The sequence below is a fragment of the Lolium perenne genome, chromosome 1 (assembly GCF_019359855.2).
Source record: "Lolium perenne isolate Kyuss_39 chromosome 1, Kyuss_2.0, whole genome shotgun sequence".
Taxonomy (NCBI): Eukaryota; Viridiplantae; Streptophyta; class Magnoliopsida; order Poales; family Poaceae; genus Lolium; species Lolium perenne.
This window is the reverse complement of record NC_067244.2, coordinates 193374953-193447041: the sequence shown is the minus strand read 5'-3', so window position 1 is coordinate 193447041 and position 72089 is coordinate 193374953. Positions and strand designations below refer to the sequence as shown.

The 72089-nt window shown below is 47.1% G+C and overlaps 2 protein-coding genes across 2 annotated transcripts in view; one reads left to right on the top strand and one right to left on the bottom strand.

Annotated features, from left to right (window-relative positions):
* The first annotated feature begins 40206 nt into the window (after positions 1 to 40206).
* LOC127317187 (histone H2B.1-like) lies at positions 40207 to 40928 on the top strand. Its single transcript, XM_051347712.2, has one exon. It carries the CDS (start codon positions 40292 to 40294, stop codon positions 40748 to 40750), a length of 459 nt encoding a protein of 152 aa, XP_051203672.1. The 5' UTR covers positions 40207 to 40291; the 3' UTR covers positions 40751 to 40928.
* Positions 40929 to 69111: 28183 nt separating this feature from the next.
* LOC127317169 (uncharacterized) overlaps positions 69112 to 72089 on the bottom strand; it is a 7044-nt gene continuing 4066 nt past the window's right edge. Inside the window, exons 2-7 of the mRNA XM_051347697.2 lie at positions 72083 to 72089; positions 71585 to 71986; positions 70712 to 71425; positions 69795 to 69989; positions 69611 to 69703; positions 69112 to 69480 (exon numbers count right to left, since the gene is read on the bottom strand). The exon at positions 72083 to 72089 is cut by the window's right edge and continues 95 nt beyond it. Of these exons, the coding sequence (XP_051203657.1) occupies positions 69683 to 69703; positions 69795 to 69989; positions 70712 to 71425; positions 71585 to 71986; positions 72083 to 72089 (1339 nt within the window). The 3' untranslated portion in view covers positions 69112 to 69480; positions 69611 to 69682. The remainder of the gene's footprint in view (positions 69481 to 69610; positions 69704 to 69794; positions 69990 to 70711; positions 71426 to 71584; positions 71987 to 72082) is intronic.

Here is a 72089-nt window from a genome sequence, read left to right as displayed (position 1 = left end):
GAATTTATAATAAAGAACTTAATAATTGTTATTTTGCTCTGGTCAAATGAAAACAATAAGTTGTTCAAATTATGACATTACTCCATGTATGATGGATAAGTTATTATAAATCTTAATGGTGAAACACACATACATAACACTGACGCTAAAATGCCATAAGGCAAATGATTTGAATTCCACTTATTTGTGGAACCGCTATTTAGGTCATGTTAGAAAGGAACGCATGAAGAAACTCCATGTAAATGGATTTTTGGAGTCATTTGATTTTTGAATCATTTGGTGCTTGCAAATCTTTTCTAAAGAGAATGATTAAAATACCGTTCATAGGCCAAGAGTTGAACGGGCAACTAACTTAGTGAAAAATACATGATGATGTATGTGGTTCACTGGGCATAGTTGTGTGCGGGAGATTCTTCTACTTCATGAAAACTTTCAACAATGAATTGAGTATATATATGTGGATATATTCAATAAGGAAGAAGTTTGAAACATTTGAATGGATTCAAATAAATTTCAGCATGAAGTGGAAATCATCGTAATAGAAAAATCAAATATCTATGATTGGATCATGGTGAAAATATTTGAATTACGAGTTTTAGCGAACATCTAAGAGAGTCATGAAATTGTTCTACAACTCACATTTCTTGGAGCATCATAATGATGATATAGTATCCGAGAAATGTATCCAAGCCTTGTTGGATTAATGATGAGATAAAATATTATGACGCCATTATATTTTTGTGGATTATGCTTTAGTGACTACCGCTTTTACACTGAATAGAGCATCATCATGATCCGTTGAAATGACACCATACAAGTTATGGTATGGGTATAAACCCTAATAGTCCTTTCTTTAAATTTTGGTCTAAAAGTTAACAACCAAAATCGGATGAATGTCTTTGTTGGTTATCCCAAAGAATTGATTGGGAATTCTTTCCACTATGAAGTAAACGACAAAAGTGTTTGTTAATGTTACTTGCTTATTTCCAAGAAATTGTTTTCTAGCGAAGTATTTGAGTGGGAGGACAATAGAACTTGATAAGGTTTATGAACCTGAGCATAATGATCAGAGTAGCGCAGCATCGAAAATTGGTTCCGGAAACAGCCATGACGAACATGGCTCCCATGACTACAAAGTGTTTTAGCCATGGAGATCGAAGTAAATATTGAACCTTGTAGGTATGGTTTACTTTGTGATCAAATAAATGATTTGTGAACAAAGGATTGATTTTGAACAATGATAAACCAACTACAAACAAAGAAGTTATGATGGGCCCTGACTCCGTTAAAATGGCTATATGCCATGAAATCCAAGATAGATAAATATTTTTTGAAAGTAAATGGATCTATAAAATTGATGGACTTGGATGGAATATCCTTAAAGAAGCTCGACTTGTTGAAAAATTGTTTACGACAAAGTTCAAAGAGTTGACTACGATAAGATTAGATCTTCCGTAGCAATGCTTATAGTCTATGTGGATTATTCTAGTAATCACTACATATTTCTTTTATGAGATATGCTAGTAGGATGGCAAAATACACTACTTAACAGAAGTGTGTATTAAAGGTGTATACAAGATATAACCAAGAGTTTTGCTGGTCCGTGGAATACTAGATAGGTATACGAACTTCAATTGAATGAAGTAAGTATCGCAGAGTTGGAATCTTCACCAGATGAAATAGTCAAAGAGTTTTTTATTTCATCAGAGACGATGAAGAGGCTTGCATTTGCAAGAAATTAAGTGGGAGCGCTGAGACATATTTATAATACTTATGTAGAAGACATATAGTTGGTTATAAATAATGTAATTACATACTTGATTAAAAGGTTTCATTGAAAAATTAACTTCAATGAAAGTGATATGGACTGAAACAAATTTTGTGTCAAGATCTATGAAGATAGATTGACACACATAATATGTTCAAGTCAAAGTACATAGAATGGATATTGAAATAGTTCAATATAAAAATATTAAGAAAATATTCTTGTCATGTTAAGTTTTAACAAGACTTGAGTGTATCTGACACTCAATGAGTAAAAACACATGAGTGATTATAGATCACGAATAATATGTACACAATCAGATGTCATGTGCTATAAAGTGTTATGAGCATATACCAGAATGATTCATATGATGATCATTGGACGACAGTAAGAATATTCTTGAGTACTTTAGAAGAACTAAGGATATATATATAGTTTTGTATGGGAAATGACAAACAAATCGCTGTAAGATGTTGCACCGATATTTGTTTTGTCACATATGAAAATAAAATTTCAATCTCAAATTAGACTAAGTGTTGTTTAAAAGGTAGCACGATGAGCTAGAATTTGTCTATGCTAGATTTAGAAGAGTTCTAAATATTATGACGGATTCTACAAAAGAAGGCAGAATATGTCATTGTTTTGACAATGACAAAGGATGTTAAAGTCAAGAGGTTCTTTGAGAACTTGGTGTAGTTCCGACAGAGTCAGAACTTCGAAGCTATATTGTGTGTGACAATATTAGTAACATATTTCAGACCGCGGAATTAAGGTTCCACCAGAAGACCAAACATATTTAATGACGACTCATTTGGAAATGAGTGATGCGTTGAGACGCAAATGAATTACAAAATACATACGCTTCTGAGCATGTCAGATCCGTTGACTAAAACCTCTCCCGTGAGCAAAACATGATAAAACACCAGAAGGCCAAGGTGTTATATCTTTACAAATGTAAACTAGATTATTGACTCTAGTGCAAGTGGGAGACTGAAGGAGATATGCCCAAGAGGCAATAATAAAAGTGGTTATTATATATCTTTATGTTTATGATAAATGTTTATATATCTTGCTATAATTGTATTAACCGAAACATTAGTACATGTGTGATATGTAGACAACAAAGAGTCCCTAGTATGCCTCTTAACTAGCTTGTTGATCAATGGATGATTAGTTTCATAATCATGAACATTGGATGTTATTAATAACAAGGTTATATCATTATATGAATGATGTAATGGACACACCCAATTAAGCATAGCATAAGATCACGTCATTGAGTTATTTGCTATAAGCTTTCGATACATAGTTACCTAGTCCTTATGACCATGAGATCATGTAAATCACTTATACCGGAAAGGTACTTTGATTACACCAAACGCCACTGCGTAAATGGGTGGTTATAAAGGTGGGATTAAGTATCCGGAAAGTATGAGTTGAGGCATATGGATCAACAGTGGGATTTGTCCATCCCGATGACGGATAGATATACTCTGGGCCCTCTCGGTGGAATGTCGTCTAATGTCTTGCAAGCATATGAATAAGTTCATAAGATACCACATACTACGGTACGAGTAAAGAGTACTTGTCAGGAGACGAGGTTGAACAAGGTATAGAGTGATACCGATGATCAAACCTCGGACAAGTAAAATATCGCGTGACAAAGGGAATTGGTATCGTATGTGAATGGTTCATTCGATCACTGAAGTCATCGTTGAATATGTGGGAGCCATTATGGATCTCCAGATCCCGCTATTGGTTATTGGTCGGAGTGAGTACTCAACTATGTCCGCATAGTTCGCGAACCGTAGGGTGACACACTTAAGGTTTGATGTTGAAATGGTAGAACTTGAATATGGAATGGAGTTCGAATATTTGTTCGGAGTCCTGGATGAGATTCCGGACATCACGAGGAGTTCCGGAATGGTCCGGAGAATAAGATTCATATATAGGAAGTCATAATCCAAGTTTGGAAATGATCCGGTGCATTTATGACATGTTCTAGAAGGTTCTAGAAAAGTCCGGAAGAAATCACCATGGAAAGTAGAGTCCCGGAGGGACTCCACCTTGCATGGCCAGCCAACCCTAAAGGGGAGGAGTCCAAGGTGGACTCCCCAAGGGTGGCCGGCCAACCCCCCTCATGGAAGGGGGGAATCCCACCCCAAGTGGGATTCCCACCTTGGGTAGGTTTCCCTACACATGGAAGGTTTTTGGTTCGGGTCTTATTCGAAGACTTGTAGTCCAACACTTGGGGCTTCCACCTATATAATGAGGGGCATAGGAGAGGGGGCTGACTACCACAAGCCCATAGCTTGGCCGCACCCATAGGTGGCCGGCCACCCCCTCTCCCAAACCCTAGCCGCCCCCTCTCTCCTCCTCTTCTCCCGCACGCTTAGCGAAGCTCCGCCGGAGATCTCCACCGCCACCGCCACCACGCCGTCGTGCTGCCGGATTCAAGGAGGAGCTACTACTTCCGCTGCCCGCTGGAACGGGGAGAAGGACGTCGTCTTCATCAACACCGAACGTGTGACCGAGTACGGAGGTGCTCCGAGATTCATCATTCCTCCGACTTCATTCAGCTCGGATCCGAAGAGAATCTTGAAGAGCTTCAAAACTTTTACTTGATTCCGGGTTCATTCACTCGAAAGTCCTTCATCTTCAGATTGGGTATGGCAATGGAGATTCCGCTTTTCCCGCGCACAACCTCCTTATTTCCCGCGCTAAATTTTCGCAGATGCAAATCTTTAGCCGGAATTTTCGGGAGTGCGTGGTTAAGTTACCTCCACGTCGTTTTACCGCACTTGACCTAAGGCACGTGTCATCCATCTAACGGTGCGACCGTTCCGTTTCCACTGTCGGATCCGAATCCCAAATCTCCGCGTGTGGCCTATAAATACCCCGCGGCTCGGTAATTCTTCATTCTTTCACCTCTCCTCACCACTTCATCTTCCTCCTCGCGCCGCGCCGCCCGACGGATCTCATCTCCGGCGAACCTCGCCACGGTGAACTCCGCGCGCAGCCAGTCCAAGCCTCTCCTCGCGCCAAGACCCCTTCGGTTGAACGGGAAAACCTTCCCGCCGCCGATTCGTGGTCACGCGAGGTGATTTCCTGCAAGTCCGGCGACCTCGACTTCACCGGAGCTCCGTCGAGCCACCGCGCCATTAACGGTACGTGCGCCGGCCTCGTAGAAGACAAACTTAGTGTAGATCCGGATACTCAAATAATTTGCATGGGCACAGCCGGAAGCATGCCACTTGATTCATCGCACTGTACTGGTAGCTCTCCGAGTAGCCCGGATCCCAATCCATTAGAACCAATATGTCCGGATCCCATAGCATACCTGCCACCATATGTTTTCGACATTAGGTTAGCTCAACCGTTTTCCGCATCTTCCAGCACCGCTCCAGGCCGGATCCCCTCCCTCAAAGAGCTTCCAGAAGAACTCGAGGGACAAGCTAGGATGGCAGCCAAAGTACAAGAGGTGGAAAACAAGAAGGCTTCCAAGGCCCGGAGCCGTGAGGGGGTGCGGGGCCAATGGTGGCCCTGCGAGACAACTGACGCGGAGCTCCGGGAGCTTCAGAACGAAGGCATGATCTCCGAGCATTGGAGTTTCACGCGCGACTCCGACATTCCCAATCCCGACGCGGACGAACGCGTCATGACAAAGGCGTGGGTCGAGCGCGGATTATCTCTCCCTTGCTCGGAGTTCTACCTCTCCGTCCTCAACACGTATGGGCTCCAGCCCCACAACATCTGCCCCAACTCCTACCTCCTGCTCTCGAACTTCGCAACTCTCTGCGAAGGGCATCTCGGAATCCGACCCGACATCAAGCTATGGCAATTCTTTTTCCGAGTGAAGAAGGAGACGAAGGACAAGGCCATGCTCAACTGCGGGAGCATGACTTTCATGCTCTGACCTGGCCGTATGTATCCTCCTCACGACTCCCACGAATCCGTCCGGTACTGGAACGCCGGATGGTTTTATGTGAAGAACGCGTCAGTTCCGAACGTCCACGATGGACTCCCACCCTTCAGCAACACGCCTCCGGAAGAATTGGCGAGCTGGAGTTTCATCCCCACGCTTGCCCAAACACCCATACTGGAGAAGGCCGCGCGAAGGATTTCCTGGTTAGTTCATGATGGACTGACCGGAGCCCAGCTCACTCTCAGCTGGTTTTCCCGGAGAATCCAGCCTTTGCGCTACAACGCACGCCTGATGTGCGCTTATACTAAGGCGGACGATCTCCTCCGAGTCACTCGCCACGATCTTCCGGCCGACTCCCTTAAGAGAAGGTTCAAGACGTTGGTGAAGATTCCTAGGGGCCAACAGGTCCCGGAACTGATCAAGGATATCAGCACACACGACAAATGTCCTCCGGTAAGCACTTAATCCTTCGCATTCCTTTGTCCTTTCACAATCTTCTAAGTTTTTAACTTGTTCTGCTCACCCTTTTCGCAGCTTGACTCTTTGGCGGAAGAAAACCTTCGCACCATACTCCGAGTTCCCGTCAGCGGTGAATCGGTGGAAGAGGATCCGGAGGACGCTGAAGAGGAAGAAGAACGAGTGCCCCGAAAGGCTGCTCCCCGACCTTCAAAGCGTCCCCGCGCCCAAGTCTCTGGCTCCAACGCCGGAGGCAGCGGCGAGGCTTCCGCCAAGAAACCCCGGGCAACCAAACCACCTCCGCTTGACTCCAGGAAAGCGGAGCGCCAGCGCCTGAAGATGCTTTCGACAGCAGGGAAACCTTCACGTCCCAACATTCCGGGCGCAGCGTAAGCTTCCGAGTAACATGCGCTGTTTATCTTTGGTAAGCTGTGTTATGTATATTTTCCTTTTACTTGCTCACAGGAATCCGAACCCTACCACCGCGCGGACCAACGTTCAGGAGCATATCACTAAGTATATGCAGAAGAAGTCTCCCGCCGTTGGTCCTTCGACGCCAGTTCCGCCGAGCGCTCCTCAAGCCCCCCTGCAACCTTCTCCTCCTCCTGCGGACCAGTCCCCGACTCCTGCCGCACCCACTCCACCGGAAGTAATTCCGGTTAGCAGCGACAGAGTGAGCGGAGATGGCTCCGGCGGCAAGGGTCCCATCAATGACGAAACTGAAGGACAAAAACAAGGGGAGGCAGAAGTCAATTCCTCCGGCAAAGTTGAAGCCTCCACAGGTGATATGGTCGTTTTCCCCAAAAACTTTGGAGATCCGGCTGATCTTACTTCCACCCCGAAAGCCTATGCCACGAAGTTTTTTAACAAACTAACGGAGGCGGAGAAGTGGGAGCTGGAGCAAGACTTGCTCAACGCTATGCTGAACAATGCCTGGGGCAAACCGGACGTTGAAACGTCGGAGATCCAGGACGCCAAGAAAAACATTGGCGAATTCTTCGACAAGCTTGTTTGCAAGCAAAAGGTAACTCCCCAGTAGCCCCCAAGTATTTAGGCGGAAACTTTATCAGTTAGCGTCTGAATACTTTTAGAGAACCTAATCTGAAAGGAAAAATTTTTAAATGTCGTGGTAGCCCCCAAGCATGATGGCGGAAAAAATTTCCAGCGACAAAACCATGACGGCGGAACTCACTCCATTTCTAACTGTGTTTGCAGGAACAAAAAGCCCTGCATTATGAGTTGCACAAAAACATTGCGCTGCAGCGTCGTGTGACAATCAGCCAGGCGGAGAAAATCCAGCACTTTCAGGCGGAGAATGCGGCTCTGAAGAAACAACTCTCAGAAGCTCAAGGTTGGTTTCCGATCATCTGACGATTGCTGGTTATGTCCTGCACTTTCCGATTTTGATGCTTTGTAAAACTATGAGCAGGTGCCTCTTCTTCTCTTGCTGCAGCTTCCTCCGAGTTGGAGACTCTACGTGCTGCACACAAGAATCTTGAAGCCAAACTCGCAGTAACAGAACAGAAACTCTCTGAGAAGAACTCGGAGCTTATTCGAAAAACTGGTGAGTTTGAGCTGAAAAGACAGACTGACAGCGACATCATCTAGAAGCAGCAAAAAGAGATTGGAGGTCTCCGCAAATATATGGAAACAGCAGAGAGCTGCTGGGACCTGCTCAACTCCGACGTCATGGGTATGTCCTCAAAACTTGTACGATAGCATGTGTGTAACTTGTTGTATTTAACAAGATTTGCATCTTTCAGATCCACTCGGATATGATGAGGAACGTCGGAGCCAGTTCCCGCGCGATGACCTGCTTCAGCTTGCCGGAGAAGACTGCAAGGATCTCATCTCCGCCTCTAGGAAAATCTGCCATAACCTCAACATTAAGAAGAGCTGAGTCTGCGATGTGCGCAAGCTCATCAAGAGGATGGATTTGCTTCCGGAGCTGGTTGTGGACCTGCAATCCTCTTCAGCACGGGGTGCGGCTGCCATGTCCTTGGCTATGTGCTTAGCGCACAATCCGAGCTTAAACCTGGACCTGGTAACTTCTGGCGTTCCTCCGGAATGCAATGTCAATGCGCTGCTTGACGCGGTTAGCGGCTATGATACACGCATTACTCGGAGGATCTGCCATGATGAATTTTATGAGAAGGTGGTTCTTCCTGCTGACGAACCTCTCGAAGCTGAGCAATTGGAGGATCGCAAAGCGGAAAACAGACCCACCCAATCCGGAAGCCAGTATACATGGACAAGCTCGAAGGACCAAGGTGGCGCTGCTTCTCCGACTGCAGCTGGAGCGGAAGAGGATGAAGATGTCTCTTCGCCTGCCAAGGACGCAGAGAAAAGAACTCCGGCTGACGCAGAGGAGACTGATGCCAACGTGGAAACTTCTCCGGTTAAGGAGAAGTAAAAACTTAGTCCTGCGGAAAAAACAATGCATCATTTTGGCCCCAGCGAGGGTTTGTAATATAACTTTAATTCTTAAGTATCTAGGGACGAAACAATTATGCGTGGGCGGAAAACTTATCCTGCTATCCGTTAGAATTATTTGCATGTTTCGTTTGTTTTAAAGCAAGTGCTGGTTTGTTAATTTCCGGCTTACTCATTTGACCTTCCACGAGCCGGAAAACCTTTGGCCGGAAACGCTCGCCTGCGGTGACGAAGCCCAATGGCGTCCGTCCATAACCGCGGAAACAAGCCCCCAGCCTAGGTGCCGGAAGTCGCTACCAGGAATCCACGAGTTCGCAACGAAAAAAATTTCCACCAGAAAACTTAAGCTTACGTCCTAAAGGACGATTTTGAAAATCACAACTTTCATACACGCCTAGGCGGAAACATCCAGCTCTGCGGTTTTAGTCGGAAAAACATACACGATCTAAAATGAACAAGTAAAGGAGGTAAAAGACTCAAAGAGTGAACCATAAGCTTTATTTCATTGATCATGTATAACTATTACAGAGTTTGTAACTCGGAAAAAATATGCTAAGTGTAGAAAGGACGTAGCTGTGCGATGTTCCAAGGGCGATCTGTCTCGTCGTAGATGTCATCCGGATCCTCACGCTTGCGTTTCCGGTGCCAATTAGCAGGTCTATCCTTCAGCTCACGGAAATCAACAAGGTAGTATGACCCGTTATGAAGCACTTTGCTAACGACGAAGGGTCCTTCCCAAGGAGATTGCAGCTTATGGTCTTTCACCTGTCGAAGGCGGAGGACCAGGTCTCCTACCATGAAGGAGCGATTCCGAACTCGACGACTGTGATAGCGTCGGAGCTTCTGCTGGTAAATGGCGGAGCGCTGGTCGGCTAAGTTCCGAGCTTCCTCGATCAGGTCCACAGATAGCTGTCTGGCCTCGTCAGCTGTTTCTTCATTGTAGGCGGAAACTCGCGGTGAATCGTGGATGATGTCAGAGGGAAGCACGGCTTCGGATCCGTATACCAGGAAAAATGGGGTGAACCCTGTTGATCTGTTAGGGGTAGTTCGTAAACTCCACAAAACAGCTTCCAACTCATCAGCCCAGGCACCAGCTGCTCGTCGCAGCGGTTCTTCAAGGCGCGGTTTAATTCCTGATAATATTAGGCCGTTAGCCCTTTCAACCTGACCATTGGATTGTGGGTGAGCCACAGAGGCAAGGTCCAGCCGAATCCCTACTGTCTCACAATAATCCTTCAATTCTCCCTGTGCGAAGTTTGTGCCATTGTCTGTGATTATGCTGTGTGGGATGCCGAATCGCATCACGAGGCTGTAGACAAATTTTAGTGCAGTAGCACCATCGGCTTTCCTCACTGGCTTTGCCTCGATCCACTTGCTGAATTTGTCAACAGCGACCAGAAGGTATTCAAAACCGCCAGGAGATGATCTTTTTAACTTACCAACCATATCAAGCCCCTGCATCGCAAACGGCCAGGTGATAGGTATGGTCTTCAGCTCTTGGGCTGGAGCGTTTGGTTGAGTAGCGTAGTATCGACAACCTCGGCAGGTCTTGACTATTTTGTCAAGATCTTCTTTAGTCATGGAGCCGGTAAAACCTAGCCGAAAAGCTTTTGCAACGAGTGACCTGGAAGCGGCATGATGCCCGCAGTCCCCTGCATGGATCTCTCTGAGGATTTCAATGCCATCTTGATTGGAGACGCATTTGAGAAATACCCCTGTTGCACTTCGTTTGTAGAGCTGTCCATCAACAATTGTGTAGGATCTTGCTCGTCTGACGATCTGTCACGCGAGGACCTCGTCCTCTGGCAACTTTTGATCGATGAGGTAGTCCAGGAAAGGCTGTGTCCAAGCCGGAATGATAGCCATCACTTCCCTAGCCGGAGATACTGCCACTTCTGGGTTTTCCGGGTTAGCGCCCTTAACTGAGGGTATCCGGAGATGCTCCAGGAAAATGCCAGGCGGAATTTGCTTCCTGCCGGATCCGAGCTTGGATAGCATGTCTGCCGCTGTGTTATCGTCTCTCCTGACGTACTTGACTTCGTATCCGAGGAAGCACTTGGCGATCTCGTCAACTTCGTCTCTGTAGGCCGCCATGACGGAGTTTCGGCGTTCTGTGTTCCGGCCACTTGTTGTGCCACCAGGTCGGAATCTCCACAGCATATAATGTGCTTGATCCCGATTTCCTTAGCGATGCGCAGACCATGTAGTAGAGCCTCGTATTCCGCCATGTTGTTTGTAGCCAAGTGGATCTCGCAGAACATACTGCAGCTTCTTCTCCCAGGGGACTTCAGGTGACTCCGGCTCCCCGAGCCTTGATGCTGCTTGGATCCATCGAAGTGCATGACCCATGTTTCTGGTTCCGGCTCCAGACTTGCATCCGGAGCTTCTGTCCAATCTGCGACGAAATCTGCCAAGACTTGGGATTTAACCGTAATCCTAGGCTTGTAAGCGATGTCGAAGGCGGATAATTCGATGCCCCATTTAGCCGTACGTCCTGTTGCGTCAGCGGTGGTGAGAATTGTTGACAGCGGAGCCTTGCTCACAATCAAGTTATCGGGTGCTCTTGGAAGTAATGTCTCAGCTTCCGGCTGCCTAGGAACACTCCATAAGCTAGCTTCGAAAGTGAGGGTATCTTTGCTTTGACTTCGTCGCACTCGCTAATGTAATAGATGTCTTTGGACGTCATATTCATGACCTTCTTCCTTTCGCTCCACCACGATGACGAGGCTGATGACTTTGTTAGTGGCTGCCGAGATAAAGGAGCATCGGCTCGACTCGCTGGGCTGCCAAGATAGGTGGGGAGGTGAGTATTTCCTTCAACCCCGAAGAGCTGCGTGGCTGCGTCGTCCTGCATTTAATTTGTCTGCTTTCTTCAGCAGCTTGTACAAAGGTAGCGCCTTCTCGCCAAGACGGCTAACAAACCCATCGATTGTTGCGACGCAACCAGCTAGTCGTTGCACATCTTTGAGACAAGTTGGCCATTTGATACACAGGATTGCCTTGATCTTTTCCGGTTAACCTCAATGCCTCGTGAGAGACTATGAAGCCAAGGAGTTTTCCTACCGCACGCCAAAGACGCACTTCAGCGGATTCAACATCATCTTGTACCTGCGGAGGTTGTCGAAGGTTTCTGTGAGGTCGCTGATCAGGTCGGATCCTTTCCGGGTCATGACCGCGATGTCGTCGACGTAAGCGTGCACGTTCCGGCTGATTTGGTCCTTCAGGCACCGCTGCATCGTACGTTGGTAGGTGGCACCTGCGTTTTTCAAACCAAAAGACATGGTAACATAGCAGTAAGTACCAAACGGGGTAATGAATGAAGTCGCCTTTTGGTCGGACTCCTTCATCCAGATCTGATGATACCCGGAATACGCATCAAGAAAACACAGAAGTTCCGCCCCCGCCGTCGAATCAATGACTTGGTCAATGCGCGGCAAGGGGAACGGATCCTTCGGGCAATGCTTGTTCAAGCCGGAGTAATCGATGCACATTCTTAGTATTTCAGTGTTCTTTTTGGGTACAAGGACGGGATTTGCGACCCAATCGGTGTGGATAACTTCTATTACAAAACCTGCCTCTAGTAACTTAGCTAGTTCCATCCCTATGGCGCGGCACTTCTTATCTCCAAAGCGTCACATAGCTTGCTTCACCGGTTTAGCCCCCAGATTTATGTTGAGGTAGTGCTCGGCGAGTTCCCTAGGTACTCCGGACATGTCAGAAGGTTGCCATGCGACGATATCCATGTTAGCGCGAAGGAACTCGACGAGCGCGTCTTCCTATTTGGGGTCCATGTTGGCTCCGACTGAAACCTGCTTGGAAGGGTCGCCTTTGATGAGGTCGTGCTTCTTGGTTTCTATCGCGGCCTTGAAGGAGGTCTTCTGTTCGGAGATCTGCTTCTTGGTGGTCTGCATCTCAGTCGGATCCACCGCGGCTCTGTAGCCTTGCAGCTCCTCTCCAGATATCACAGACTCTGCGAAGGCGGCTTCGCCTAACTCGCACTCATGAGCCTTTTTGTAGTCTCCGGATACGGTAATCATACCCTTAGGACCCGGAATCTTGAGCTTGTTGTAGATGTAGCACGCTCTTGCGTGGAACTTGTGGTAGGTGGGCCTGCCGAAGATGACGTGGTAGGAGCTCTTGAAGGGCACAACTTCAAACGTGATCTTCTCTTCGCGGAAATTGTGAACATCGCCAAAAGCCACGGGAAGTGTGATGCTGCCGAGGGAATTCGCCTTCTTACCCGGAACCACGCCATGAAACTCAGTGTTGCTGTGTTTGAGCTGTTCCTTGGTGAGGTTCATCCGCTCTAGAGTCTCCAGGTACATGATGTTTAAGCTGGCTCCACCATCCATGAGGCACTTGGAGAAGTCATACCCGTCTATGCGGGGACTTACAACCAAGGCGTAGCATTCTTTTGGCACAATGGCAGGGTGATCCTCCCTATCAAATGTGCACGGTATTTCCGACCACCTGACATACTGCGGCACAGCCGGAACTGTGGCGTTCAGGATCCGGGTAGCTGACTTGGCAGCGCGGACTGTTGGGGTTCCGAGGAAAGTGTGGTAAGCCCCCACGCTCTTTTTCTCGAATGGGTTGGATTTACCTGCGGATCCGACCTTGGGATCCGGCGAGTTATCGTCCTCATCCATCGCCTCGGAACTATCTTCCTCTTTGTCCTTGTTCTTGCCCTTGCCTCCTTTGCCGCGTGGGCGGTGCTTCCGGGCTCGCTTGTATCCTGCCTCTGGGTCGTTCTTTAGATCATTGACCCACTTGCAGTTGCGGTTGGTGTGAGTTGACTTCCCTGTAACCGGATCCAGGTAGGCCGTGCAGGCATGTCTCGTACTCCTCGTAGGTTTGCGGGCGCGGGATCCGCCAGCCGTGACCTCAGTGGCATGCTGCTGACCCCTGCCGGCTCCGCCTCCACGGCCGCGTCCTCTTCCGCCTCCTGAACCTCCGCGTTGAAACGCCATGGCGACCATCTCGGATCCGCCACTCTTCTGGTCATCAGGGTTCTTGCGCTTATGGCTGCTGCTGTTGCCGTTATCACGGTTCTTCTTTTGTTGGTGTAGGGGGATTGCTGTGGCTGCTAGATCACCGCCTGCGTCATCATCGGCGGCAGTATGATCACTGGCAATGGAGATCATCTCATCCAAAGTCAGCTTGTTTGAGTTAGCCAAACGAGTGAGCGTATGCCTCAGCAATCCTCCCCTCTGCAGTCCACCAATGAAAGCGTACATGGCGGTGGTGTGGTCGACGTTTTCGCACTCGTTCCTGCATGCCAACCATCGTGTGAGGTAGTTTCTTGAGGTTTCTCCCTTCTTCTGGATGCAGGCTTGCAGGTGTCGCTTGTCGTGGCAGGTCTTTGTAGGTGCCTCGAAGTGTTTCTCGAAAGCGGTCTTCAGTCGAACCAGCAAAAGATGGAGTTCTTCTCAAGGTCATCGAGCTGCATCCGTGCTGGACCTACAAGGTACACCCGGAGCATGCGGCAGGCGATGTTAGGGGTTCCTCCGGCAAAGGTTACTGCATTATAGTAATCCTCAATCCAGGTATCCGGCCTTTCAGTGCCATCATAATGCTTCAGGTTTCCGGGTAGCTTGAGGTTCATCCTTGGCTTTGGTTCCTCTCGAATCATCCTGCCAAAGCACTTCGGACCAAGGTAGTCGGTTCTGTATTCGTTAAGGCGGTCCCGTGCGTCGCGCGAGCCGTGGCGAGGAGATTGTGAGCGAGAGCGAGATCTCCGGCCGTTGCCTCCGCCTCCACCTCCGCCGCCACCGCTAGGTGGTGGTGAGGGAGACCTGCGAGGTGGTCGGTCCGATTTCTTGCTTCCGCCTTCCGATTCTCCTCGGCCTTCCCGGTGCTGGCTCCGGCTTCTGTGGCTGCCTTCGCCATGGCGCTGGCTGCCCTGGTCGTTCCGGCTCCGGCGAGGGTCCGGGTCGCAGCTCCGGCGAGGTTCTGGGTCGCGCTCCTCATTCCGACTCCTCCTGGGCTCGGGCTCACGAACGTTGTTCTGGTTCCGGCGAGGTTCCGGCGAGCGTTCCCTGTTTCTGTTTCTTGGCAGCACGTTGTCGCGGATAACAATCCCACCATGCCCTGGAGGCCTGGTGTTTCCGGCTGGACTACGGCGGCGAGGGGGTCGCGGGTAACCATTAGGCGGAGGAGAGGGGTTGCGATATTTGTCTCGTCCAGAGTACATTGCATCCTTTCCCTTTCTTGGATCTGACGAAGGCGTCTTTGACGGAACGGGGATCGGATTTGGGTGTTCCCTGGTTCTTCTTCTGCGCTCCGAGGATCCGGTGTGTGATTCATCATCAGGATGCCGATCGGCGCGAGCGTCCTTCTGCGCGGTAGATACACAGTTATCCGGATTGGATTCTAACCTGCGCGAAGTATCCGCCTTGCTTTGCTGCTGCATTGCTGAAGCGACAAGTTTGCGGAGGTAGTTGATATCAACCTCTTCGTCCTTATTCTTCAACAACTCCGCAGCTTTTAGCATGTTGTCCTTTGGGGTTTCCAGCGGCTGCTGCTCTGCGGGCGTGGCGAAGTTGATTCTGCGAGGCGGAATTGCTTCTCTAACAATTCGATCGGCCTCCGCCTGCGTATAGGTCATCTTTACTTCCCACTCTTGCGCCATGCTTTTGACATGCTCGAGTGTGGCAGCAATTTCGCGATCCTGTCTGTCGAATTGGTCCACCAAACCTGCAGCTTCTGCCCTTTCATCCCTTAATGCGGCTGCGGCATCGGCGAGCTTCTTGGCTGTGGCCAGCATTTCCTTTCTAGTGGCCTCTAGAGCCTCCGGATCTGCGGCGTCGCCCGGGGTTATAGGTTTGTTAAGAAATGCTCGTGCAACCATCTCTTCAGCTGACAGGAGTTCCTCCGAGGAAGAATCCCTGCGGGGTCGCTCCCGTGACAGTGGAGATCCTTGGCGGGATGGCTGAGGGTCAGATTGGTTGGTTGCCTCTTCTGATCCGGGTTGCCCCAGTGCTGCTACGGTTGCGAGAACCTGCTTAGGCTGGGCGGAGTCGACCTCAGGTTGATCACCGAAACCGTACTCCCCTAGCTTGCGAGCGAACTCTTCATTATCCATGGAGGAGGTATCTCCCGAAATTGGGCTCAGATTGCCCAAAATCGACTCTTCAACCGGAGTTTCGCTTTCTCCGACAGGCTCAGCCTGATCCGGATCCGCGTCATTTTCTGGTGCCTCTACCTGCTCAGGACCAGCTCCGTCTTCTTGAGGGGCGGTTCCGGCAGTATGGGCCAAGAAGTGTACGAAGTGGCACCTCTGCTTTTTCTAACACCTGGGAGACCCAGGCGGATCTGCATTGGTCTTCCACCGTTGTTTCCTGCTCAGGGGCGGATTGGGTGGGCTTTGAAAATTCCAGATCCGAGGCGGAATCTTCCTTGGGAAGCTCCTGCATCTCAGATCGGATCTTCGCGACAGCGTCCAGCTCTGCGGCGGTCGCGTCTGCGTTACTTACCAGTGGGTTTCCGTCGGAATCGACGGTTTCCCCGATGAAGATGTGTATGCCGCCAACTGGGACGATGGAGAGCTGGTCGGGGTTTGTCCTAGCCGGAATCCAACACTCATCCGGAGGGACGATCGGCAGATTTCCGGCGTAGAGGACGCGCCCCACAGCGATGGTGTCGTCGTAGCTTCCCACGGCGGAACCCTCCCGGTTCCGGCCTCCAGACGCCACAGGCCCCACGGTGGGTGCCAACTGTCGTAGCCTAATCGACGGTACCTCGGAGGAGGGATCCTCACGAGGGGGAAAAGAAGTAGGGGCCATAGGGCGGAGTGCACACGGGACGGTGGTACGCGATTTACCCAGCTTCGGAACACCTGCACGATGACAGGGCCTACTGCTGCTTGTCTGGAATTATCTGGGCGCTTTCGCGTTGTTACAATGAGTTGTGGTTGTGCCTCTAGGGCTCCCGGGATCCGGCTTATATAGGCGCACGGATCTAGGGTTTACATGGAGAGTCCTAGCCGGAATACAAGTTGCCTAACTACGGTACAATGTCTTGCCGTGTACGTCAAGGATCCGCCTTCCTTCTAGGCCGTGCTGGATCCGGATACTTCATGGGCCTCCACGGATCCGGCCTCCTTCGTAGGTCGGTTGAGATCCGGCTTCCTGTTCTGGGCTGGACTTCATCCTTCATGATCTACAGCAACTGGGCCGCCCGATGGGCCACATGCCTCACCACCAACTATGGGCCACCCGGGCTTGCCGGATCTAGGCCATGCCGTTGATATACCCATAAAGTATACCCACAACAATAGGTGGCCGGCCACCCCCTCTCCCAAACCCTAGCCGCCCCCTCTCTCCTCCTCTTCTCCCGCACGCTTAGCGAAGCTCCGCCGGAGATCTCCACCGCCACCGCCACCACGCCGTCGTGCTGCCGGATTCAAGGAGGAGCTACTACTTCTGCTGCCCGCTGGAACGGGGAGAAGGACGTCGTCTTCATCAACACCGAATGTGTGACCGAGTACGGAGGTGCTGCCCGATCGTGGCACCCTGATCAAGATCTTCTACGCGCTTTTGCAAGCGGCAAGTGATCGTCTACCGCAGCAATAAGAGCCTACTCTTATAGGCTTTGGAAATCTTCAAGGGTTAGTCTTGATCATCCCCTCGTTGCTCCCGTCTTCTAGATTGCATCTTGGCTTGGATTGCGTTCTCGCGGTAGGAAATTTTTTGTTTTCTATGCAACGAATCCCTACATTTGCGGCACTCTTTGAGGCATCTATAGCAAAGGAAAAGAGCAAGGTCTTCGTTGCTTCATGATCCTTGCTACTTGCGGCACTCTTAGAGGCATCTATAGCAAAGGAAAAGAGCAAAGTCTTCGTTGCTTCATGATCCTTGCTACTTGCGGCACTCTTAGAGGCATCTATAGCGAAGGAAAAGAGCAAGGTCCCCAAAATAATCTTCAGGGGACCGTGAGCACAGTCAAATCTTCAAGGGACTGTGAGCATAGTCAAATCTTCAAGGGACTGTGAGCCCCGAGGTTCGTTGTAATATACAAACAAGGTTCCTGACGATGCAGTTCGAATTACTGCAATTCTTCATATCTTCTCGGGTTCCAGCGAACCGGCGCTCCCGATGGGAGTAATAGTCTTCATATCTTCTCGGGTTCCAGCGAACCGGCGCTCCCGATAGGAGTAATAGTCTTCATGTCTTCTCTGATTCCAGCGAACCGGCGCTCCCGATGGGAGTAATAGTCTTCATATCTTCTCGAATTCCAATACACCGGTGCTCCCGATGGGAGTAATAATTCCAGCACACCGGCGCTCCCGATGGGAGTAATCGCAATAGCTCGAAGATATTCCAGGAGCCCCCGAGTAATTCCAGCGCTCCCGATGGGATCGCATCGGGTCAATATTAAATAAGATGATATCCATTGAATATTCCAGATGATGAATCCACCAACCCGAGAGTGCATCGGGAGAAGATATATCCAGAGCCGAAAAAGATAAGTCCATCGAGTAATCACAGATGATGGAGAAAATAAATCCACTGATTCGGGGAAAATAAATCCACCGAGTAATCGAGAGTACTGGAGGTAACGATGTAATGGCGCCTCCCCAATCATCGGGTGTGGCGAAAGAAAGAGGAACACTTAGTTCCGCGGGCGCAGTCGAAATAGTTGCACGGCCAAAGATAGTCTGTGCGGCGCGCGCAGCCGAAATAATTCCGCAGCCAGAGATAGTCCATGCGGCAGACGCAGCCGAAACAATTCCGCGGACAGAGACAGTCCATGCGGCAAGCACAGCCGAAATAATTCCACGGACAGAGATAGTCCACGCGGCTGCAGTCGAAATAATTCCGCGGACAGAGGTAGTCCACGCGGCGCCTAGATGAAGTGGCCGATGAAGAGGATGCGGTTGACATAGCCGATCCGCTGCGGGTGAGCATCCGAATATATCGGGTCCGTAATGTCGGGTCCGCAGCAGGCGAGCCCCCGAGTAAGAAGAGTGCGCGATGGCGGGGCGCGGTCAGTCGAGCAGAGCAGTCGACGGGCGAGCTCCCGAATATATCAAGTCCAGGACGCAGCAAGCGATCTCCCGAGCGTGGCGACTGTGCGCGGTGAAGCAGTCGAATCTTGTTCCGATCTGCAGTCATATTACAGCGCAAGAACTGCGCACAAATAATAGTACGAGCCAAAAATATTTGGCGAAATAAATTTTACGTAATTGGAAATATAGCACCTGATTTTTTTTGGTATCGGATGAAATCGGAGCGGCGATTTGCAACGCAAATATACTGTCGGGTCTCCAAAAACTTTGACTGTGCGCCATGAAGATGATCCTCTCCAAGCCCATTGAATTGTCAGGCCAGTCAATGTTTCAGCACCAGAGTTATACATCGTGTCCGGTTGCCAGGTTAGACCTAGCTGGCTGGAGTCTTGCGCTACCACAAACAACCGACTAGGGTGGCGCCCGGCGGCCATCGATCGTTCCTTTGCCTTTGCCCTTGGTGCGGTGAGATTGATTTCTTCTTCCTTTTTCTTTTCTCATCCAACGGCGCACGTAACCGATGGGAAGCTCTTAGGTGATTTCTTCTTCCTTTTTCTTTTCTCTTGCCCACGTGAAGTACTAGTACTTGACCTTTTTTCCTCTGCTTCCATAAACATTGACAGATCCGCTTGGTTCTCGTCTTGGCTGGCCGGATTAGAAGGTGAACAGCGTGGCACAAGAAATATTCCCGTCTCGATCTGTCTTCTTTGAAGTAAATGACTATTTCTTTCCGTGAACTTTTTAGGTACCCGTCGAGTGCAGCGATGCAGGATATGAGCATACAAGCTGTGCACATCGACGCTGACGAAGACAGCTCCAGTCGCAGATGACGAAGCTGAACATGATGAAGTAGATGAGTCGTTCGGATCTGATTTTGTCGTTGTTGATGACGAGGGATCCCGCCCGGATGACAAAATCCAGTCGCCGCGCTTCCCACAGACGGCGCCAATTGTCGAGGCGGTTCCTCGGCAATGCCCACCATGAGGGGCTTGGGTTTTAGAGAAAGGCGACGACGGAAGTTCCGGGAGCGAGGCGGTACACGACGTACCCAGGTTCACGTCCCCGCGGTGGAGGATCGCTACGTCCTGCTAGCAATCCAGTATATGAATATATGGGTACAGGGGGCCGCCATAGGCGGAGTTGTTGGATCTAGTCTATTTCTAATCCGCGGGTTGCGGTTTCTAGGCGTGTCGCCTCTATGATTTATGTTTCTGATTGTGTGTCCCTAAGGGGTGCCCCTGCCTGGTTTTATATATCAGCCAAGCTAGGGTTTATAAGAGTCTTAGTAGGATTCGTGTTGGAGTCTTCTTTCCTTGTAGTCCAAGTTGAGGTGCGTGCAGGTCCATCTTGTCGAGTCCTTGTGCTGGTCCAGCTTCATAGTTTGTATCGGGTATGGCAATGTCGAGTACCCGAAGGGTTATGCCCACGTCAAGGACCTAAAGGAAACTTTCGGCAACCTCGACAAGTTTTGTCTCAAGCTGAACCCGACGAAGTGTTCTTTCGGAGTCCCTGCAGGAGAACTTCTCGGGTTCCTAGTCTCAGCAAGAGGGATTGAGGCCAATCTAGAAAAAATTCAAGCTATCGTAACATGAGGAAGCCAACAAAGTTAAAAGAAGTACAGCAGTTAACAGGGCGAGTCGCAGCTCTAAGCAGATTCGTCGCCAGGCTGGGAGAAAAGGTGTTACCGTTCTACGCTTTAATCAAGCAAGGAGAGAAGTTCCAGTGGAACGAAGAGGCAAATAGAGCTTTCGAGGATCTCAAGCGCACAATTTCGACACCACCAATCTTGGTGGCGCCTAAAGAGAAGGAACCCCTCCTGTTATATATTGCAGCCACACCTCAGGTGGTCGGCACGACACTTGTTGTCGAAAGAGAAGAGGAAGGAAAAGTCCATGGAGTGCAGAGGCCGGTATATCTCATCAGTGAAGTTTTATCGCCTTCAAAACAGCGGTACCCGCAGTACCAGAAGCTAGCATATAGTGTTTACAACCGCAAGAAAATTGCGGCACTATTTTTCGGCACATCCGATAATAGTGGTCAACGAGGCGCCTTTATCCAACATACTAAACAATCCATAAGCTACGGGTCGTGTCTCCCTTTGGGGAATAGAACTTTCTCCTCGGGACATCACGTATGAAAAAAGAAAAGCAATAAAAACGCAAATTCTACCAGATTTCATTGCAGAGTGGATGGAGCTACAAAATACAGGACCCCCGGATTTATCGAGAACTTGGACTATGAATTTTGACGGGTCCAAGAGATTAGAGGGAGCTAGCGTGATATTAATATCACCTGAAGGCGACAAATTTAAATATGTCTTACGGATGACGTTTCCAAACGCGTCTAACAATGAGGCAGAATACGAAGCTCTTATACACGGGATGAAGATGGCGAAGGCTTGTGGTGCAACTCGACTAAAAATATTTGGCGACTCACAATTGGTGACTCAGCAAGTCATGAACCAATGTGATGCAGTCAATGATAGCATGGTAGCATACAAAGAAGTGTACAACCAGCTAGAGAAGCTATTTGATGGATGCGAAGTAAATCACATCAGCAGGCTGAGCAATGATGAAGTCGATGTTCTTGCAAACATCGGGTCGCAGTGCCTCGCAATTCCACCAGGCGTGTTTTGGGATGAGATAGCCGAGAGATCTACAAAGCCGAAGAAAGCACAGAAGAAGTAGAAGGATGAGAAAACCTCGAAGGCTCCTAAAGAAGCACTAGAAGAAGAAGAGGAACAGGAACTAGTGATGATGGTGCAGATTCCATGGATGCAAGCGTACATATCATACATTTACCCGATGACCCAGTTGAAGCAAGGCGAGTTATTAGACGATCTAAAGCCTTTACTGTGGTCAAAGGGGAGTTGTATAAGCGAAGTATAACGGGTGTATTACAAAGGTGCATCACACCCGAAGAAGGAAGGATAATTCTGAAGGACGTACACGAGGGAATATGTGGTCATCACGCAAGCAGTCGAGCTATCGCGGCCAAGGTCTTTAGAGCAGGATTTTATTGGTTGACAGCAATTGAGGATGCGAAGGAGATAGTACGAACTTGTAACGCGTGCCAGAGATTTGCCGCGAAGCCTCGTTCTCCGGCAGCAGAATTGATGCCAATACCGTTGTCTTGGCCCTTTGCTCAATGGGGCCTCGATATGGTGGGAAAGTTACACAAGGCCTCGCCAGGAGGATACGAGTATATGCTCGTCGCTGTCGACAAATTCACCAAGTGGATAGAAGCAAAGCCGATAAACTCACCAGACACAGCATCGGCAATAAAGTTCGTGAAAAGCATTGTCTTTCAGTTTGGAGTACCTCATAACATCGTCACGGACAATGGCAGTAATTTTACATCCAAGTGATTCAAGGCATACTGTGCAGAGGTAGGCATCAAATTGCACTTCGCGTCAGTTGGGCACCCGCAGACCAATGGTCAAGTCAGAAGCGCTTGTTAGGACCATTGGAAAAAGCTCGACATACTTGGCCAGAGGAGTTGCCGAGGGTGTTATGGAGTATTCGAACAACACCAAATACAGCGACACAGGAGACTCCGTTTTTTCTGGTCCATGGAGCCGAGGCAGTACTGCCGATAGAAATAGAGCATGATTCTCCAAGAGTCACGGAATACGATGAAGAGGCTTCCAGAAAAGCATTAGAAGACGATGTCGACGCACTTGACGAAGCTCGAGATGAAGTATTATCACGGGTCACTAAGTACCAACAAGACTTGAAAAACTACCACAGTCGACGTTTGCGGCCAAGATCCTTTCAGGTTGGAGACTTAGTTCTATGACTCAATCAAAACAACACTGAAAAACTTGAGTCACCATGGCTTGGCCCTTACATCGTCATAGAAGTAATCGAAGGAGGAGCGTACAGGATAAAGGACAAGAAGACGGGGGTTCCGAGAAAAACCCCTGGAACGTGGCGCAGCTAAGGCGTTTTTACGCCTAGAGTCGAAATATAGTCCTCCTTGTAAAAATACAATGTACTAAAACGCCCGCGAGTTTTTAGACGCGCTCTTTTCCTTTCAGGGCACCGAGTGGGGTTGAAAGGTTTTTAATGAGGCGAGCTCGCGGTGCTGCAATATAGTAAAAGATATTGGTGACATACATCTTTTTTCGTCGACAGGCTCGGGGGCTCATAACCCGTAGCAATAAATATATATACATCTTCTCGCAAAATAGTAAATTCATCGAGACGTAAAAATAGCTTGAGCTCCGGCCAAAGGCTCGGGGGCTTTACAATATAGATTATACTTTACAATATAGACAACTTCATCATCAAGATAAATTCCACACAGAAAATATATATGAATTCCCGCAATATAGTACAACTCAGTTGCTACCTAATATATCATCTATGGTGACACCTTAGTTGTTTGCAGCACCAGTCGTATGTTCAGCATAGCTACCTTTTACAAAGAACTCTGAGTCCATCCGAAGAAGTTCGTCCATCATTTCTTCGGCTACAGGAGTTACAGTGTCGTTGATTTTATCGATGTTCCTCTTTCGTTTCGACTGCTTGGCCAGACACTTGGTGACAATCTTCATCAGATCTAATTTTGGGTAGCAGATTTGTATCATAATCATGGCGAATCTTGCCCCAGCAGATAGTTGAGCCCGCACAAAATTATGGATACGAGGGGCATCCCGGAACTTCTCCATCAGAGCAGGAAGAGTGTCCGGTATTTTGTTCCAAGGAAACATGGTACTATAAACTAGAGACAAGGTTCTTGTACAGAAATCAAGGAACTCACGAACTTGGCAAGAGCGGTCCTGGAATCTGACAATTTGTCGGGTGCGTTCTGGAGTAGCCCAGAAAAGAGAACCATGGTCAAGTGAAAGATTAACAAGGAGATTTGTCCTTGTGTCCACCCGTTGGTCCTCGGCAACAGTGTCTAGAAAGGAACCTATTTGGTGACAGCACAAGAATTTCAAAGGAGGAAACAGGGAAAAAACAGAGGAAGTTTTGGTTTGCAAAGCATACCTGTCATATCCAAACTTGCTTCAGTCATCAACTCGAGCATAAAATTCTCTCGGGTGGTAGCTCATGCAGCTTCAAAGAACGGCTTCTTTGGCAGCTATGGCCTCTTGAGCCTGCTGCAGTGCAACTTTCTCCTTTTCGGATGATTTTTGAGACTGGTCCATTATTATAAGTGTTTGCTTCTTCATATACTGAAGCTGTTGACGAAGTTCCTCCAAGTCTTGTGCTGAACCCTTACTCGAAGAATCTTCAACAAACTCATTATCAACAGGCGTTTTCTTTGAGTAGGAGGAAGTAGGGAAAACATCGGAGGGACGAGGAGTTGAAGTGTAGTTATCAAATATCAACTGAAAATAAAAGTTTCGACATCAATCATCAAGCAAAATAGATTTCCATTGATTCTCAAAGTATTTACAAGGCATTACAAAAGGAGGATACCCTATCAAACTAGTGAGATAGGTGTCGCCAAAGCTACTATGGCGACAACATCAAAAGAAAAGAGAAAACAAAAGAAAGACATAGTGGTCTACTTGACCTCCGGCTTCGACGAGCTGGGAGCAGGAGTTGGCTTGCAGCCAAGGAAGACAAGGATTGGCTTTGAGTTTGGCTTGGCAGCCTTAATCAAAGATTGCCATTTCTTCATCTCCATCTCCTTTATATCGCCAACTTTAGCCCAGTCGACGTCTTGTTGGCTGTCAGCAACCAGAGCAATGGTGCCTTCGACGCCAATCTTCAGGCCTTCTTGGCGAAGTTTGAGCCCAAGATTTTCTTGAGAGTTGAAGCACTTCGCGAGAGCAGTGAAAATCTCGGGCTCTTCTTTCTTCGGGAAGAAGTAAGGAAAAAGACGTGATAGACCTGTTCGGGCTTTAGCAAGGCCCTCGCGTGCCTCCTCTCCATGAAATTCAAGGAGAGAAAGCGCGTCAAGAAGCCGATCACCTTCAGGACATTCCAAGTCAAAATCTTGATGCGTTTTCCCAAAAACAAGCAAAAGAAAGCTCGTCAAAAAGTGCGCAAGAATAAATTTGACAACCCGAATAAATAACAAGGAATTGAGTACTTACTAACAAAACGTCGACTCTGCGACTGCAAATGACTGAGGATTTCTTTTTCACGAGCATCTTGCTCAGCTATGTTGTCACTCAAAGAAGTTTCCGCGTCATGAAGTCTTTGTCGAAGATCTTCGACAGCGGCAACATCTGCTTCAGCTTTCTTACGAGCCTTTTCACTTTGCTCCAGTTTACGAGCAAGAGAATCATCACGTTTGTTGGCTTCTACAAGATTTTCTGGCAAAATAGTCGACATCAATAAATGTCATGACAAGAAATGATGGAGAGGTCATTTACCAGAAGAAGTGGCAAAATAGTACCTTCGGCCTTTTTAGCATGGTCACGGTACCCGACGAATTGGGTACCGAGACGGATAAACTACTTCATCAAAGGATGCAAAGAAAAAATAGAAAGAAACATCAATAAGGTAAAAAAGTTCGACAGCAAAAAGTAAAAGAGAAGCGAAAAACAAAGAAGAGTCGACAACATTGAAATATTCGGCACATAAGAGAAGAAGTGAACAACTTATATCATCCAAAGAAGGAGTCGTGGAGCTACCAAGTAGTAAGGTAGGCTCCTTGGCCGGCTCGACCCTAGCCCTCTTTGGCGAAGGGGCACGGGGGCTTGCAGGTGGAGTAGGATGCTCGATGTTTTGCTGAGGAGGCGAGGTTTCATCTCCATCAGGCTGAGCTTCAGAGACAACTAAAGTGCGGGACGTACTCGTTCGAGTAGTCGCGTCAATAGGTTGATCTTCATCCTCGTCACCACTACAATAAAAGGCGACAATATAAGAATCAACATAGACAAAAACATCGAGAGCAAACAACAAAGAGCAATAAGAACTTACGAGCTGACAAGGGCATCCTCGTAAGGGTTGAAAGTTGTCTTCCTTTCAGAAGGACCAACTTCTTCGGTGGGAGATGTGCCGGCTTTGGAGGCGCCGGAATTGGCGACTTCGTCCCTTTTCCTCTTGTTCCTTGGAGAAACAGCGGAAGGAAGGGAGCGTGTCGAGGAAGTAGCCTCAGACTCGGCTTCTTTTTCAGAGGAAGCCGCGGATTTTTGAGAACCCACGACTTCACTCTCAGGGCGAGAAGTACCCTGGTTGTCATCGGTGACAACAGTCCGTTCTTCGACTTCTCCACCTTCAAGAAGAGGAGGAAGAGAAGCTAGAACAGGCTGGTTCTGCAAAAAACAAGGAGTGTCGACAAAAAGTTATGCAAAAGACGCTAGCAAGATAGTAGTCGACAAATACTAAAAAAATCGAGAAGACGAGATAGTAGTCAAGAGAAAAATTACCTCGGGAAGGGCATTGGTGCCACTATATGGCTTAATGCGGCAAGAGGATGGAATAGTATCCTTCTTGCTGAACGACGAAATTCTTCGGATCAGTTTCTCCAAATCCTTCACAGGAAGTTCTTTGGAGAGCCTGTCGACGTCTTCTTCACCAACATACATCCAAAGGGGATTTTTGCGAGCTTGTAAAGGCTGCACTCTAATCCTAAGGAAGTAGGCTGTGATCTGGATACCCTATAATTCCTTGCCACGGGTGTTCTGGAGCTCATGGATGCGAGTCATCAGCGCCTCTGTCGCCGACTTCTCTTCTTCGGTGGCTTCAGCGTCCCAGGAATGGCGGCGAAGAATCTTGGCCCCTCCGTCGAAAGGAGCAATATTGTACTCCACCGAGTCGGAGCTTTCTTCGTGCACATAGAGCCATCTTTTGACCCACCCCTGGACGGAGTCGGGGAATTTGACGTCGAAGTACTCGACATCAGAGCAAACGCAAATGACAACGCCGCCGATGTTATAGGCGACGTTGTGGGAGCCATTGCGGCAGAGGCAGAAGATGCGCTTCCACAGAGCCCAATTAGGATGGACTCAGAGGAAGCATTCACAGAGGGTGATAAAAATCGACACATGGAGGATGGAGTTGGGCGTCAGCTGATGCAGCTGTAGCCCGTAGACAAAGAGGAGACCACGAAGGAACTCGTGGATAGGGGGAGAAAGACCGCGAATGAGGTGGTCAACGAAACTGACCCGATATTCGATTGGAGGCGATGGATAGCTTTCTTCCTTGGCGAAGCGCAGGGCGTTCTCCTTCTTCGTGAACCCGAGCTTCTTCAACAGGTTCATGTCTTGGTTGGAGATTTTGGATCTCTCCCACTCCAGATCTTCAGCGGCCATCTTGGACTCGGGCGTGCTGTGCCTGGTGAGCCGCGCACGCGGTGGCATCAATGAAAGTGGAGGAGAAAAGCGCGAGCGTGGTTGAGCTCAAGAACTGTGGGGCGCAATGGAGGATTTTGGCAGAGGAGAGCAGAGGAGCGGCGCGAACGAAAGTGTGGAAGGAGGAAGACGATGACCTTAAGTAAAGGTGCGGTGAATCGACGCACCGTTGGATGGAGAAATTGTGAGATAGATGGTGTACACGTGGACAAGGGGTAAAAACACAATTTCACTAAGAAGGGATGGAACAGGCGCTACAGTGCGTGCGCAGGAAAAGTGGAGGACGTGTGTCCCCCACTTGCACGACGTGTCAACTTGATAGGAAATTTGGGCCCGCAAGACAGAGAGAGCGCAGTTCTCGCGTTTTCCCGATACAGTGATCGTGGCTATCGTTAGCAATGATGTCACCTTGGCAAGAGAAAGTCTCGGCTATGAAGCTTCATAAGAATGGCGACAGCAGAAGATAATTGATTATTTCGAGAGCCTTTGGTCAAATACAAGTTTTTGATCAAATGCTCGGGGGCTACTTCGGAAAAATGAAAATTTTGAGTATGACAAAATAGAAATGGCGATAGCCTATGATCAAATACAAGCATTTGCTCATAGCCTCGGGGGCTACTCCCATCGGGAGCGCTGGTCGCGCACCCGATAGATATGAAAACCTCGAGAAAGAAGGAAAATATAGCAACATAAGGCGTTGAGCCTACAACCAAGCACAAGTCCTTGGATGTAGCCTCGGGGGCTACTCCCATCGGGAACGTTGTTCGCGTGCCCGATGAAATTATAACAAAGAGAGAGGGAAGAAGAAAAAAGTGAGCATATTTCGATTTATGTAAATAACTCTACATATACTCCCATCGGGAGGGCAATATAAGTCATCCGTTGACTCAATAAAATGTGCTATTCCATCAGCCGAAAAAGCACTCGACAATATATTCTCAGAGCGCCAAAGTTGCGAACAATCTCTGAATGCCGCAAAACTTTGCGAAGGTAAGACCCCAGATCCATTCTGAGTGGCGTGGCGTCGTCTCTGACGTCGGTTTGCTACTTTTTTCCGTATCAACAGATACGAAGAAAAATCCTAACGGACGCGTTAGGTACCCGATAAAATACGAATGGGACTCGACAAAATGGTAAGACCTTAAGCGGCACCTGTCGAAGTTTACACCAATATCCCGAGATCATGTCCAGGGACGTGATCTTGAAGTAGGTTTTTGCGGATTGCCACTAGAGCAGTTAACTAGTACCCGATCCGTCAGATGAACTAGACCCAACTACCATTATCCCTGTACAATATAAATTACGTATCCAAAGATATGTGATAAAATTCGGCAGAGCTATTGGATGAATATAAAGTTGGAGATTTTCCCTGATTCTGTGATTCAAGCAAAATCTCGGGGGCTACTGACATAGGCATCCCCAATGGGCCTGCCGAAGATGGTACCCGGGGTTTACTGAAGGCCCACGACTCGAAGAATAAGAAGAATCGGAAGCCCAAGTTATTATTAAGGAAAACTAGAGTTGTATTAGGAAATAATGCTTGTAATCTTGCGGGATAGGTTGGAAACCCTCCCGAACTCTGTAACTTGTATATTATGAATCCCTCGGCTCCGCCTCCTATATAAGGGGGAGTCGAGGGACAAAGAAAGCATCGATTCATTGTCTCACAAAACCCTAGTTTTCACATCGTCGAGCACTTTTCGGCTGAAACCTTCGAGATCTACTTGCCCTCTACTTCCGACTAAAACCCTAGTCTACAACTTGTAGGCATTGATAAGTTAATCCCTTGTCAGCCGGACACACCAAAGCCCTAGCTCGCCGCACCCCTCAAGTGGCCGGCCACCCCCTCTCCCAAACCCTAGCCGCCCCTGCTCCACCTCTTCTCCCGCATACGCTTAGCGAAGCTCCGCCGGAGATCTCCATCAACACCGCCACCACGCCGTCGTGCTGCCGGGATTCCAAGGAGGATCTACTACTTCTGCTGCCCGCTGGAACGGGGAGAAGGACGTCGTCTTCATCAACACCGAACGTGTGACCGAGTACGGAGGTGCTGCCCGATTGTGGCACCATCAAGATCTTCTACGCGCTTTTGAAAGCGGCAAGTGATCATCTTCTGCAACAACGAGATCTAATCTCGTAGGCTTTGGAAATCTTCAAGGGTTAGTCTCGTTCATCCCCTCGTTGCTACCGTCTTCCAGATTGCATCTTGGCTTGGATTTCGTTCTCGCGGTAGGAATTTTTTTGTTTTCTATGCTACGAATCCCTACAGTGATATCTGATATACATGTTATAGATGTTTATCTTACTGGTTCTCGTACTAGTACCTAGGTATTTGATACTGGTTCGGTTGCTCATATTTGTAACTCGAAACAGGAACTACGGAATAAACAAAGACTATTGAACGATGAAGTGACGATGCGCGTTGGAAATGGATCCAAGGTCGATGTGATCGCTGTCGGCACACTCCCTCTACATCTACCTTCGGGATTAGTTTTAAACCTCAATAATTGTTATTTTGTACCTGCGTTGAGCATGGACATTATATCTGGATCTTGTTTAATGCAAGACGGTTATTCATTCAAGTCTGAGAATAATGGTTGTTCTATTTTTATGAATAATATCTTTTATGGTCACGCACTGATGACGCGTAAAGCACACGCTCGTTGGGAACCCCAAGTGGAAGGTGTGATGCGTACAGCAGCAAGTTTCCCTCAGTAAGAAACCAAGGTTTATCGAACCAGTAGGAGTCAAGAAGCACGTCGAAGGTTGATGGCGGCGGGATGTAGTGCGGCGCAACACCAGGGATTCCGGCGCCAACGTGGAACCTGCACAACACAACCAAAGTACTTTGCCCCAACGAAACGGTGAGGTTGTCAATCTCACCGGCTTGCTGTAACAAAGGATTAACCGTATTGTGTGGAAGATGATTGTTTGCAGAAAACAGTAGAACAAGTATTGCAGTAGATTGTATTTCAATAAAGAGAATTGGACCGGGGTCCACAGTTCACTAGAGGTGTCTCTCCCATAAGACAAACAGCATGTTGGGTGAACAAATTACAGTTGGGCAATTGACAAATAAAGAGAGCATGACCATGCACATACATATCATGATGAGTATAGTGAGATTTAATTGGGCATTACGACAAAGTACATAGACCGCCATCCAACTGCATCTATGCCTAAAAAGTCCACCTTCAGGTTATCATCCGAACCCCTTCCAGTATTAAGTTGCAAAGCAACAGACAATTGCATTAAGTATGGTGCGTAATGTAATCAACAACTACATCCTTAGACATAGCATCAATGTTTTATCCCTAGTGGCAACAGCACAACACAACCTTAGAACTTTCATCCTTTGTCCCAGGTGTCAATGCAGGCATGAACCCACTATCGAGCATAAATACTCCCTCTTGGAGTTACAAGCATCTACTTGGCCAGAGCATCTACTAGTAATGGAAAGCATGCAAGATCATAAACAACACATAGATATAACTTTGATAATCAACATAACAAGTATTCTCTATTCATCGGATCCCAACAAACGCAACATATAGAATTACAGATAGATGATCTTGATCATGTTAGGCAGCTCACAAGATCCGACAATGATAGCACAATGGGGAGAAGACAACCATCTAGCTACTGCTATGGACCCATAGTCCAGGGGTAGACTACTCACTCATCACACCGGAGGCGACCATGGCGGCGTAGAGTCCTCCGGGAGATGATTCCCCTCTCCGGCAGGGTGCCAGAGGCGATCTCCTGGATCCCCCGAGATGGGATCGGCGTTGGCGGCGTCTCTGGAAGGTTTTCCGTATCGTGGCTCTCGGTGCGGGGGTTTCGTCACGGAGGCTTTAAGTAGGCGGAAGGGTAGGTCAAGAGGCGGCGCGAGGGCCTGGACCATAGGCCGGCGCGGCCGAGGGTGGGGCCGCGCCGCCCTAGGGTTTGGCTGCCTCGTGGCCCCTCTTCGTTTCGTCTTCGGACTTCCGGAAGCTTCGTGGAAAAATAGGCCCCTGGGCGTTGATTTCGTCCAATTCGAGAATATTTCCTTACTAGGATTTCTGAAACCAAAAACAGAAAACAGAATCGGCACTTCGGCATCTTGTTAATAGGTTAGTTCCAGAAAATGCACGAATATGACATAAAGTATGCATAAAACATGTAGATAACATCAATAATGTGGCATGGAACATAAGAAATTATCGATACGTCGGAGACGTATCAGCATCCCCAAGCTTAGTTCTGCTCGTCCCGAGCAGGTAAAACGATAACACAGATAATTTCTGGAGTGACATGCCATCATAATCTTGATCATACTATTTGTAAAGCATATGTAGTGAATGCAGCGATCAAAACAATGTATATGACATGAGTAAACAAGTGAATCATAAAGCAAAGACTTTTCATGAATAGCACTTCAAGACAAGCATCAATTAAGTCTTGCATAAGAGTTAACTCATAAAGCAATAATTCAAAGTAAAGGCATTGAAGCAACACAAAAGAAGATTAAGTTTCAGCGGTTGCTTTCAACTTGTAACATGTATATCTCATGGATATTGTCAACATAGAGTAATATAATAAGTGCAATAAGCAAGTATGTAGGAATCAATGCACAGTTCACACAAGTGTTTGCTTCTTGAGGTGGAGAGAAATAGGTGAACTGACTCAACATTGAAAGTAAAAGAAAGGTCCTCCATAGAGGAAAAGCATCGATTGCTATATTTGTGCTAGAGCTTTGATTTTGAAAACATGAAACAATTTTGTCAACGGTAGTAATAAAGCATATGTATCATGTAAATTATATCTTATAAGTTGCAAGCCTCATGCATATTATACTAATAGTGCCCGCACCTTGTCCTAATTAGCTTGGACTACCGGATCATCACAATGCACATGTTTTGACCAAGTGTCACAAAGGGGTACCTCTATGCCGCCTGTACAAAGGTCTAAGGAGAAAGCTCGCATTAGATTTCTCGCTATTGATTATTCTTCAACTTAGACATCCATACCGGGACAACATAGACAACAGATAATGGACTCCTCTTTTATGCATAAGCATGTAACAACAATTAATAATTTTCTCATTTGAGATTGAGGATCTATGTCCAAAGCTGAAACTTCCACCATGGATCATGGCTTTAGTTAGCGGCCCAATGTTCTTCTCTAACAATATGCATGCTTAACCATAAGGTGGTAGATCGCTCTTACTTCAGACAAGACGGACATGCATAGCAACTCACATGAAATTCAACAATGAATAATTGATGGCGTCCCCAGTAAACATGGTTATCGCACAAAAAGCAACTTAATAAGAGATAAAGTGCATAATTACATATTCAATACCACAATAGTTTTTAAGCTATTTGTCCCATGAGCTATATATTGCAAAGGTGAATGATGGAATTTTAAAGATAGCACTCAAGCAATTTACTTTGGAATGGCGGAAAATACCATGTAGTAGGTAGGTATGGTGGACACAAATGGCATAGTGGTTGGCTCAAGTATTTTGGATGCATGAGAAGTATTCCCTCTCGATACAAGGTTTAGGCTAGCAAGGCTTATTTGAAACAAACACAAGGATGAACCGGTGCAGCAAAACTCACATAAAAGACATATTGAAAACATTATAAGACTCTACACCGTCTTCCTTGTTGTTCAAACTCAATACTAGAAATTATCTAGACCTTAGAGAAACCAAATATGCAAACCAAATTTAGCATGCTCTATGTATTTCTTCATTAATGGGTGCAAAGCATATGATGCAAGAGCTTAATCATGAGCACAACAATTGCCAAGTATCACATTACCCAAGACATTAATAGTAATTACTACATGTATCATTTTCCAATTCCAACCATATAACAATTTAACGAAGGAGAAACTTCGCCATGAATACTATGAGTAGAAACCAAGGACATACTTGTCCATATGCTACAGCGGAGCGTGTATCTCTCCCATAAAGTGAATGCTAGGATCCATTTTATTCAAACAAAACAAAAACAAAAACAAACCGACGCTCCAAGAAAAAGTACATAAGATGTGATGGAATAAAAATATAGTTTCAGGGGAGGAACCTGATAATGTTGTCGATGAAGAAGGGGATGCCTTGGGCATCCCCAAGCTTAGACGCTTGAGTCTTCTTAATATATGCAAGGGTGAACCACCGGGGCATCCCCAAGCTTAGAGCTTTCACTCTCCTTGATCATGTTGCATCATACTCCTCTCTTGATCCTTGAAAACTTCCTCCACACCAAACTCGAAACAACTCATTAGAGGGTTAGTGCACAATAAAAATTAACATATTCAGAGGTGACACAATCATTCTTAACACTTCTGGACATTGCATAATGCTACTGGACATTAGTGGATCAAAGAAATTCATCCAACATAGCAAAAGAGGCAATGCGAAATAAAAGGCAGAATCTATCAAAACAGAACAGTTCGTATTGACGAATTTTAAAATGGCACCAGACTTGCTCAAATGAAAATTCTCAAATTGAATGAAAGTTGCGTACATATCTGAGGATCATGCACGTAAATTGGCTTAATTTTCTGAGCCACCTACAGGGAGGTGGACCCAGATTCGTGACAGCAAAGAAATCTGGAACTGCGCAGTAATCCAAATCTAGTACTTTCTTTTCTATCAACGGCTTAACTTGGCACAACAAAACACAAAACTAAGATAAGGAGAGGTTGCTACAGTAGTAAACAACTTCCAAGACACAAAATAAAAACAAAGTACTGTAGGTAAAAACATGGGTTGTCTCCCATAAGCGCTTTTCTTTAACGCCTTTCAGCTAGGCGCAGAAAGTGTGTATCAAGTATTATCAAGAGACGAAGTGTCAACCTTACCTTGGGCTTTACCCTTACCTTTCTTATTGTTTTTCTTTCCCTTTGGTTTAGGAAATATATGATTTCCCCCCGGTATAGAGGTGAATTTCAGAGTGCCTTCTCCCACATCAATGACTGCTCCCAATAGTTTCAGCAGGGATCTTCCGAGTGTGATTTTTCCTGTTTCAACAACAAGATAATCAATGGATATTGTTCTTCCAAGAATGGTTGTATGCACACCTGCGGCTATTCCCTTAGGAATTATAATAGAGTTATCAATGAGAGTTATTTCTTCTCCTCCTTCATCGACTCCCCAAAGTTTCAAAGATTTATAAATGCTTTCTGTGCATAAGGCAAAAATTCATACATAATATCACACAGTAGGCATGAAGAGTTCGATCACCGATAACAATTTTAACAGTAGGATCCCACAATGAAAGTTTAGAGTTCACTAAAACTTGTTCAAGACGATTACGAACGTGGCAATAGTTATCATCCAAGCGAGATGTACTTATCTCGAGATTGTTTAATCTACTATATATGCTAGTGAGGGCTGAATCAAAGTTATTAGCTGAATCATGTGATGCAACCAACTTCTTTATGGCATTAAAAGCTTGATCCCCATTGCAATGAAGGAAATCTCCTCCCACTAAAGTATCCAAAGCATATCTATAGCGAACCATAAGACCAAAATAAAAATTACTAAGGAGCAAACTTAGAGTCATTTGAGGTTCAGTTTTACGATAAGAAGTAAAAATTCTAGACCAAGCATCCTTAAAACTCTCCTCATCCCCTTGTTTAAAAGTGAAGACTAATTCTTCAGGCGAAGAAGTAACAGGTTCAGAGCTAGACATGGTAACAAAAGTAACTAATTTTTTTTGTATTTTTAATATAGAGTGCAAGACAATAAATAAAGCAAACTAGATAAAGTAAATGCAAGTAACTAATTTTTTTGTGTTTTTGATATAGCAAACAAGATAGCAAATAAAGTAAAACTAGCAACTAATTTTTTTGTATTTTGATTTAGTGCAGCAAACAAAGTAGTAAATAAAACTAAGCAAGACAAAAACAAAGTAAAGAGATTGAGAAGTGGAGACTCCCCTTGCAGCGTGTCTTGATCTCCCCGGCAACGGCGCCAGAAATTTAGCTTGATGACGCGTAAAGCACACGCTCGTTGGGAACCCCAAGTGGAAGGTGTGATGCGTACAGCAGCAAGTTTCCCTCAGTAAGAAACCAAGGTTTATCGAACCAGTAGGAGTCAAGAAGCACGTCGAAGGTTGATGGCGGCGGGATGTAGTGCGGCGCAACACCAGGGATTCCGGCGCCAACGTGGAACCTGCACAACACAACCAAAGTACTTTGCCCCAACGAAACAGTGAGGTTGTCAATCTCACCGGCTTGTCTGTAACAAAGGATTAACCGTATTGTGTGGAAGATGATTGTTTGCGAAAACAGTAGAACAAGTATTGCAGTAGATTGTATTTCAAGAAAGAGAATTGGACCGGGGTCCACAGTTCACTAGAGGTGTCTCTCCCATAAGACAAACAGCATGTTGGGTGAACAAATTACAGTTGGGCAATTGACAAATAAAGAGAGCATGACCATGCACATACATATCATGATGAGTATAGTGAGATTTAATTGGGCATTACGACAAAGTACATAGACCGCCATCCAACCGCATCTATGCCTAAAAAGTCCACCTTCGTGTTATCATCCGAACCCCTTCCAGTATTAAGTTGCAAAGCAACGAGACAATTGCATTAAGTATGGTGCGTAATGTAATCAACAACTACATCCTTAGACATAGCATCAATGTTTTATCCCTAGTGGCAACAGCACAACACAACCTTAGAACTTTCTGTCACTTTGTCCCTGTGTCAATGCAGGCATGAACCCACTATCGAGCATAAATACTCCCTCTTGGAGTTACAAACATCTACTTGGCCAGAGCATCTACTAGTAACGGAAAGCATGCAAGATCATAAACAACACATAGATATAACTTTGATAATCAACATAACAAGTATTCTCTATTCATCGGATCCCAACAAACGCAACATATAGAATTACAGATAGATGATCTTGATCATGTTAGGCAGCTCACAAGATCCGACAATGATAGCACAATGGGGAGAAGACAACCATCTAGCTACTGCTATGGACCCATAGTCCAGGGGTAGACTACTCACTCATCACACCGGAGGCGACCATGGCGGCGTAGAGTCCTCCGGGAGATGATTCCCCTCTCCGGCAGGGTGCCGGAGGCGATCTCCTGGATCCCCCGAGATGGGATCGGCGTTGGCGGCGTCTCTGGAAGGTTTTCCGTATCGTGGCTCTCGGTACTGGGGGTTTCGTCACGGAGGCTTTAAGTAGGCGGAAGGGTAGGTCAAGAGGCGGCGCGAGGGGCCCAGACCATAGGCCGGCGCGGCCAGGGGTGGGGCCGCGCCGCCCTAGGGTTTGGCTGCCTCGTGGCCCCTCTTCGTTTCGTCTTCGGACTTCTGGAAGCTTCGTGGAAAAATAGGCCCCTGGGCGTTGATTTCGTCCAATTCCGAGAATATTTCCTTACTAGGATTTCTGAAACCAAAAACAGCAGAAAACAGCAACTGGCACTTCGGCATCTTGTTAATAGGTTAGTTCCAGAAAATGCACGAATATGACATAAAGTGTGCATAAAACATGTAGATAACATCAATAATGTGGCATGGAACATAAGAAATTATCGATACGTCGGAGACGTATCACGCACCTGAGAAGAATGGTTTATTTCTATTAAATCTCGATAGTAGTGATACACATGTTCATAACATTGATGCTAAGCGAATTAAATTGAATGATAATTCTACTTATATGTGGCACTGTCGTCTTGGTCATATTGGTGTGAAACGCATGAAGAAACTCCATACCGATGGATTACTTGAATCACTTGATTTTGAGTCACTTGATAGATGCGAAGCATGTCAAATGGGAAAAATGACTAAGACTCCATTCTCTGGTATTATGGAGCGAGCTACAGACTTATTGGAAATCATACATACCGATGTGTGCGGACCAATGAGTGTAGCCTCGCGCGGTGGTTATCGTTATGTTCTAACCTTCACAGATGATCTGAGTAGATATGGGTATATCTATTTCATGAAACATAAATCCGAAACTTTCGAGAAGTTTAAGGAATTCCAAAGTGAAGTAGAAAATCAACGTAACAAGAAGATTAAATTTCTACGATCTGATCGTGGAGGTGAATATCTGAGTTATGAGTTTAGCATGCATTTAAAGAAATGCGGAATAATTTCACAATTGACACCGCCGGGAATACCACAACGAAACGGTGTGTCCGAACGTCGTAATCGAACTCTCTTAGATATGGTTCGTTCTATGATGTCTCTTACTGATTTGCCGTTATCATTTTGGAGTTATGCATTAGAGACAGCTGCATTCACTTTAAATAGGGCACCATCTAAATCCGTTGAAACGACACCGTATGAATTATGGTTTAATAAGAAACCTAAGTCAAGTCGTTCCTTAAAGTTTGGGGTTGCGAAGCCTATGTAAAAAAGTTACAACCGGACAAGCTAGAACCCAAAGCGGAGAAATGCGTCTTCATAGGATACCCTAAGGAAACTATAGGGTATACTTTCTATCACAGATTCGAAGGCAAAATCTTTGTTGCTAAGAACGGAACCTTTCTTCAGAAAGAATTTCTCACTAAAGAAGTGACTGGAAGAAAAGTAGAACTCGATGAGATTACTGAATCTCCTCTCGTTGATCAGAGTAGCGCAGTACCGGAAGTTGTTCTTGTGTCGCCTGCACCGGTAACAGAGGAAGCAAATGATAATGATCATGAAACTTCGAGCGAGATAGCTGATACGTCTCAAACGTATCTATAATTTCTTATGTTCCATGCTAGTTTTATGACAATACTCACATGTTTTATACACACTTCACATCATTTATACGCATTTTTCGGCACTAACCTATTGACAAGATGCCGAAGCGCCAGTTCCTGTTATGTGCTGTTTTTGGTTTCAGAAATCCTACACAGGAAATATTCTCGGAATTGGACGAAACAAACGCCCAGGGTCTTATTTTTCCACGGAGCTTCCAGAAGACCGAAGAGGATATGAAGTGGGGCCACGAGGCGCCCTAACCATAGGGCGGCGCGGCCAAGGAGGGGCCCGCGCCGGCCTATGGTGTGGGGCCCCCGTGCCTCCTCCGACTCTGCCCTTCCGCCTACTTATACTCTCCGTCGCGAAAACCCTATTACCGAGAGCCACGGTACGGAAAAAGTTCCAGAGACGCCGCCGCCGCCAATCCCATCTCGGGGGATTCAGGAGATCGCCTCCGGCACCCTGCCGGAGAGGGGAATCATCGCCCGGAGGACTCTACATCACCATGATCGCCTCCGAACTGATGTGTGAGTAGTTCATCCTTGGACTATGGGTCCATAGCAGTAGCTAGATGGTTGTCTTCTCCTCATTGTGCTATCATGTTAGATCTTGTGAGCTGCCTATCATGATCAAGATCGTCTATTTGTAATGCTACATGTTGTGTTTGTTGGATCCGATGAATATGGAATACTATGTCAAGCTGATTATCAATCTATCATATATGTGTTGTTTATGATCTTGCATTCTCTGTTGCTAGTAGAGGCTCTGGCCAAGTTGATACTTGTGACTCCAAGAGGGAGTATTTATGCTCGATAGTGGGTTCATGCCTCCATTGAATCTGGGACAATGACAGAAAGTTCTAAGGTTGTGGATGTGATGTTGCCACTAGGGATAAAACATCGATGCTTTGTCTAAGGATATTTGTGTTGATTACATTACACACCATACTTAATGCAATTGTCTGTTGTTTGCAACTTAATACTGAAAGGGGTGCGGATGCTAACCCGAAGGTGGACTTTTTAGGCATAGATGCATGCTGGATAGCGGTCTATGTACTTTGTCGTAATGTCATAAGTAAATCTCATATTAGTCATCATGATATGTATGTGCATTGTTATGCCCTCTTTATTTGTCAATTGCCCAACTGTAATTTGTTCACCCAACATGCTATTTCTTATTGGAGAGACACCAGTAGTGAATTGTGGACCCCGGTCCATTCTTTTACATCTGAATACAATCTACTGCAATCATTGTTCTCTACTGTTCTTCGCAAACAAACATCATTTTCCACACCATACGTTTAATCCTTTGTTTACAGCAAGCCGGTGAGATTGACAACCTCACTGTTAAGTTAGGGCAAAGTATTTTGATTGTGTTGTGCAGGTTCCATGTGGCGCCGGAATCCCTGGTGTTGCGCCGCACTACACTCCTCCACCAACAACCTTCACGTGGCCTTCATCTCCTACTGGTTCGATAACCTTGGTTTCTTACTAAGGGAAAACTTGCTGTTGTACGCATCACACCTTCCTCTTGGGGTTCCCAACGGAGGAGCTCGAGGCCGGAGGAGGTGGAGTGGGAGGTGAAGGTGGAGGTGGAGGCGCGGTAGCCTGTCCGCGTTCGGCGCTGCTCATGGTGGATTTGCTGGAGGCTGAGAGGAAGCGGCGCTACGGCAGCGGTGGCTAGGGTTTAGTGGGGAGGAGATGAGATGCTCGCGCCCCTGTATATATAGGTTGGAGGCAGGGCGACGGCCGCGCCACGCGTGGCATCGCCATTACTACGTGCGCAGAGGTAGGTGACGGCCGCGCCACGCGAGGCATCGCCATTTACGCGACGCATGACGCCGAACGACGCCTCGTCGCCAAGATCTTGGCGGAGAAGACGCATCGACGCAGGGTCGCTGCTAGGCGGGCCCGACGAAACGTCCGCTTGACGCGAGCGGACACTTTCCGTGTCCACCGAGCGTCCGCCAGAGACGCATCCTAGGCGCATATTTGGGCCAGGTTTGCGTCTCCGCGGACGGCCCGGTCACTTTGCGTCGCCCCGCTGGAGGTGGTGCTATACGCATTTCCGGTCAGGGCGGACGAACCTAGCGTCCGTTTGCGTCGCGCTGCTGGAGATGCCTTACGGTAGCATGAGTGATAGTACCACTTGCAAGTAGATCTACACAGTAAAAGTGGACTGATACAAACCAAATAAGTAGAATAAAATGTTGTACAGTACTACATTAGTGTGAATGGATGGAGTACCAATTTGGATCCTCCCATTAGACGATTGGTGTTACCCTAAACAATCACGCTGGTAATTTCTTGATCTCCGGTAACCAAACACCACAAAGGCGGCAAGCCTACGCCAAGAAACGAACCGCCAAAAGGATGTTCTTTCGTTCTCAAAAACTGTAACCGCGAAATTGAAACCAAACGGACGCTCCCTCCTCTCCGTGCCGCGCGCCAAAAACGGAGCCGCCCGCCCAAACTTTTCATGCCACGCCAGCGATCCGCGTCGAAACGCATCCAGACCGTCCACGCCGAGCAGCGCTGGACGCATCCCACCGTTGGTAGACGCCGATCCGAGGCGCCCGCCCGCCCACCAATCAGAGCCCACCTCCGTTCCTCTATAAAAACAGATACCCTGCTCCTTCTTCCTCCACATCGCATCCCAACTTCCTCCGCCGCCGCCAGCACTCCCAACCCACCGGCGAGCCTCCACCTACCCACCTCCAGTAGCAGCGATGGCCCCCAAGGCTGAGAAGAAGCCGGCGGCGAAGAAGCCCGTGGAGGAGGAGCCGGCGGCGGAGAAGGCCGAGAAGGCGCCTGCCGCGAAGAAGCCCAAGGCCGGGAAGAGCCTCCCGGCGGGGAAGACCGCCGCCAAGGAGGGCGGCGAGAAGAGGGGCCGCAAGAAGGGCAAGAAGAGCGTCGAGACCTACAAGATCTACATCTTCAAGGTGCTCAAGCAGGTCCACCCCGACATCGGCATCTCCTCCAAGGCCATGTCCATCATGAACTCCTTCATCAACGACATCTTTGAGAAGTTGGCCGGCGAGGCCGCCAAGCTCGCCCGCTACAACAAGAAGCCCACCATCACCTCCCGGGAGATCCAGACCTCCGTCCGCCTCGTCCTCCCCGGCGAGCTCGCCAAGCACGCCGTCTCTGAGGGCACCAAGGCCGTAACCAAGTTCACCTCCTCTTAGATCTCGTTGCTTGTATCTAGTTGGCTGCTGTGACTCCTGGTAGTTCTTGTCTCTGGTTATCTGCAACAAGTAGTAGTTTGACTAATGATGGGTTCGTGTTCCTGAAATTGCCAATGTTTCGTTGGCTAATGGTTTCAAGAAATCAATTATGTATGGTGATGCTTTTCTGGTCTGTGAATCCTCATACTGCTGTTTCCGTTTCTGAATTGTATGTTTCAGAAACAGACGTTTTGCAACGTTGTTTCCTGATCTTACTAATGGTTGTCAACTTTGATTATCTGCAAGTAGTTGTACTGATGCTTGATGAGAATCGCTGAATCATTGCTAGTGTTTTCTAGCTGGTTGGTCGCTGAGAACTGAAATGCTCGTGCTAGTATATCTCCCTTTTGGCAAGCTGAGATTCTGAGCATAATGATTTATTTCTCATTTTATCTATCACTGATTGGTGCTAGGCGGTTGAACTATTGCCAATGTTTTCTTGGCTGGTTGGTTGTAAGAACTGAAGATAGGCATCTGGTTTTGGCAAACTGAAATTGCGTAATGCTGCCATTTGCTACTATCCCCCTTTTTGAAATAAAATGTTACTGATTTCTGCCTGCATTTCATTGATACTCGGTGACTATTCTACTGATTCTGCTTTCGTAGCGATGTAATTTTTTGGATTCCAGATCCTTTTGCTGTGTGTGTTCGTTTCTGCATAAGGTGCAGAATCTGATGTTGTAGACGGGCTTAATTGACTGCTGCCAGTGAGCACAACTGGATATCGTGCCTCTAATGATCATTAGCGTTTTGATGAACAATAAGAGAAACCCAGTTGTTTGCCTTGCCCTCTCTTGTTCTTGTTTTGGTAGCACCACTGAGGATTGTGGATTTGGCTTGGAAACTAACCTGAATGACCATGGACTTTTATTGCTTTGCTATTCTTCTGCTCCCTTTGGTGCACTTATATAAGATCAGAGTCCAAAATTAGGGAACTACCACTATTGATCAGCATAGTGCTTCGAACAAGGAAATTCTACACTAAATGTTTATCCTATGTAGAGCGAGGGTGTTAATAACCGCTGGACTTAAAAAAGTATTTCTACATACGATTCAAGCTTTTGCTCTGCCACCCACCCATGATTCAAGTTTAATCAGCTGGACGCTCGATCTTAACTACTAGGGAGCACATAGTACTAGTTGTAGACAGTAGACCAAAGGGAACAATTGAAAACTCTTGCTTCATCTCTATCCACTACTAGTGGTAGACAGTAATGAGACCAAAGATTAGTTCTTCGCTGAAAGGGCTACTAAAACGGAGACTGAAGAAGGCTTGGCTAAATTACGGCGTAATGAGGAGTCTAAATGGGCTCAGCGTGCCAAGGTAAAGCATGTGCAATAGGGAGGAAACAACACTAGGTATTTCCACCTTATTGCAAATGGTAAACACAGAAAGAAAAAAATATATCAGTTGGAGCAGGATGAGGGAACCATAGTGGGGCAAGCTAATTTAAAAGTTTTTATTACTGGATATTATAGGAAGCTGTTTGGCTCACCGGATCCAAATTTGTTTGGTATGATAGAGGATCATATAGATGTTATTCCGCAATTATCTAAGGAAGAAAGAGAAATTTTAACTACTGATTTTACTGAGGAGATGTTAGAAGCGATAACTCAAATGGAACGAAATAAGGCTCCCAGACCTGATGGGTTACCCTCGGACTTTTATCAAACTTTTTGGGCTGTTATAAAGGGGGACATTATGGCTATGTTTGCGCAGTTGCAGACCGGTGATTTGTCTCTGTTTAGATTAAACTTTGGAGTCATTACTTTACTACCTAAAAAAGAAGACGCTAGTAGAATAGAGCAATATAGGCATATTTGTCTTCTAAATGTAAGTTTTAAGGTTTTTACAAAGGTTGGAACAAATAGAGCGACGGAAATAGCACATAAAGTTGTGCGTCCTACTCAATCCGCCTTTATACCAGGAAGGAATATTCTTGAGGGTATTGTGGTTTTACATGAGACCATTCATGAGCTTCATAGGAAGAAAATAGATGGGGTTTTATTTAAGATCGATTTTGAAAAGGCCTATGACAAAGTGAAATGGTCCTTTTTTTTACAACAAGCCCTTAAAATGAAAGGTTTTCCACCTTTATGGTGTGAATGGGTAGCGAGATTTGTGCAAGGGTGGAGTGTCAGAATTAGAGTTAATGATGACATAGGTCATTATTTTCAAACTTTGAAGGGATTGCGATAAGGAGATCCGTTATCTCCGATTCTCTTTAATATTATGGCGGATATGTTGGCTATTCTCATTGCAAGAACAAAGGAGGATGGCCAGGTTGGTGGATTGATACCTCATCTAGTGAAAGGGAGGATATCAATACTCCAATACGCTGACGACACCATTCTCTTTCTATAACATGATGTTCAGAAGGCGGTAAATATGAAATTAATACTCTGCATTTTTGAACAACTATCCACAAGAGCGAGATTTTTTGTTTTGGAAAGGCTAAACATGTACAAATTGACTATAGAGAGATTTTTGGGTGTGAGGTGTGAAAGGATCGTATGCCGCACCTAGAGAGGGGGGGGGGGGGGGGGTGAATAGGTGTTAACCAATTTTTAGTTCTTTTTCAATTTAGGCTTGACACAAAGGTAAATTCTCTAGATATGCAACTAAGTGAATTTACCTATATGACAAGATAAGCAACTAAGCAAGATATAGCTACGCAATACAAGAGATAGAATAGGATAGAGGTAACCGAGAGTGGAGCACGCGATGACACGGAGATGATTCCCGTAGTTCCCTTCCTTTGTAAGAAGGTACGTCTATGTTTGGAGGAGTGTGGTTGCTACGAAAGCCAAACCAACAGCCACGAAGGCTTCACTCAGATCTCCGGTGAGCAACGCCATGAAGGCCTAGCCCACTTCCACTAAGGGATTTCCTCGAGGCGGAAACCGGGCCTTTACAAGGTTCTTGGGGCACACATCCACAACTGAATTGGAGGCTCCCAAATCTGTAACAATACAACAATCAACAACAACACATCAACACAAATCAACTAGGGAACCAAATAGGAACACTAGCATGAGATCCCTCAAACAAATGAGGGGGAAATGAAAAACGCTTCGGTGAGGATGTAGATCGGTGTCTTCTCCTTCGAATCTCCAAAGATCAAGAGCTTTGGTTGGGGGAGTAAGGAGATCTTGCACAACTTGTGTTCTTGAGGTGGCTCTAATGGTGGTGAAGCTTGGCAGATTTTCCTTGCAATGATTGAGCAACTTGTCCCCTTGGAGAAGAGAGCTATTTATATGATTGGAGCTCTCAGATCTGACCGTTTGGGCGAAATCCACTAACACCGGAAGTTCCGGCCAGGAGGGCCGGAACTTCCGCCTTCGTCAGACGTCCAGTTCAGATGATGTTTGGGCAGAACTAGGGCTGACCGGAAGTTCCGGCCAAGTTCCGGAATTTGGCGAAAACCATACTGGACATTACTGGGCCACAATTCGGGAATTCCGGAACTTGGGCGGAAGTTCCGCTGACCGGAACTTCCGGTCAGGGAAGAAAAACTGCAAACGAAGCTGCGCTGGGAGACCTCTGCTGGAAGCACCAGGGCGGAACTTCCGCCAGCAGAGGCCGGAAGTTCCGCCAGAAACAAAAAGACCTGCAGAACTTCAGAATAGCCATACCATTTCACCGATCAAATGTATTTCCCGAAAACTTGTACCTGTCTACATCAACACACATAAATATATACCTAGTGTTGACATCAAACACACAAAACCCAAAAGGGCGGGAAATGTTCTTTCAAGGTGGGGGCGCTGCCCTTTAAGTACTTGGGGATTCCTATTCACTATAGGCGTCTATTGAATAAGGAATGGAAACCAGTTGAGGATTGGTTCGAACGTAAATTAGGTTGTTGGGCCGGAAAATAGTTATCTTATGGTGACCGTTTGGTTTTAATTAATTCGGTTCTGACGAGCATGTTCTTGTTATCTTTCTTCCAAATACCCAAAGGGGTGAGGAAAAAAATTAGATTTTTATAGATCACGTTTCTTTTGGCAAAGTGATCAGAGAAACAGGAAATATAGGTTAACTAAATGGAACATTATTTCACGACCAAAAGATCAAGGGGGTTTGGGGATTGAGGTACTTGATATTAAAAATAGGTGTTTACTTAGCAGCAAATGGCTATTTAAATTACTAACTGAGGAGGGAGTGTGGCAGGAACTCCTCCACAACAAGTATCTCAGCTCGAAATCTCTTCTCAAGTACAAGCAAAACCGACAGACTCACCTTTTTGGAAGGGACTTATGAATATAAAGGATGAGTTCTTCCAAAGAGGTTCATTTGTGTTAGGAAATGGACAAACTATAAGGTTCTGGGAGGATTCTTGGCTGGATCGCCAGCCACTTGCAATCCAATATCCATCCCTTTTTAATACTGTGCACCAAAAAATGCCACGGTGGCGGATGAATGAACAATGTTCCGCTGAATATTAGTTCCAGTAGAATATTATCTCGTGATAGATGGGCTAACTGGGTTCACTTGGTGGAACGACTTATGGAAATTCAGCGTTCTGACGTGCCAGATGGTTTTGTTTGGCATCTCACAGCTTCTGGGATTTTTTCGGTAAAATCCTTCTATGTGGATATTATGAATGACCATACTAAATACCTTAGGAAATATATTTGGCGTCTCAAAGTTCCACTGAAGATAAGGATCTTCATGTGGTTTCTAAATAGGAAGGTATTACTCACAAAGGACAATTTAGTTAAAAGAAACTGGAGTGGTTCTTTGAAATGTGCTTTTTGCGAGATGGAGGAATCAGTAGATCACTTGTTCACTAGATGTCGTTTCTCCTAGTTGATTTCACAAGTGGTTTATTTTACTTTTAATATCCTACCCCAGCAAATATTAAGAATATATTTGGTAAATGGTAAACAAACTACGGCTCGAATTCATGTAGGAGCTTGTGCTTTACTTTGGCAATTTGGAATTGTCGCAATAATCCCTTGTTTTATCCACAAGGTAATTTTTTTTTTGCAAGTTATCCACAAGGCTACATACTGGATCAACATGTAGTCTTATCTCCTGTCAGAGGAGCAGTGTCGTCGTGGTGAACGGACAGATGCCATGGGATGACTTAAGTTGGGGCCGAATGTGCGCTAAAGGATTCGGGGGAGGGTTTTGGATTAGATTGGATGAACTTCCGGATGCTTTCCTCAAGAACACAACCAAAGGCAGCGATACAAGAAGAAAGAACACAAGGAAGAACTCTGCTCTAGATCTTTCTCTATATTGATCTCAACAGGATACAAAGTTTTTCCTCTTCATACATACGTAGCATCGTGCCCGTAATGGGGCTACCCCCTCTCCTTATATAGGGGAGAGGTGGCTTACAGAGCAAGGAACCCTAATGGCATCTTTGACTAGACAAACTACTTTTACAAAGTAACTTTAATCATAAACGGCGGCGCCGGTATCTTTAATCAGGGAGGCTGACGTCCCGCGGCTGCTTTTGGCATCATCCTCCACTTTATCGTCAGTGCTTCGTTTAAAGCTACTTTGCTTAGCTCATCCTTGTCCTCTAGCTCTGAAGAGAATCTTTGACCAGCTTTGCCGACATGCTCTTCTTACCGGTAGCCCGGTGTCTTCTTTACCTGGTTCCGGTATACCCCTCTGGGGGATACCGGCTTAGCTCTACTTAGCCAAACACTTAACTTTGTCCTCCGGTATAAACATTAAACCGGTATCTTGATGGCTCAAACCATCCGGATTGGCATGCCTTTGGCATACCGGGGGTCATCCCCCCAACATTAGTCCCCAAAGCTGGTATAGTCTGGTGGATTCTATCCGACAGACCATGCCAGTTTCCTCTATCTCAAGGTACCGGTTTAATCTTTCCGGTGGTCAGCTTAGATCATGGCATCTTTGCCGGACTCACGTCCTTCTTTCTTTTTAAGGTATTCTCCGATATCTCATTCTCCGATATCTTAGACATTAAATCTCTCCTCAGCGAAGTCGAGAATTTCTCGGGTACAGTGCCTGTCAGTGACATGCGCACTGTACCTGACGCGCCAGTGTCAGGGGTCACTTCCCTTCGGCTTCTGCGCCCTCATTAGCTGCGACACACCGGATCCGGGCCGCCGTTCCGGATCCGTGCGGCGACCCTGTGGCCTTTTCATTTTCTGCGCGTGTACCCTCACGCCACGTGGCGGTCCATGAAGTGAACCGCCGCGGCCCAGCGGTTTTCGGCCCACTAACTCTTTCTCCTATAAATGGGGAGTGCGGTTCTACTTCTTCTCTTTCCCCGCATTCGCCTACTTCCCAGAGCTCTGAGCCCGTCGCCCTCTGCAACCTCGCCGCCGCCGGTCGCCGCTAGAGCCCTCTTCCTGACGAACTTGCGCCGCCGCTCTTGCTGCGCTGAGAGTCTTTGCCGCGGAGAGATCTACCGGTGCTTCTCCGCCGCTGCCGTTTCGAGTTTTCTTCAACAGGCTCCGCCCTTCTCCGTCGCCAACCTTCGCCGGCGCTCACGAGCTCGGTGCTTCTCCGGCGACCTTCTCCTTAAGCATCTCCACCGCCTCAGGTTAGGCCCATTTTGCGTTTACCCCTCTGTTCCTTGCTTTTCAGATCTTGGGCCGGTAGGATATTTATTCCCCTTTTCTTTTGTTTTTTCTCTTACTCGTAGATCTTCGCGCAAGGGTAGATCTGGGGAAAACTGTTTTCCGGTTAGACTCGCATGTCTAGTGAACAGTACCTTTCCGAGTCCTCCTCCAGTAGCGAACGGACCGAATCATCCGACGGGCTAACCGCAGAGCTTGCCCAGATGGAGACAGCCACCGGCAGCTCTAGCCAAGCCTCCGGAATAGATCTTTCCGGTATCACACGCGGAGCCTGGAGAGGTTCCGACGTGACCCAACACGAGATCGACTGGCTCTACCGGTCTAGAAGGATACCGGAAGGAGTAACCTGCCGGCTTCCCGGCGACGAAATCGAACCGGTACTCAGACCCGGTGAGTACGTCGTCTTTCTTGCTCACTTTGAGCGCGGCTTCGGCCTTCCTGCCTCCGAATTCTTTCGCCAATTTCTTGATTTTTACGAACTCCAGCCTCACCACCTTCCCGGCAACGCCGTTTTCTATCTTTCTTGTTATGCCACCTTCATGGAGGCTTATATCAGCATCCGCCCCACTCGCGAGACCTTCGCTCGCTTCTTCTCTCTTAGGATCAACTCCGTCCAGGGCAAGGACATTCCTAAGCCCAAACCCCCCGTACAATGCGGGTCTTGTATCATCGGCTCCCGTCAAGGGAGCCCTTTCTTTAAGTTTGCTGGTCTCGAGTCATGCCGGTTATGGCAAGAGACTTTCTTCTACGTGAAGAACGACGGCGACGCAGATCTGATCAACCTACCAGCTTTCAATCCGGCGCCGCCCAGAAAGGTCAACTGGAGCTACTCTCCCGGGATAACTCAGGTTGAGACGAACCGGGTAGTACGCTTCATGGAGAAGCTGATGAAGGAGACCAACATCTGCTCTGACGATATCATCCGCGCCTTCATTTCACGTCGGGTGCTTCCTCTTAAGCGCCGGGCTCACAAGATGAGTGAGATGTATGGTCCCGGCGATCCGACGAAGATCACCGGCCTCCCTCTGAGCAAGAAGGACGTAGTCCTCAAGGCTAGGCAGATCTGCCAGACTGCCATGCCGTTTGATTGGGAGTGGGGCTTCTTGCCTCTTAGCTCCACCAACCCTCCAACTGAGGAAGTAAGAATTTGCGCAACCCGGGTTCTCGTACCGATAACTTTTATGATGTGATTAACTTGTTCTTCATTCGTTTTCAGGCCAAGGATCGCTTCCCCCGCATCGACGCGGATCGACGAGGTCCTTGCCGGAAGCGTCCTCTGGACCGGGTGGACCCTGACCCGTACATCCATTGGACCGATCTGAAGATGGGCCGAACGCACACCTCGCGCCCCGGTAAACCCTCGTCAGAAGCTCCCGGCTCCACCGATGATCTCACTATCCTTGAGGTAGCTTTCTTTTCCGGTCTCTCATACTTTACTGTTATTCCTCCTCTGTAGATGCCCCCTCAGCTGGTACGCAACCGCAGGTTCATGAGCACGTTGCTCCCTTGCGGGCCGAGGCTGGTGATGAGTTCGTGGAGAAGCTCGCTTCGCAGCTCAAGAAGAAGGCCCCGGCACCTGATGCCGACTCCAGCCATAGCCCTCCCACCAAACGCTTCCGGACGGAAGTCCTCGGGGGGGAAAGAGACGGGCAAAAGGTGCTACAAGGGCAAGCAGATGCCGGTCGCTTCCGGGTAAGTTTTTGCTTCTTTGCTTGTTTGATTCTTTTCCACCTTTCCTTCCGGTTTCTTTTTCCAACCTTTCTCTTTTTCTTGTTCAGCCCTGCGCTCAAGCTTGGCCCAAGGCCCGAGAGCTCTGAGGGAACCGTAAGGACCTCATCTCCATCTCACCCAAGCCCGGCACCGTCTGGTGCCGGCAACACTTCTACCTCCCCTCTGGGGGGCACTTCAAGTTCGGGGCGCGCGGCCCCTACACCTCCAAAACACCGCGCGGAGGAGGAGCATGTCTCCCCTCCTGGAAAACAGGATACCGGCGCCAGCAGCACCGGCGCCGAGTCAGAAGCTGCCGGGAGGGCGGAACCTCTGGTTCCTCCCGTCCCCAATAAGAAGAAGAAGGCCGCGGAGTCTTCCCCCTCCAAACCGATGCCACCGCCGGAAGCCCCCAGCGCCAAGCCAATGCCGCCACCAGAAACAACGAAGATCATTAAGGAGAAGGCCACGGCTTCCGGTACCTCCTCCGCCGACCCGCAGCAATTGACGCTGCACGCCGGCCGCGCCGCTGTCGTAGCCGGAGGGAAACCTTCCGGCGTCCTGGGCCGGATCACTGAGCTGAAGCGTGGAGGCCGCGACCTGGGGCACTTGCTCCCCTATGCTGAGAGGTGGAACGCTGCGGATGAGTCCGTAGCCACACGCGGCCTGGGGAAGGATCGGCTTCCGGTGCTGGACCCCGCTGGCCCTCGCTGCACGGAGGAGCACTTCACGCGGCTGCGGCGCGCGGTGAAGGAGCTGGATAGCGCGTGGTACGATGCCACCAACAATATGGTGGTAAGTTTTACCAAACTCTTTTCGTTTTTTCAATTTTTCAGTTCATGCCGGTTTCTTTCTTTCTGGATCTTGTCTATCTTCCCAGTCCCCGAGTTTTGTGTTGAGAGCGCAGCTTTTAGTGCAAAACTTAAGTAACAACTCGAAAAACCGGCATGCCCAGTCCCCAAGTTTCGGGTTAAGAATGCAGCTCTTAGCGCGAAACTTAGGTAGAAACTCAAAAAACCGGCATACCCAGTCCCCGAGTTTCGGGTTAAGAACGCAGCTCTTAGCGCGAAACTTAGGTAGAACCTCGAAACACCGGCTTCTTTTTCTGACATCTTTCTTTGAACAGAGCACGGCCGACGCCCGGAAGCACCTCTTTGAGGAGCTTTTGTGGGAGCACCGGGACCTTGCTGAAGCGCACGGCAAGTGCCAAGGTAAATTTCTGTGTCTCCGGCATCTTCTTACCGGAAAGTTTTCTTTCTTATTACCTACAACTTTTTTCTCAACAGCCATCCCGGAAGCTTCCATCGAAGCCCTCCAGGCTCAGCTCGCCATGCTCCAAGGTACCGCTCTTCTTTTCCGGCTAACCTGTTTCTTCTTTATTTCACCAACTGCAATTTTGCTAACACTTTCTTTCCGGGCTCTAGGTGAAAAGGAGCAGCTTATCCGGCAACACCGCGAGGCTCTGGACGCCCAGGAGACCTACGCCAGCGGGCTAAAGGAGCAGCTGATCCAGCTCGGGCTCAAGCACAGCGAGGCGATGAAAACCGCCCAAACCGCCGCTGAAGCTAGGCTGAACGAGGCCCTGGAGGATGCCAACAACTCCACCGTGGTGCTGCGGGCGGAGCTGGAGGAGGGAGCCAAGGCGCGGCAAGCAGCCGAGGATGAGACCGCGCACTTGAAGGGAGAGCAGCAGGAGTATGACCTTTTGGTCATGCAAACCGACGCGCTTGCCCTCAGTAAGTTTCTCTTTTTTCTTTTCCGGTTTTGCTTATAAGCTTGTTTCTTCCGGTAGCATATACTTATCTTTTTCCTTTGCCTTGTAGGGCTCTTCCCGGACTCTCAGGCCTACGCGCAAAAGAAGGTAGCGGAGCGCCGGGTCGCGCAAGCATATAAGAACTTGGACGCGCCTTGGGACCCCTATGACCATCTGGTGGCGCTGTCTGCCCGCGTCTCCCACATGCGTGCGGTGGACCGGAACCTCGCCGACATCCCTGAGGTGGCCATCCAGCTCTTCAAGGTGCTCTGGCCTGAGGAGGAGGTACCGGCTGACCTGTCCCTCACCAACGACCGCCTGAAAGGTGCCGGTCGGAGAATCCGGGAGTGGCAGTGCTCCGCGGCTCGTGCCGGAGCGGACTCGGCGCTGTGCATGGTTTGCTCCTGGTACCCGGACTTGGACTTGGATGCCCTCACCGGCGTGCGTGCAAACGCTCCAACCGATACGGACTCGGTCCTCACCGCGAAGCGGCAGGATCGGGCCTACCGGATTGCTGAGTACGCCGAGGTTCGCACCTTCATCCCTCCTCCTTCCCACGTCAAGGACTACCTCAGCGAGGACGAAGAGGAGGATGAAGATGCCGAAGCCGGCGACGCGCCTTCGGAAGCTCCAGAAGCCTATGTTGTTCCTCCCAAGGCTCCTTCTGCCTAAGTGCTTCTTGTTATCTGTTTGCCTGTCTTACTTTAAAACAATGTTCATCAAATTCTACCCCGGTATGCCGGGGTCTTATGATGTAATATAAAACTTATCCTTTTGGGTGTGCTACAACAATTTATGCCGGTATGTTATTAGGTTATGTTTGTCTTAGCACTTTGCTTATGGTTGCCTTTTTTATCTTGCACTGTGAAGATTCCGAAATTGTTTCGGCATCCAATCCGATGCACACTTGGTTCTTTCGCTTTGCCTCTGCCTACCCTCTGGGTTTTTTGGCGTACGAGTTACAAAGTTATTTTGCCAAGCAAGCACTTTCTTGAACTTAGAAATAACTCGAAATTTTCCACAAAAAACCGGTATAACCGGGGTTAGTTAAACTTTCCGGATTGTTCGTTCCCACTCTCTCTTTTCGTGGTTCGCGTGCTTAGTTCCTACCGGTTTATCATGTTTGCCATGAAGTCGGGTTTCGGACAGCAGCAGAGTCGAAGACTGTTGGAGATATGCCCAAGAGGCAATAATAAAAGTGGTTATTATATATCTTTATGTTTATGATGAATGTTTATATACCATGCTATAATTGTATTAACCGAAACATTGATACATGTGTGATATGTAAACAACAAAGAGTCCCTAGTATGCCTCTTAACTAGCTTGTTGATTAATGGATGATTAGTTTCATAATCATGAACATTGGATGTTATTAATAACAAGGTTATATCATTATATGAATGATGTAATGGACACACCCAATTAAGCGTAGCATAAGATCTCGTCATTAAGTTATTTGCTATAAGCTTTCGATACATAGTTACCTAGTCCTTATGACCATGAGATCATGTAAATCACTTATACCGGAAAGGTACTTTGATTACACCAAACACCACTGCGTAAATGGGTGGTTATAAAGGTGGGATTAAGTATCCGGAAAGTATGAGTTGAGGCATATGGATCAACGATTAGGATTTGTCCATCCCGATGACGGATAGATATACTCTGGGCCCTCTCGGTGGAATGTCGTCTAATGTCTTGCAAGCATATGAATAAGTTCATAAGAGACCACATACCACGGTACGAGTAAAGAGTACTTGTCAGGAGACGAGGTTGAACAAGGTATAGAGTGATACCGAAGATCAAACCTCGGACAAGTAAAATATCGCGTGACAAAGGGAATTGGTATTGTATGTGAATGGTTCATTCGATCACTAAAGTCATCGTTGAATATGTGGGAGCCATTATGGATCTCCAGATCCCGCTATTGGTTATTGGTCGGAGTGAGTACTCAACCATGTCCACATAGTTCACGAACCGTAGGGTGACACACTTAAAGTTGGATGTTGAAATGGTAGAACTTGAATAAGGAATGGAGTTCAAATATTTGTTCGGAGTCCCGGATGAGATCCCGGACATCACGAGGAGTTCCGGAATGGTCCGGAGAATAAGATTCATATATAGGATGTCATTTTATGTGAATTAAAATGATGCGGAAGGTTCTATGGAAGGTTCTAGAAGGTTCTAGAAAAGTCCGGAAGAAACCACCAAGGAAGGTGGAGTCCACATGGGACTCCACCTCCATGGCCGGCCAACCCTAGTGGGGGTGGAGTCCCAAGTGGACTCCCCCTTAGGGGGCCGGCCACCCCCCCATATGGGAGGTGGAACTCCCACCTCTAGTGGGAGTCCTAGCTTGGGTAGGTTTCCCCACCATACGGAAGGTTTTTGGTTCGGGTCTTATTCGAAGACTTGGAGACCAACACTTGGGGTTCCACCTATATAATGAGGGGCCAAGGGGAGGGGGCCGGCCACCCTAGAACCACCAAGGTGGCCGCACCCCTTAGTGGCCGGCGCCCCCCTCTCCCAAACCCTAGCGGCCTCTCTCCTCCACCACTCCCCGCACGCTTAGCGAAGCTCCGCCGGACTTCTCCACCACCATCGACACCACGCCGTCGTGCTGTCGGATTCAAGAGGAGCTACTACTTCCGCTGCCCGCTGGAACGGGAGGTGGACGTCGTCTTCATCAACAACCGAACGTGTGACCGAGTACGGAGGTGCTGCCCGTTCGTGGCGCCGGAAGCGATCGTGATCAAGATCTTCTACGCGCTTTTGCAAGCGGCAAGTGAACGTCTACCGCAACAACAAGAGCCTCATCTTGTAGGCTTTGGAAACTCTTCAAGGGTGAGACTCGATACCCCCTCGTTGCTACCGTCTTCTAGATTGCATCTTGGCTTGGATTGCGTGTTTGCGGTAGGAAATTTTTTGTTTTCTATGCAACGTTATCCTACAGTGGTATCAGAGCCGTGTCTATGCATAGATGGTTGCACGAGTAGAACACAATGGTTTGTGGGCGTTGATGCTTATGTTATCTTTAGTTTGAGTACTTTGCATCTTTGTGGCATAGTGGGATGAAGCGGCTCGGGCTAACTTTACATGACCGCGTTCATGAGATTCGCTCCACGCTCACATGCAACTTGTATTGCATAAGTGGCTTTGCGGGTGTCTGTCTCTCCTACTATAGTGAAGATTCAATTTACTCTTCTATCGACAACACTAGTATCACCGTTGTGGTTCATGTTCGTAGGTAGATTAGATCTATATCGAAAACCCTAAACCACGTAAAATATGCAAACCAAATTAGAGACGTCTAACTTGTTTTTGCAGGGTTTGGTGATGTGATATGGCCATAATGTGATGATGAATATGTATGAGATGATCATTATTGTATTGTGGCAACCGGCAGGAGCCTTATGGTTGTCTTTAAAATTCATGTTGAGTAGTATTTCAAAGAAGTTGTAATAGTTGCTACATGGGAGAACAATCATGAAGACGGCGCCATTGACCTTGGCCTTCCTTGACGATGATAGAGATCATGCCCGATGATGATGGAGATCATGTCCGTGCTTTGGAGATGAAGATCAAAGGCGCAAAGACAAAAGGGCCATATCATATCACATATGAACTTCATGTGATGTTAATCCTTTTATGCATCTTATTTTGCTTAGATCGCGATGGTAGCATTATAAGATGATCCCTCTCACTGAAATATCAAGATAATAAAGTGTTCATCCTTAGTAGCACCGTTGCCAAGACTTGTCGTTTCGAAGCATCTCGTGATGATCGGGTGTGATAGAATCAACAAGTGCATACAACGGGTGCAAGCAGTTTGCACATGCGGATACTAAGGTGGCCTTGACGAGCCTAGCATGTACAGACATGGTCTCGGAACACGTGATACCGAAAGGTAGAGCATGAATCATATGGTTGATATGATGAACACTTTGAGTGTTCGCCATTGAAACTACATCTTGTCTCGTGATGATCGGACTTAGGTGTGGTGGATTTGGTTCGTGTGATCACTAAGACAATGCGAGGGATATTGTTTTGAGTGGGAGTTCACCTAGTTTTTAATTAAGTTGAATTAAAATTTGAACTCAATTTGTCATAAACTTAGTCTAAACTATTGCAAATATATGTTGTAGATATGGCGTCCCCAATCAATTTTAACCAGTTCCTAGAGAAAGAAAAGCTTAAGAGCAACGGTAGCAACTTCACCGACTGGTTCCGTCATGTGAGGATTTTCCTCGCTGGCGGAAATCTGCAATATGTGCTTGATGCACCGCTAGGTGACCCTCCTGCAGAAACAGAAACCGATGAAGTAAAGAATGTTTACGCGACTCGGAAAACTCGGTACTCTCAAGTTCAGTGTGCCATCCTATGCGATCTGAAGTCGATCTTCAAAAACGTTTTGAGCACCACGATCCACATGAGTTGATAAAAGAGTTGAAGACTATTTTTGAAACTCATGCGGCCGTGGAATGCTATGAAGCATCGAAACACTTCTTCAGTTGCATGATGGAAGAAGGTAGCTCCGTTAGTGAGCACATGCTCGTTATGACCGGGCATGCGAAGAAACTCAGTGACTTGGAAATAGTTATTCCTAACAGACTGGGGATTAATCGTATACTTCAATCACTGCCACCTAGTTACAAGAACTTTGTGATGAACTACAATATGCAGAACATGAACAAAGAGTTACCTGAACTCTTCTCCATGCTCAAAGCTGCTGAGATTGAGATCAAGAAAGAGCACCAAGTGTTGATGGTCAACAAGACCACCAGTTTCAAGAAACAGGGCAAGTCTAAAGGCAAATTCAAGAAGGGTGGCAAGAAAGCTGCCACGCCTCCTGTGAAACCTAAGACTGGCCCTAAACCTGATGCTGAGTGCTATTACTGCAAGGAGAAGGGACAACTGGAAGCGTAATTGCTCCAAGTATTTGGCGGATCTGAAGAGCGGCCTTGTCAAGAAGAAGAAAGAAGGTATATCGATATACATGTTATAGATGTTTATCTTCTTGGTTCTCGTACTAGTACACAGGTATTTGATCTTGGTTCGGTTGCTCATATTTGTAACTCGAAACAGGAACTAAAAGAATAAACGAAGACTACCGAAAGATGAAGTGACGATGCGCGTTGGAAATGGATCCAAAGTCGATGTGATCATTTGTCGGCACACTTCCTCTACATCTACCTTCGGGATTAGTTTTAAGCCTAAATAATTGTTATTTTGTACCCGCGTTAAGCATGAACATTATATCTGGATCTTGTTTAATGCAAGACGGTTATTCATTCAAGTCTGAGAATAAAGGTTGTTCTATTTTTATGAATAATATCTTTTATGGTCGAGCACCTGAAAAGAATGGCTTATTTCTGTTAGATCTCGATAGTAGTGATACACATATACATAACATTGATGCTAAGCGAATTAAATTGAATGATAATTCTACTTATATGTGGCACTGTCGTCTTGGTCATATTGGAGTGAAACGCATGAAGAAACTCCATACTGATGGATTACTTGAATCACTTGACTTTGAGTCACTTGATAGATGCGAAGCATGTCTAATGGGAAAAATGACTAAGACTCCATTTTACGAGTATGATGGAGCGAGCTACTGACTTATTGGAAATCATACATACCGATGTGTGCGGACCAATGAGCGTAGCATCGCGCGGTGGTTATCGTTATGTTCTAACCTTCACAGATGATCTGAGTAGATATGGGTATATCTATTTCATGAAACATAAATCCGAAACTTTCGAGAAGTTTAAGGAATTCAAAGTGAAGTAGAAAATCAACGTAACAAGAAGATCAAATTTCTACGATCTGATCGCGGAGGTGAATATCTGAGTTATGAGTTTGGCGTGCATTTAAAGAAATGCGGAATACTTTCACAATTGACACTGCCGGGAACACCACAACGTAACGGTGTGTCCGAACATCGTAATCGAACTCTCTTAGATATGGTTCGTTCTATGATGTCTCTTACTGATTTGCCGTTATCATTTTGGAGTTATGCATTAGAGACAGCCGCATTCTCTTTAAATAGAGCACCATCAAAATCCGTTGAAACGACACCGTATGAATTATGGTTTAACAAGAAACCTAAGCTGTCGTTCCTTAAAGTTTGGGGTTGCGAAGCCTATGTAAAGAAGTTACAACCGGACAAGCTAGAACCCAAAGCGGAGAAATGCGTCTTCATAGGATACCCTAAGGAAACTATAGGGTACACTTTCTATCACAGATCCGAAGGAAAAATCTTTGTTGCTAAGAACGGAACCTTTCTTGAGAAAGAATTTCTCACTAAAGAAGTGACTGGAAGAAAAGTAGAACTCGATGAGATTGATGAATCTTCACTAGTTGATCAGAGTAGCGCAGTACCGGAAGTTGTTCCTATGCCGCCTACACCGACAACAGAGGAAGCTAATGATAATGATCATGAAACTTCAAACGAGATAGCTACTGAACCTCACAGATCGACAAGGGAACGTGCCAATCCAGATTGGTATGATCCTTGTCTAAATGTCATGATTGTGGACAACAATGATGAGGACCCTGCGACGTATGAAGAAGCAATGATGAGCCCAGATTCCAACAAATGGCAAGAAGCCATGAAATCCGAAATGGGATCCATGTATGATAACAAAGTATGGACTTTGGTAGACTTACCTGATAGCCAAAAGGCTGTCGAGAATAAATGGATCTTCAAGAGAAAAAGCAGATCTTGATGGTAATATTACCTGTCTATAAAGCTCGACTTGTCGCAAAGGGTTTCCGACAAATTCAAGGTGTTGACTACGATGAGACTTTCTCACTGTGAAGCTAAAATCTGTGAGGATTTTGTTAGCAATAGCTGCATTTTTCGATTATGAGATTTGGCAGATGGATGTCAAAACGGCGTTCCTTAATGGAGACATTGAGGAAGAGTTGTATATGGTACAACCCAAAGGTTTTGTCGATCCTAAAAATGCTGACAAAGTATGCAAACTTCAGCGTTCAATTTATGGACTGAAGCAAGCATCGAGAAGTTGGAACCGATGCTTTGATAAAGTGATCAAAGACTTCGGGTTTATACAGTGTCATGGAGAGGCTTGTATTTACAAGAAAGTGAGTGGGAGCTCTGTAGCATTCCTGATATTATATGTAGATGACATATTGTTGATTGGGAATGATATAGAACTATTAAGCAGTGTAAAAGGTTATTTGAATAATAGTTTTTCAATGAAAGACCTTGGTGAAGCATCGTATATATTAGGCATCAAGATTTATAGAGATAGATCAAGACGCCTAATAGGGCTATCACAAAGTACATACCTGGACAAGATTCTAAAGAAGTTTAGAATGGACGAAAGTAAGAAAGGATTTTTACCTATGTTACCAGGCAAGGTCTTGAGTAAGACTCAAGGACCGGCTACGACGTAATAGAAAGAGAAAGGATGAGTCGGATCCCCTATGCCTCGTGATGGGCTCTATCATGTATGCCATGCTATGTACTAGACCGGATATAGCACATCTTTGTCGGTTTGACTAGCGGATATCAAAGTGATCCGGGAATGGAACAACTGGACAGCGGTCAAGAATATCCTGAAGTACTTGAAAAGAACCAAGGATATGTTTCTTTGTTATGGAGGTGACCAAGAGCTCGTTGTAACCAGTTACACCGATGCAAGTTGGAACACCGATCCCTGATGACTCTAAGCCACGATGCAGGTACGTGTTTATATTGAATGGTGCTGCAGCATGGTGGGCAAGCTCAAAGCGATTGCACGGTGGCGAAGTCTTCAACAGAATCAGAGTACATAGCGGCTTCAGATGCTTCATCAGAAGCGGTATGGATGAAGAGGTTCATTGTAGAGCTCGGTGTGGTTCCTAGTGCATTGGACCCATTAGTCATCTACTGTGACAACATGGGTGCCATCGCCAATGCACAAGAACCAAGGTCACACAAGAGGCTGAAACATATCAAGCTGCGTTTTCATTCGATTCGCGAGTACATCAAAGATGGAGAAGTAAAGATTTGCAAAGTACACACTGATCTGAATGTAGCAGATCCGTTGACTAAAGCTCTCCCTAGGGCAAAGCATGACCAACACCAAAGTGCCATGGGTGTTAGGTACCTTACTATGTAATCTAGATTATTGACTCTAGTGCAAGTGGGAGACTGTTGGAGATATGCCCAAGAGGCAATAATAAAAGTGGTTATTATATATCTTTATGTTTATGATGAATGTTTATATACCATGCTATAATTGTATTAACCGAAACATTGATACATGTGTGATATGTAAACAACAAAGAGTCCCTAGTATGCCTCTTAACTAGCTTGTTGATTAATGGATGATTAGTTTCATAATCATGAACATTGGATGTTATTAATAACAAGGTTATATCATTATATGAATGATGTAATGGACACACCCAATTAAGCGTAGCATAAGATCTCGTCATTAAGTTATTTGCTATAAGCTTTCGATACATAGTTACCTAGTCCTTATGACCATGAGATCATGTAAATCACTTATACCGGAAAGGTACTTTGATTACACCAAACACCACTGCGTAAATGGGTGGTTATAAAGGTGGGATTAAGTATCCGGAAAGTATGAGTTGAGGCATATGGATCAACAGTGGGATTTGTCCATCCCGATGACGGATAGATATACTCTGGGCCCTCTCGGTGGAATGTCGTCTAATGTCTTGCAAGCATATGAATAAGTTCATAAGAGACCACATACCACGGTACGAGTAAAGAGTACTTGCCAGGAGACGAGGTTGAACAAGGTATAGAGTGATACCGAAGATCAAACCTCGGACAAGTAAAATATCGCGTGACAAAGGGAATTGGTATTGTATGTGAATGGTTCATTCGATCACTAAAGTCATCATTGAATATGTGGGAGCCATTATGGATCTCCAGATCCCGCTATTGGTTATTGGTCGGAGTGAGTACTCAACCATGTCCACATAGTTCACGAACCGTAGGGTGACACACTTAAAGTTGGATGTTGAAATGGTAGAACTTGAATAAGGAATGGAGTTCGAATATTTGTTCGGAGTCCCGGATGAGATCCCGGACATCACGAGGAGTTCCAGAATGGTCCGGAGAATAAGATTCATATATAGGATGTCATTTTATGTGAATTAAAATGATGCGGAAGGTTCTATGGAAGGTTCTAGAAAAGTCCGGAAGAAACCACCAAGGAAGGTGGAGTCCACATGGGACTCCACCTCCATGGCCGGCCAACCCTAGTGGGGGTGGAGTCCCAAGTGGACTCCCCCTTAGGGGGCCGGCCACCCCCCCATATGGGAGGTGGAACTCCCACCTCTAGTGGGAGTCCTAGCTTGGGTAGGTTTCCCCACCATATGGAAGGTTTTTGGTTCGGGTCTTATTCGAAGACTTGGAGACCAACACTTGGGGTTCCACCTATATAATGAGGGGCCAAGGGGAGGGGGCCGGCCACCCTAGAACCACCAAGGTGGCCGCACCCCTTAGTGGCCGGCGCCCCCCTCTCCCAAACCCTAGCGGCCTCTCTCCTCCACCACGTCCCGCACGCTTAGCGAAGCTCCGCCGGACTTCTCCACCACCACCGACACCACGCCGTCGTGCTGTCGGATTCAAGAGGAGCTACTACTTCCGCTGCCCGCTGGAACGGGAGGTGGACGTCGTCTTCATCAACAACCGAACGTGTGACCGAGTACGGAGGTGCTGCCCGTTCGTGGCGCCGGAAGCGATCGTGATCAAGATCTTCTACGCGCTTTTGCAAGCGGCAAGTGAACGTCTACCGCAGCAACAAGAGCCTCATCTTGTAGGCTTTGGAAACTCTTCAAGGGTGAGACTCGATACCCCCTCGTTGCTACCATCTTCTAGATTGCATCTTGGCTTGGATTGCGTGTTCGCGGTAGGAAAATTTTTGTTTTCTATGCAACGTTATCCTACAAAGACTCCGGTAGGTTTAGCACGCTAGTGAACCGGAAAGAAAAAATGTTCTGCAATCAACCGGTAAACTGAAAAAATAAACATATTACATGCAATTTCGGTGGAGGCAGTCCCCGAGATTCATTCGAGGTGCCGGCATCTTTTATTCATAGCATATAAGGTACAAAAAAGAACTCCTTACAGTACAACTTCATGCATAGAAAGGACGTAAAAGAGCTATGTTCCATGGATGCTTGGTTTCCTCTCCTGACCTGTCCGCCTTTCCTTTCTTTGCTTCCTGTGCGTCAACCAAGTAATAGGCATCATTGTGTAGAGCCTTGCTCACGATGAAAGGTCCTTCCCATGGGGGTGACAGTTTATGCCGGCCTTCAGTGCGCTGCACTAGGCGTAGCACCAGGTCTCCTTCCCGGAATACTCTCGGGTTAACCTTCCGGTTATGATAGCGTCTCAGGTTTTGTTGGTAAATGGCTGTTCTTGCCAAGGCTAGCTCTCTTGCTTCTTCTAGCAAGTCCACATCATTTTCTCTTGCCTCTTTTGCCTCTTCTTCGGTATATTGTTGAACTCTTGGTGAGTCATGTATGATATCGGTTGGAATCACGGCTTCAGCCCCGTAAACCGTGAAGAATGGAGTGTATCCGGTAGACCGGTTTGGAGTTGTTCTTATGCTCCACAGCACTGATGGTAGCTCATCTAGCCAACACCCCGGTGTCTTTTCAAGAGGTTCAATGAGTCTGGGTTTGATACCGGAAAGTACCAAAGCGTTCGTTCTTTCCACTTGGCCATTACCTTGTGGGTGCGCGACTGAGCACAAATCCAACCGGATATTGTTATCCTCACAAAATCTTTTGAACTCACCTTGAGCAAAGTTTGTGCCATTGTCAGTGATGATGCTATGCGAGTATCCATACCGCAAGATAACATCTTTTAAGAATTTTACCGCTGTATGCCCATCACATTTTGCGATAGGTTTTACTTCAAGCCATTTGGTGAACTTGTCCACCATCACTAGGATGTGGGTAAAGCTGCTTCTTGCGGTTTTGAATGGGCCAACCATGTCAAGGCACCAAACAGCAAACGGCCAAGTTAGCGGTATAGTTTTTAAACCGGATGCTGGGGTATGATTTTGCTTGGCGTACCTCTGGCACCCATTGCATTTTCGTACCAGATCCTCAGCATCCTCCAAAGCAGTGGGCCAATAGAACCCATGCCGGAATATCTTCGCAACCAATGCCCTTGATGAAGCGTGGTGCCCACATTCTCCTTGGTGAATTTCCACAAGCATTTTTTTCCCTCTTCCGGTTCCACACATCTTTGAAGGACATCGGTGACACTTCTCTTGTATACTTCCCCATTGATGATGGTGTAAGCTTTGGACCTTCTCTGGATTCTTCTTGATTCATTTTCGTCAACCGGCAAGGTGTCGTTGATCAGGAATTCCTTAACAGGTTTAACCCAAGATGGTGCCTCTCGAACCACAAATACCGGTACGTCTATCTCCATGTTATCCACCAGCATTGCTTCTTCCGGTATGGACACAGCAGTCCCCGAGCTTGCCGGAACAGTCCCCGAGTTTACCGGAACAGTCCCCGGGTTTCCTTCGTCGATATCCATTGGTACAACATGTGATTCCGGTACGAAAATTGATTCCGATTCCGGGCTCGGTTTGATCGATGGTACCCTTAAGTGTGCCAAGGCTATTCCGGGAGGAATTTCTTGCCTGGATGAGCCCAGCTTGGATAAAGCATCCGCGGCTTCATTCTCTGCCCGTGGCACATGGTGAAACTCACAGCCCTCAAAGAAGCCGGAAATCTTTTGTACGTGAAACCGGTACGAGGCCATGTTGGCATCTTTTGCATCCCAATCTCCGGAACACTGCTGCACCACAAGATCTGAATCACCGTAGCAAATGATCCGGTGCGCACCGATTTATTTTGCGACTTTGAGTCCATGGATCAGAGCCTCATACTCAGCCACATTGTTTGATGCTCTAAAGTGCACCTGTAGAACATACCGGAGATGATCTCCCTTAGGTGAGGTAAGCACCACACCGGCACCTAGACCCTCTTTGAGTTTGGATCCGTCAAAGTGCATCTTCCAGTATTCTATCTTTTGTTCCGGTGGCTTATATTGCATCTCTGCCCAATCAACCAAGAAATCAGCTAAAGCTTGAGATTTTATGGCATCTCTTCTTTCGTATTCCGGTACGTATGGGGATATTTGAATCGCCCATTTGGCAATTCTGCCACTTGCATCTTTGTTACACATGATATCTGAGATGGGTGCCTCACTCACCACTTTCATGGGATGTTCTTCAAAGTAGTGCTTGAGCTTTGTGGCTGCCATGAACACGCCATAAGTCATTTTTTGGAAGTGAGGATAGTTTTGTTTTGAGAGGGAGAGCACCTCGCTCAGGTAGTATACCGGTCGCTGCACGGTTTTTCCTTCCTCTTCTCTTTCAACTACAACCACCACACTCACAACCCGGTTTGTTGTTGCTATGTACAACAACATGGGCTCCCTTTCCAAAGGTGAAGCTAGTATAGGCGCAGTGGCTAGCATTGTTTTTAGTTCTTTGAACGCTGCGTCTGCCTGAGGGGTCCAAACGAAAGTATCGGATTTTTTCATCAAAGCATAAAGGGGCAGAGCTTTTTCTCCCAACCTGCTTATAAACCGGCTTAGCGATGCTAAGCTTCCGGTAAACTTTTGCACATCTTTTAGATCATGCGGTATGGTCATTCTTTCTATTGCCCGGATTTTTACCGGATTCACCTCTATTCCCCGGCTTGATACGAGGAAGCCAAGCAACTTGCTGGCAGGGACACCAAAGGTGCATTTTGCCGGATTGAGTTTCATCCGGAACCTTCTTAGGTTATCAAACGTTTGCCTCAAATCGTCGATCAAGGTTTCCTTGACCTTAGTTTTTATCACAACATCGTCTACATAGACCTGCACGTTTTTTCCAATTTGATCATACAAGCATTTTTGCATACAGCGCTGGTACGTTGCACCAGCGTTGCGCAAACCGAAAGGCATAGTGACATAGCAATAAGCCCCGTGCGGGGTGATAAACGCAGTTTTTATTTGATCTTCCTTTTTCAAGGGGATTTGGTGGAAACCGGAATAAGCATCCAGAAAAGACAACAGTTCACAACCGGCAGTGGAATCAATCACTTGATCGATCCGGGGTAGCGGGAAAGGATCTTTTGGGCAAGCCTTGTTCAGGTTGGTGTAGTCGATGCACATGCCCCATACCTTTGGAGCTTTTGCTTCAAGGTTCTCTTCTTTCTTCTTCTCGACCAGCACCGGATTGGCTATCCACTCGGTATGCAGTACTTCCACGATGAAACCGGCAACCAACAACTTTGTCACCTCCTCTCCAATGATCTTTCTCCTATCTTCAGCAAACCGGCGCAGCGGCTGCCTTACCGGCTTAGCATCTTTCCGGACGTTTAAAGAGTGCTCAGCCAGCTCCCTCGGAACACCTACCAGGTCATCAGTAGACCAGACAAAGATATTCCGATTCTCACGGAGGAAGCTGACGAGCGCGCTTTCCTATGCCTCATTGAGGCCGGCACCGATACGAACGGTACACTCAGGGTGAGCCGGGTCCAGCACGATGTCTTTTGTTTCATTGGTTGGCTTGAATACCGGTGTGCCCAAGTTTCCACTCATTGCCGCTAAACTCAATTGTGAGGATTGAGCCAGCGCAACCGCAGTTTGCATTCTTTTCTTTTCCTCTGCGATCACCAGCGATTCGGCCAGATTTGATCCGGCGGAAGCAGTTTCCAGTGAGATTTTGTAGTTTCCCACCACAGTTAAGGGCCCACGAGGTGCCGGCATCTTCATCTTGAGATAGGCTGTATGAGTTGATGCCATAAAAGCTGCCAGTGCCGGTCGCCCCAGCAGTGCATGGTAAGGGCTTTCCAGGTCCACCACCTCGAACAGAACGTTTTCCACCCGACAATTATCACGTCCACCAAATGATACATCCACCCGGACTTTTCCCATGGGCGAGCAAGATAGGCCCGGAACGATTCCGTGGAAAGTCGTGTGCGTTGGTTGTAACATGTTCTCAGTTATCCCAAGCGTGCGCATAGTATGCCGGTACATGATGTTTATGCTGCTCCCATTGTCTATCAGCACCTTGCTGAATTTGACTCGAGCTGTTGGCCCATGCATGATAGGGTCCACAACCAGAGCGTAACCACCCGGATTAGGCATTATTTTCGGGTGATCCTTGAACGACCAGCTGACTTCTTAATCAGACCACAGCATGTATTTTAGAACTGCCGGCATCACCGCGTTCACTTCCATGGAACGGCGACGCAGGCTTTGCTTGTCTGTCGGCTCAGTAACAAACACGACACAGCACAAGTCCGGATCGTGATAAATGTTCCGGCCTAAAGGTGCCGGTGGAGGTGGTTGGCCCTCGCCATCTCCCACCTGATGAACTTGTTGTGGTGGAGGCCGGTTTTGCTGAGGCTGTACCGGTATGGCATTTGGTCCGGTAAGCGGGGGTGGTGGTGGTAACCTCCCGGCATCTTTTGTTGTGCCTTGGCCCATCAACCTTTTGGTCCAAGTACAATCTTTTGTCAAATGGTTTGCCGGCCTTCCGGGGTTGGGTGTGTGCCACCGGCATGGTTGATCCATAGCGGATTCCATGGTGTACCTTTCCTCATTGTTTTGCCACGGCTTCTTTTCAACCCACTGTTTCTTTGGACCCGCCCATGGCTGCAATCCGGTTTTCTGCCTTTGGCTTCCGCTGGGGCCGGAATTATTCTGCACCGCGGCTACTTGCTGTGGACCATACCTTCGATCCGGAAACTCTTCCCTTCGTTTGTTTTGCCTATTATCCAGGTATTGCTCTTGGCGTTGCTGAGGCTGGTTTGTTTGTTTCGGCTCAGCTTGTACTGCCGGTTGCATTGGGTCTCCCAATGCGTAGCTATCTGCCACACGTATCATTTCTGCCAAAGTTGTCGGCATGTTTCTCTGTAGCTTTTGCCACAAAGGTGAACCTCTTCTGCACCCGTTGCAAAACCAAGCAATGGCTTGTGCCTCGATCACCCCTTCACAGGAGTTTCTTGTGGAGTTCCACCGGGTTAGGTAATCTCGATCTGTTTCATTGGAACGCTGCACGCATAAAGCGAGCTGCTGCGGCCTGTTTGGCCTCCGGTAGGTGCTACTGAAGTTGCTTACAAAGGCCTCCTCAAAGTCCAGCCAGCCATTTATACTTACTGCCGGCAAATTGGTTAGCCAGATGCGCGCTGGTCCTACCAGGAAAGACGGTACGATTCTTACGGCCCAGCGCCGGTTTCCTCCACCAGTTACAGTTCCACCGCCACCGGCAACATATACTGCGGTCACGTAATCCGCGAGCCAGTCTTCCGGCTTGGTGGTGCCATCGTAAGTTTTAGTGTCACGGGGCAACGTGAAATTGCGGACCGGTGGTTCCTCTCTCATGATTCTTGGGCCAAAACATTTGGGGCCTGGAGGACCTTCCGCCTCCACTATCTCAGATAAGTACACCCTATCCAGCCTGTGCCTCGCATCCCGGTCAGGTAGGCATCTTTCGCCTAACCGGTCTCCCAATGGATTCCGGTAAGCTGCAATTCTCTCAGCTCCTGAATCAACTTCTTCATATCTTTCTGGTACCGCGGCTCTTGCCTGCCGGTACCTTGGCGGAGGCATTTCCTCTTCCACGTACGCTGCTCTTGCAGCGCGAAAATTTTGCCCACTTTGCTCTTTGCCGGCATAATCTCTTGCGGCGTAACCGTTTCCGGCATAGCCACCTGCTGCCCCTTGATTTTTTCTACCGGCCTCGTACCGCCCGGCTTGTTGTTTTCCGGCAAGTACCGGATCATACACAGTCATTTGATGTGCATTCATTTTTTCTTTTCTCTTGTCCGGATGGGGGGACGATGCCTGCCCTTGGGACTTGCTACCGGCATTCTTTGTTGAACGCGCGGATTTTGAAGCCACAGCCTTGTTCAGCTTAGCCAGCTGCTCAGCGTTTTGCTGCTCGATGGTTTCAAGCAGCTCCCGGACGCGCTCTTGCTGCTTTGCCAGAGCGTCCCCGGAAAGCGATTCACATAGCTCTACAGCAGCCTTAGCAGCTTTTATGGTTTTATCCGGGCTACTGTACTTAGGTTTCTCTATGATGCTCACAGATGCAGAGACACTCTTTCCGGTAAGAACTTCCTTACGCAAATCCTGATCTAGATTGCGAGCTCTAAGCCGGTTCTCCGGTTGCCTAGCCGGATGAGCGCTAACAGAAGTAAAGCCATGGGCAGCGTTATACTCACGTAGGGTTAGGTTCAGCTCGCGCTGCGCCCGGATGATGTCGTTGCCGTTCTTGAACAGCCTCTGGCGCTCTGCCTCCAGCCCCGCCTGAGCCGCTGCCGGGTCGATGTTCTGCGCGATGGGCGTGGCGAGGACGTTCATCGCCGCTTGGAGTGGAGTTTCCGGTAGCGCGGAGACGCCTGCAACCACCTGGTCACGCTCGGTCGGCGGCTTGGCCGTGCGCGTGGACTTCGTCGGTCCAGCGCCCTCCGCCGCAGCTCCTTTGCCGGCGTCGCCTGCGCCAACGACCAGCACCTCGACGCTGCCGGCGACGCGGCCGCTGGGAAGCGCAGATCTTGGTGGATCCGGGGCCACCAGCACCGGCGAGAGGTACTGGCGCTCGGGGACGGTGCCGTAGTAGACGCGGAAGCTCCCGAGCTCGATGGTGTGCCTCTTCTTGGGGAACTTACCGCCGCTGGCGAAGTAGCCTGTGTTGTCGTTGATGAAGTCCATGTCGAGGACGCGGTCGACGAGCGTGGTGACGACACGCTCGCCGTCGATGGTGAGGAGGCCCGCCCGAATATGAACTCCAGCAAGCGCAACTGCTGGCCCCACGGTGGGCGCCAACTGTCGTCGTGGTGAACGGACAGATGCCATGGGATGGCTTAAGTTGGGGCCGAATGTGCGCTAGAGGATTCGGGGGAGGGTTTTGGATTAGATTGGACGAACTTCCGGATGCTTTCCTCAAGAACACAACCAAAGGCAGCGATACAAGAAGAAAGAACACAAGGAAGAACTCTGCTCTAGATCTTTCTCTATATTGATCTCAACAGGATACAAGGTTTTTTCTCTTCATACATACGTAGCATCGTGCCCGTAATGGGGCTACCCCCTCTCCTTATATAGGGGAGAGGTGGCTTACAGAGCAAGGAACCCTAATGGCATCTTTGACTAGACAAACTACTTTTACAAAGTAACTTTAATCATAAACGGCGGCGCCGGTATCTTTAATCAGGGAGGCTAACGTCCCGCTGCTGCTTTTGGCGTCATCCTCCTCTTTATCGTCAGGGCTTCGTTTAAAGCTACTTTGCTTAGCTCATCCTTGTCCTCTAGCTCTGAAGAGAATCTTTGACCAGCTTTGCCGACATGCTCTTCTTACCGGTAGCCCGGTGTCTTCTTTACCTGGTTCCGGTATACCCCTCTGGGGGATACCGGCTTAGCTCTACTTAGCCAAACACTTAACTTTGTCCTCCGATATAAACATTAAACCGGTATCTTGATGGCTCAAACCATCCGGATTGGCATGCCTTTGGCATACCGGGGGTCATTCCCCCAACAAGCAGCGGGAACCTATAGAGTCTGGATGCACTCGGTTGATGGCGATCGTACAGACACGGGTTAGTTTGGTATCACCTTCCCGTGCCCCCTTCCACACTTTGATTTCATAAAAAAGACCATGGATCACATACTTTTATTAAGCTTGAACAGCATAATTGTATTAGTTTCATATCTGATGGATGGTGAAACTACTGCAGAAACGGATGCGAGGAAGACTCAAACTGTGCAAATTGACCCAATCTCGCGGATTCATTCCCTATAGAAAACGGGGTAAATTTTTTTTGCAGGTTATCCACAAGGCTACATACTGGATCAACATGTAGTCTTATCTCCTGTCAGAGGAGCAGCGGGAACCTATAGAGTCTGGATGCACTCGGTTGATGGCGGTCGTACAGACACGGTGGTTGGCAGTGTTCTAATAGAATTCAAGATGCATAGACACGGTGGTTGGCAGTGTTCTAATAGAATTCAAGATGCATAGGCGGCTGTCTTATTTTATCTTTATTTGGCTAGTTCATGTTGCCACGCTATGTGATCCATGATTTGTAATGCTTGCACTTTGAATCTTGAGACTTAAGAACTATTAATAAAAACGGTTGTGTGAATCATTTTGATGCAATGCAGAGGCTAGGGTAATTTCCCATTTCGAAAAAAAAGTTCTTCGCTGAAAGAACAGCAGTTTAAACCAGGCATTGACCGTCAAACCAAAAACACATCACAACATTCATGCAATGGGACCAAGATCAAAGTTTGCATGTTAAGTCTAGGTAGAGGACAATAGCAAATCATGCCAAGATATCCAGATTACAGTTGAGTGCCTGGACAAGAGACAATTCCTGTAAATTCGACAAGGTGCAAGTGCCTTTTAAACATCATAAAACACGCTCAAGCAGAAATCCGAGACAAGGTGAAAGTGCCTTTTAAACATCATAAAACGCGCTCAAGCGGAAATTCGAAGCGAACGAACATGACTAGCAAGTACTAATTGTAGATGAAAAAATACGACTGTCTCTAAACTTTTGTTCTTCATTAGATCCTCCTCTCTTCAATCGTCACTCATACCCACTCGAGTTAGCTGCAACGCCTGGAAACAGAAGAATGCTGCGAAACAAACAAGGATCAGGTTAGCCACATCAAGAGTTGCTCTAAATTTGCATAGAAATATAGCACATAGTATCAGATGGATCACTGCCCCGAGAAGAAAATCGCTGCTCATGATATGACAAGGTACCTTGCACTTGATAGCATTGACACGGTAAACAGTATGGTTACAGCTTTGCTCAAGCGGTAGATGTGGACGAGTTCAGTGGTAAGTCGAGTCGTACTGCATTCATAAGCAGCAACCACAGATGTCATTCCAAAGGCAGTGTAACACATCGCAGTTAAAGCTTCTAAACTTTATGGCTATTACGCACCTGTTTCCTAGAGAGACGCTCTGCTGGATGGTGGTATTTGCAGTTCATCTGCCTTCTACAGGAGCCGTGACTCATGTAGTCGAAACACCGAGGTTCACCAGGCCTTTCAGGATACATGGCCTGTTGTTTCTGCACAACATTCTCTGGCCTTGTGGAAGTATCATCTGCCAAGTCAGTTCTCTGACCAAATGCTCCCTGAAACAGCATAAGATCCATGAGTGCCACATGTAAAAAATGAGGGGGTGACAATTGAGCATCTATTTTATTTCCATTGGGTGACATGACATAGTCCTACTTCGGGAAACTGAACAAAATTCAACCAGATAGCGATTGCTATTGTAGAAACGAAAGGTCCAAGCATTTCACTTGAGGTAATAGATAAAATAAAATTCTTTGCTACTACAAAGATAACCAATATTTTAGGCTTTAGCATCCCTTGCACTCCATACATAGTCCATGGATAGTACAATAATTATTTCCCAGTGCGCATTTTTAAGTGAATACTTCAAAACAATCACGGCGCAGTCCAATAGGAACGGAAAAGGTTCAAAATACACTTCAGCCATACGAGGTACTCCCTTCGGTCCTTTTTAATTGACTCAAATTTAGTACAAAGTTGTACTAAATCTGAGTCAATTAGAAGAGACCGGAGGGAGTAGTATATTGCACGACAAAAGTGTCTTATGCACACACAAACAGAGCAATATTAACATACTCACAGCAAACTGAACAAGAGTTCTGTACACACAGAAGCCATTTAGTTCCTATTTGCAGAAATGTCAACGCTAGTAAAGGTCTCTATCAGCTAAAAATGCAACAGGGATCAGCCAGGCAAAAAGCAACAGTTGAAAACTAGTTATGAACTTATGATTGAATCCATAGTGTTTACTTGATCATCAATAATTATAAAGACATACCTCTGTAGTTGAACATATATCTTTGGGATGACGAAATTCACATGCTGACCCAAATTGACATTTCCCACTTTTCATATAGAATGGGCATTCTGGCATGCCATGTGTTTCAGGTTCAATCTGATCAGAGTGAGCTGGACCTGAGGGATTCCACCCAACTTGAAGTTCATCTCTTGGATGGTTAAATATACACGCAGACAGAAACTTACATTCCCCAAATTGCAGGTAGTACCGGCAGTCTGGCTGACCAGGTCTCTCAGGGTACTGCTGTTGCTGGGGCATATAGTCTTCTAGTGTGGTTGTGGTAGATTGATGATGTTCATTACTGGCAACTGACTTTTTTGCATTCGTTGAGTTCTGCACAGTAGGACTTGAATCCTTTGGGTGATTAAACCTACATTGTGCCCCAAATTTACAGAAACGGTTTTTCATATAGAAGGGGCATTCTGGTTCCTCAGGTCTCTCAGGATATTCTCTCTGTTCCCCTCCCAGTGATGGAACTTTCGGATGGTATCTAGTTGGGTATTTGTCTTTTGAGTGGTGATATTTGCATGCTGATGCAAATTTACAATCACCGAACCTCATATAGAAGGGGCATTCTGGTCTTCCAGGCCTCTCAGGGTAATCCACATGCTCCTGCTTGCACAAAGGCCCATCTGAACTATCTGCTGAACAGCAACCATCGGAATCATCTGAAGTAGATTGCCAATCTGAATCCTACATAAAGCGGATATGACAAGAAATTATCAGAAAGGCATAGATCAGTTATTAGTCTACAAAAAGCACACAGTATGGTGTCATAAAAGTAGCAATATGCAAGCGATATGTGCAAATACAGATATAAAACATCACATAATATAAAGGTACAACATGTACCTTTTTCACCTTTACTTCTGTACTAGGCAGCACTTTTTGGGAAGGTAAGAGCATTCTTAATATGTTCGGTGGCAGGATCTCTGAGCTAGACGACGTATCATCTAACGTTGCATGGTCAGAAGACTTCTTTGAGTATGATGTGCCATCCAAGGTTGCATGGTCAGAAGACTTCTTTGAGTATGACGTGCCACCCAAGGTTGTATCATCAGAAGATTTCTTCAAGTGTGATGTGTCATCTAATGTTGTCTGGTCAGAAGATTTCTCCAATTGCAAAGCATTATCCTCCCACCCTGTTGGTGTATAGAACTGAGCATCAATTACATGCTCTGGATGGTTAAAATGACAGTGTTTGCCATATCTGCAAGCACCATTCCGCATATAGAACGTGCAATTTCTTGCTCCCTGAGAAGTAGACAAAATTCAGTTTCATCATTTTCCAGTATAAATCATAATGCATAAGTACCAACTGCAATAGATGAAAGGACATCATAAGCATACTCTTCGT

Coding starts and splice junctions, on each gene's coding strand:
- LOC127317187 (XM_051347712.2), top strand. CDS start 40,292: ATGGCCCCCAAGGCTGAGAAGAAGCCGGCGGCGAAGAAGCCCGTGGAG.